Source organism: Nicotiana tomentosiformis, chromosome 1 (genome assembly GCF_000390325.3).
Source record: "Nicotiana tomentosiformis chromosome 1, ASM39032v3, whole genome shotgun sequence".
Lineage (NCBI taxonomy): Eukaryota > Viridiplantae > Streptophyta > Magnoliopsida > Solanales > Solanaceae > Nicotiana > Nicotiana tomentosiformis.
Genome location: NC_090812.1, coordinates 3,547,334 through 3,617,923, shown reverse-complemented (window position 1 = coordinate 3,617,923; position 70,590 = coordinate 3,547,334). Strand labels below are relative to the sequence as shown.

Sequence of the window (70,590 nt, the reverse complement as noted above, 5' to 3'; positions counted from 1 at the left end):
TGGGTTTTGGTCTAATTTGATAGTTTTTCTTGTGGAATTCATTACATTAGCGTATATTGATGGTATTTTACTGATTGTGAATAGATTCGGAGTATTTGGAGACCGAGGTCAGAGACGAGAGCATCCCGGAGTAGGATTTTTTACGCTGTTAAGGTAAGTAACAGTTTTAACTCTGGCTTTGATGGTATAAACCCAGAGATTTGACATCACGTGATTGTTTGGAAGTTATACCCATGCTAGGTGACGAGCGTGTGGGTGTGTACCACTAGGGATTGTGACTTGGTCTGTCCCGTGAGACTGTAAGGCCTAATAGCTATTATCTGTGGTTATGTGTTTATTTGTTGTTGAACTTGTTTGCCTTCATGATAGAGATCATGCTTAGGCTTTATTCATGCTCACATTATTTTTACTCAGTCATAAAAATTATTGTACATGTTTACCTCAGTCTCTATTATTTGCTAATATGCGGTGATACTTGATGTGGGATGTGTTCCCTTATTTGTTGATGATGGTAAGGCTAGTGAGGTACATGATTGAGTGAGGCCGAGGGCCTGGTTGTGAGGATATTAATACCATAGCGCATGAGTTGTCCGCATAGCACGTGAGTTGACCGTGCGGGTCCAGGTATTGATACCATAGCGCGTGAGTTGTCCGTGTAGCACGTGAGTTGACCGCGCGGATTCAGGTATTGATATGATGTCACGTGAGTTGTCCGTGCTTAGTTCTTGGGCTTTGGGATCCCCTCCGGAGTCTGTACACACCCCCAGTGAGCGCAGAGTGTTGAGTGTTTTGAGTATTGAGTGTTGAGTGTGAGTGATGAGTGATGTAGTGGCACTGCTGTGAGGTTGTATTTATTTGTGTTGTTGCTGCATTTATTTGTTAAACTTCTTTGTGGCATTTACTAAGTTATGGAATTTACTTGTTTATTTCTGTTTATTTTTAAATTGTGAAAATAAATAATTGGACTGATTTACTTAGCTCGTCACTATTGCTCAGTTCCTTAGTTATTTCTGTTACTTGCTGAGGTGGTTGTACTCATACTACACCCTGCACTTTATGTGCAGATCCAGGTGAGTTAGAGCGCGGCGATCGTTGAGTTCAGGCCGGCTATCTGGGGAGATTGCAAGGTAGTTGCTAGCGTCCGCAGGACCTTGTTACCCATTTTATCATTTCTTCTTTTGGACTGTATTGACAGTTAGAAAGTTTTCATTTCTTAGATCATAGATTTAGACGTTCATGACTTAGTGACACCCCGATGTTTGGGGCTTGTTTCCGTATTTTTCTATATTATAATTAGAGTTGATTTAGTTTATTAAAAATTAAAATGTTGGAAATGTTTTATTAAATTCTTATAATCGGTTTAGTAGTAATATTTTTGGAAGTAGACTTGCCTTGTGACACGATAGGCGCCATCACAACCATGGTTAGATTTTGGGTCGTGACAGTATATGTGCTGCATGGATAATATTCCGAAATCGTAAGTGCATTCATGACGTAACTAACTCTGGATCACTGACCGAATAATTCCTTTCGTTCCTTCTCAGCTTTCTTTAAACATAGGCAATTACTTTTCCTGGTCTTTCTGCCCCCTTGTTGCGTGCTTACTTAACTTATCTTAGTGCCCATACATATTGGAATTCCATACCACTCATATGATCTTGAATATCACTTATGATGTTTACTTCATGTCCGTTAGCCACGGTAGGTGCCACTTTCTTATGGAGTGCACAGAAAGTTGTTGTGAGACTGTTGTTATAAGATCACTTCCTCTTTAGGTCACTGAGCTTAGGTCGAAGCCTTCTTTGAGATGATTCGGTGCCACTTTTGGGTTACTCTAACCCCAGTCGTATCACGACCCAGCCGGTTGTTTTGAGAATTTAAGTCCCGTACGGCGGCATAAAGACCTGAGCAGCTTCGTATTATGTGTATTGACTGCATGCGTGGTTGAATTCAGTTACCGAATGAGTCGGAGTGATTTGGGACACTTAGTCCCTAAAACGGAAGCTTAAGTCTTAGGATTTTGACCGTAGTCGAAACTATGTAAAGACGACTCCGGAATGGAGTTCTGTCGGTCCCATTAACTCCGTTGGGTGATTTTGGACTTAGGAGCATATCCGGACTGTGAATCTGAGGTCTGTAGCTGATTTAGGCTTGAAATGGCGAAAGTCAAATTTTAAAAGATTTGGAACGGAAGTGGACTTTTTGATATCAGTGTCGGAATGCTATTCCGACAGTTGGAACAGCTCTGTTATGTTATTTGGGACTTGCCTGCAAAATTTGACGTCATTTCGGGTTGATTTGATAGGTTTCGGCATCGGTTGTAGGAATTTGGAGTTTCAAGTTCTTTAAGTATGAATTTGAGTGTTTTTTCATGATTTTAGCATTAGTTGATGTGATTTGTGGGCTCGACTAAGTTCGTATGGTGTTTTAGGATTGGTTGGTAAGTTTGGTTGAGGTCCCCGGGGCCTCGGGTGAGTTTCGAGTGCTTAACAGATCAAAAGTTGGATTTGAGTTGCTGCTGAAGTCTTCAGGCATCTGTCATTTTTGCACCTGCGGTGGAGAGACCGCAGGTGCGTGATCGCACGTGCTGAGAGGCAAGCACAGAATCGGAAAAATGGAGGAGTGCCAGGGGTCGTAGGTGCGAGGTGAATTCCGCATTTGCGATGCCCGCAGATGCGTTAGGGTCATCGCAGGTGCGCAAGGTCCACAGAAGTGGAAGGGATTTCCGCAGGCACGCACGCGCAGGTGCGGCCCTTTCATCGCATGTGCGAAGGCAGAGGGGGTAAGTGATTTGTGCAGATGCACACATTTTACAGCACAAGCACACCCACAGGTGCGAGCCCAGACTCCGAATGTGCGAAAATACCTGGGCAGTGGTTAAAACCGAAGGGCTTCGCAAGTTTTGTCATTTTTGGACTTTGTAACTCGGTTTAGGGCGAATTTTGAGAGCATTTTCAAGAGATTTCTTGAGGTAAGTCCCTCGTTCTTATTGTTGATCAATAATCATGCTTCCCCATGTATTTTCCCACCTAGTTAGTGAGTATTTAAGGTGAAAATTGGAAGTTGGAGGCTAAGGATTTGGGAGTTTGAATTGTGGATTTGGAGGACCATTTGGTATCGGATTTTAGTAAATTTGATATGGTTAGACTCGTGAGTGAATAAGCTTTCGGATTTTGTAACTTTTACCCGATTCCGAGACGTGGGCTTATGTCGACTTTTTAGGGCAAATTTCAAAATTTTTGTTAATTTGATTTAATTAATTAGATGAGTCTATTATGATTGTAATTATGATATGTAATTACTTTTGGCTAGATTTGGGCCATTCAGAGCCGGATATTCGTGGAAAGGGCATTCTTACTAATTGATTGAGTATCTTGCCTAACCTTGTGTGGGGGATTTTCCCCTTAGGATTTGAGTCTTCTATGTTGATTGTAGTTCATGTACGCGAGGTGACGAGTGCGTGCTCGGACTTATTTGTGAAAAGTTGGCCTTTTAGGATTCTTAGGTTCTTATATTTACCAAGTATGAAGTTGTTCTTGATATGATTTAAGTTCCTATTTACTAGTCTCACCTCTACATGCTTTAATTGGAATTAATTGTTTTCAAGATTTACTCTTATTGCCTATCTGACTCTTATTTGACTTAACTGAAGATTTTACCTCCTCTATTGTCATGCTATCTTTTCATAACTGCTTATCTTTAATTGAAATCATTATTTTCTCATCCTATAATTGTTTAGTCTTAATTGGAGTTATGATTATCTTCCGCTGCTTATCCTTACTTGAATTGTTGAATATTCCTCGTAATTGCTCAACCTCAAAAGGAGTTTAGATAACCTATATCTTAGTTGACTTGCCATTATTTGGAACTATTTGACTCATGTTGGCTTCTTATTGTTGACTTGAATATTGTGGAATTGTTGCTACATTTTTTTGTTTTGTTTTCCCTTGTTAAGATGTTCTCCTTGTGCCTAACATTCTTTACTGTGGTTATTCCTTGTGAATGAGTTCTGCCGTTCTTGTGATTTAAATTATTGATTTGATTTGATCGTCGTACTTTGCATTTCTGTCATTGTTGCTTTAGTACTCGCTGTAGTGATGTACGGGGTTTCTGTCGTGTTATAGTTGTTATCTCTGTTGTTGCACTGCATATTAATATTGGGACTACCGACGTATTCCGGGAGATCCCCCAGCACTGCATATTTCTTTTGGGACTACGGACGTATTCCGGGAGACCCCCCCTCCCCCCGTACTACATAATTAATTCGGGACTACGGGACGGTATCCCGGTAGATTTCCCCTGTAGTTATATCTGTGTTCGGAGCTGCTAATCTTCCATGCTTAAGTGTCACAGGGTGACTTATACTCGAAGGATATTACTTGAAAAGTTTATATTTGAAAAGTATTTATCTTGAAGGAACTATGTTTGAAGGATATTTATTTGAAAGTGTTATACTTGAAAAGTATTTATCTTGAAAGAACTATGTTTGAAGGATAATTATTTGAAAAGTTTATATTTGAAAGGTTTTTATCTTGAAAGAACTATGTTTGAAAGATATTTATTTGAAGAAAGTATATTTCAAAAATAATTCCTTATTGGAAAGGATTATATTCTAAAGACCTCAATTTAAACACTTACGGGTGAAAGTTTACACTTGAAGGATTTGACTAAATTATTGGGGTTTGTAGGCTGAGACCTAATGTGAAAACTATTGCAGCTGCTGAGTTACTACTTGCCTTTACTGTATCGTGATTTTCGGATTTGGGTTGTGTTTCCGTTCATTCTTCAGTGTCTTATTATGGTGTTCGGCTGTTACTTGCTGTTTTTCCTTCCTTATTGCAGTTACTATGTCGTTAGCCATATTGCGGGGTCCTTAGATAGATGTCATGTCCTGTCATCCCTATACTTATGCTTGTTCAGTTTATTAGACCAGTGGGTGTCTTGACTAGTCCTCGTCACTACTTCACAGAGGTTAGTCTTGATACTTACTGGGCACCGTTGTGGTGTGCTCATGCTACTTTTCTGCACATTGTTTTTTGCAGATCCAGGTATTTGTTCGTTAGCTAGCTGTGTGGACTGTTGCTGCGGAGACTCAAGGTAAACCTGCCGCTGCGTTCGCAGGCTTCGGAGTCACCTTCAAGTTTTCATTTTGCACTGTTTATTATTATTTTTGGACAGTTGTATTTAGAAGTTTTCTAGCAAACACTCTGTAGAGCATATGACTTGTACTACCGATTTTGGAAATTGTAAGAGATTTCTATTTAACTTGTTAGATGTTATTTAAATAACGTTGTTTCAATTAATGTTAGGTTTACCTAGTCCCTAAGACTAGGTGCCATCACGATACCAAACGAAGGAGACAAGCCGGATCCTAATATCTCGTCCTTTTCTTAAACTACACCTGTTAGCCCCCAATAGGGTATAACTGAGATGGGTGTGACCAATTCTACATACTTTTGTTACTGTTGAAGGTAACTCACAATGCTTATATTTTTCTACCGGAGTTGAAAATACCGATAATCTTCATTAACTGGGTACCTCGTACCCTTCTCATCTTGCTCTTTTTACTTGTTGAAGATTGTATCTATCTTCTGAATATCTCATTGCCTTTCACCATAGGGGTGGATAGATATTCTTTCCCTTAAGGCTCCTTATCAAGAGACTTACACGTCTTAGTACACACATGATCTACTGAAGACCTTACATTTACTTATTATAAGAATCATGCAAATTCGAGTTCCTCTGACTCAACTCTTTCACATCCACTTGCAATCTCTTACCAACCGTCTTTCTAGATGCAGGCATCGTCGTATTATGAATAAGATAGAGTTTAGGAAATTGAATTCTTACAACTGATCTCTACCACACGATCTAGAGCAATAAGAAAGAGTGACAGTCCTAAATGCCATGTAGCCTCCTGCTTATAAGTGTGGTGCACAACAGACCAATAAACAAGACTCTACTAGACACGGCTTGTAGACTCGCTAGGACAGAACTGCTTTGATACCACTTCTGTCACACCTCGAACCTAGGGGGCGAGACCGGCACCCGATGCCTCACCTATCCTTGCGTACCAACTTGCGACTAAGGGAGTCTGAACATATATTGTCATACTTTGGCCATGGGCCACATTGCAAGACAATTTGCGAACGCTGACTAAACATCAATATAAAGCTGGGCCAACAAGGCCGTCATAACTACTACAGCTGGCAAACCAACAAAATATACATACAAGGCTTATAAGCCCAACATACTGAACTAACTGGCAGGATATGTCTACAAGCCTCTACTGATGGATGTACTGTGATCGGAACAGGGCCCCGACCTATCCATAACATATATATACATATATACACAAGATGTGCGTAAAACTCTAGACTCGGCAACTCCGAAGGACGTGGAGCTTACCGATCAAGCTGAACTCGGGCAATACCTACTGAGGAGGTCTACCCGTCTGTCTATCTGTCTGAACCTGCATGCATGAAATGCAGCGTCCCCGGCAAAAGGGACGTCAGTACGAAATAATGTACCGAGTATGTAAGGTAACAGAATAACTGAAAGTTGAGACTGAACTGATAATATAATAACTGAAAGGAACTGGGAATCAAAGATAATCTGAAGATATACTTACCTGTTGATACCGACTCAACTCTCTCAATATAGTAAGTAAAATAGCGGTTTGGCCTTATAGGGCTCGGTATATATAACTGCTCTGCCCTGGTAGGATCACTCATAGGCGCTCGGCCACAGTAGGCTCGCTATATAACTTACCATCTTATCAGAGGTTGCCCAATAGGGCCCACCGATTATAGCTCGATAGTGGTGAAAATACTGTAATACTCTGTATATATATATATATATATATATATATATATATATATATATATATATATATATATATATATATAAACCTCTTCTCTCTTGACTGGAAGATCCATAAGACAATACTCAATTGAATATAAAGTCCCGATAAGGGAGAATACTATAATTTATAAGACTAGGATAATGTACATAAGTTCAGGAATACGAACTTCTCTTTATGCCTCGTTATCAAACTCGTGTAATTATGAGATCATCCCAAAATGAAGGAAGGGCTTAGCCTTAACATACTTGGAGTAGGGAAAACTCCGTATGATATTCTTGAGAAATATTGCATCGTACTCCCTTAGAATCGCAAAATCTCACGTTGCTTAAGATGTTATGAAATCAAGTGCTCCATCGTGTGTTATTTTGGTGTTGTAGTAGGAAAATGTTATGTATTCTCTTAATATATTCTAACATGTCTTTGTAATAGAAAGAACATTATAATTGAATCACTTGAACATCTAAAGACCAAATGAAGCATAATGGTTACAAATCTTCTAAGTATATGTTTTACACATAATGAAGAATGTAGTGGCTTGTGTTTATAACTTTAGTTTGTCACCTTTAAATTTGATTTATGAGTCACTTAGTTTGAAGGGTGGGCTGCAACGTTGAGAAATTTAATCTTTATCCAATAATTTTCTAATTAATTAGGTAATATCCCATTACCCAATAATTAACCAATTATCCACATAATTAAGAATTATCTCAAACTATTTAAAATACTACTCATTTTTAATACACCCTCTACATCATACTATCATGGTCATGTAGTACCTTGTATGGCACTAATCCATAAATACGGGATATTGTAGCTTGGACCATATTTTATCTCAAAATGTCCAATTTCGACGAAATTTATTTTCTTCAATTTGCTTACCCTCTCACCTTTATGAATTTACTCGTCACTTGTTTGAAATAGCATAATACTCATAATCTCTAAATAATCTTCTCCTTGAACTGATGTCAATTATCTTACGACAAATTCAACGTACAATACTACAGGGTATAACATCGTCGTAATATAATACTGCGGAGCGTAAAAATAGTGCAAATATATCATAAGTTATGCCTCTTTCGATTATATGAACTAGTGAATATAGATGCAATAATTAAGTCTTCAAAAACGATTCAAATACATAAAAATAGAGTTATAATCTACAAACAACCATCAATACACCAAATCCATCAAAACCCAAAAGGAACTACTCCATAGACATAGAGAAGTTCTTCACAAATGAAATAAAAGTAGAGGAATACATAAATACAATCCAAACCCGGATCTTGAGTGAGGAAGAAAGGATTAAATCTTTGTGCTCTTGCTTCTCCTTTTCTCCTTAGCTTCCCTAGGTCTAAGGTATGTCAGATTGAAAAACTCATTTCTGGCCACAATTTGCACAACTGCCCCGCGGGGCGCGGGGCGCTAGTGCAAAGAGTGGCCAGAAATCATATTTTGAATCGTTCTGGAATTTGATATAGCTTAGACCTAAGGAAGCTAAGGAGAAGAAGGAGAAGCAAGAGCACAAGGATTTCATCCTTCCTTCCTCACTCAAGATCCGGGTTTGGATTGTATTTATGTTTTCCTATACTTTTATTTCATTTGTGAAGAACTTCTCCATGTCTATGGAGTAGAACCTTATGGGTTTTGATGGATTTGGTATATTGATGGTTGTTTGTGGATTATAACTCTATATTTATGTATTTGAATCATTTTGGAAAGATAAAATTGTTGCATTTATGTTCACTTGTTCTTGTAATCGAGAGAGGCATAACTTGTGATATATTTGCACTATATTGTTGGTTGAGTTCATAGATTCTTTGAAGTAATCGAAAGAGGCTAGTTGAATCCTTGATTAAACCTAGTTAGGAGGATAATCGAAAGAGGTTCTCCTAAAGACGAATCCGTTACAAATTATTGCATATCTTCACCGAGCTTAAATTGGTTCATATTGTGAGGTTGAAACGTAATCGAGAGAGGAGTTTCTACTAAATAATTATACTGATAATTAAGTGAATTCGAGAGACTCACTTAAACATTAGAAGTGAATTATCTAGAGTTAGATCTCGAATAATTATATTGCGCCTATCCTATCAACCCATATTTTCTCCCATTCATAACACCCTTGCTTACCTTTTTTGCGATTGTCATTAGTCAATAGCTGTATATTTTAGATTATTAATTATATAAATTCCTATTGTAGATCCTCCTGGATAGCAATCTAGCTACGAAATATGAGAATACTGTTTAAATCCAATCCTTGTGGAGACGATATCATACTATACTATCTTTGACTAGCGAGCACAATTTAAGTATGTGTTTTGCGCTCGTCAAATGGCGTTGTTGCCGGGGATCGAACCCGGGTCACCCGCGGGGCGGTAGTGAAAATTATGGCCAGAAATGAGGTTTTCAAATTTTTGACATCCAGACTTGGTTTTCGACCCCCGAACGTGATCCCGATTTAATTGCTTGGGCTTCTACTCATAATTCAAAGCTCCAAATAGATCAAATTAGCTCCACAACATTTACATAACTCGAAATCAGTCCTACAAGGCATAAAACACATAATAAGTGCAAAAACACTACCAATTAAAGCTCAACACAAATAAAGTGCAGTGAATTAGAGTGTAATAAGCGACTAAAATACGTGATTATAGTCTACCATCAGTGCAACTGTTTTGGGGTCAATTTTGAGGCTATTTTGATGGAGATTCAAGGATTATTTTTGGGTGGTTTTCATGGGTTTTGTGGCTGTTTCGAGGTTGTTTTGGCTGATTTAAGAGCTTGATTATTTGGCCTTTTTTGGAGTGATTTTGGGGTTGTTTAATGGATGAAGTTTGGGGCATTTTGTCTGGTGTTTTAGGCTGTGTTTTGGTTGTTGTTTAGAGCTGGATTTGCGATTGTTTTATGGTGTTTATACAGCTGGTTTTGAAATTGATTTCAAGTGTTAAAGGGTGTGTTATACCGAGCTGGAGTTTGGGGTATTTTCAGTGTGTTCATGGCCAACTTGAGATCTGATATTAATGGATGAAACCCAAGTATTATAATGGAAGTTTCATGGTGGAGATAAGGAAAAAGAAGAAGGTGAAAAGCTACTGATTTTTTTGCTGGAGTATGGTGGTCGGCGGTGAGGTTAAAATTGTAACCCAAGAAGAAAGGCTCCTCTGTCTCTTTTGCGTTTTTAGCTCTCGGTCACCTCTAACTGTTTCTATTTGCTCTGTTGTGTGTGCATATATGTTTATAAGTAAGGGAGAATGAGGGAGGAAAAAATGAATTGGAAGGAGCAGGGGTATGGAAATTTCTTGAGAGGAATTTTTCTCTCTTTCCAATGCACTCAAAAGAAAAAAAAACTGTTAATGAAGTGTCTGAGAGATGTGAGGCACAAAAATGGAATTGGCAATGCCATTGTGAGGGAATCTTTTCCAACTTGGCCATTTCGGATTGGTTCTTTTTATTTTTATTTTTTTGTATTATTTTCTTTTCTTGATAATAGATAAGCAAAATAAAGTTTACTCCTACTAAATTTAAAATAGCAAAATAAAATTACTACCTACTCAACATTCATTTGTTGAAAACATCTAACTTAAAAATTGCACTAAACTAAATAAAATTATATTTTTTGAAACTTTTCTACCCTTTGCAAGAACAAAAACTACAACTCTAAGCATGCGACTCTTTTTGTATGATTTTTAATTTTATCAAATAAACCTACTAAAAAGCGAAATACATGCTAAAATATCAAGATTAAACTTAAAAGATATTTAAATACTAAAAAGTAGTAAAAACTTAAATATGATAAAAAAAAATTAGGTGCTCACTGTACAAGATCTCTCACTTTGAATTATTCTTTTATCTTACATCATGTGCTTTACATTCCTACTTTCAAGTACAATCTCATTTCTGTACATAGACAGATTCAACAATTTCATAGTATAGTTATCTTTACTTCTTGTTCTTGTTTGGTACAGGACCTTTCCAGGAAGAAGCTTCTGGTTCTTGGTAGACTGCACCAGGGTCTATACAAGCTTCATCACCTTCCCACCTCATCTCCTCCATCTTCTTCTGTTTTAGTTTTGAACACTATTATGCACAATGTGCCTGATGTACCTAGTTCTACTTTGAATAATGTTCTGCAGTCTATGCATGATAATCATGTTTCCTATTTGAATAAGCCTATATGCAACTTGAATGAGAGTGTATCTTCTTCTTCTATCTTTTCTATTTCTTCTGAGTAACACATAAATGACCTTGATGTGCTTTGGCATCATAGAATGGGTTGTGAAAATGAAATGTATATCTTTTGTTGCTTGTGAGTTGTCTGCTAAGCAGTCTTTAACTTGTCTCACTTGTCCTCTAGCTAGACAAACTAAATTGTCTTTTTCTGATAGCACATCTACTTCTACTTCTTTGTTTTAGCTTGTTCACATTGATACATGGGGGTCTTATCATACCCAAATGTATTTTGGTGCTAGATATGTTTTAAAAATTATGGATGATTTTAGTAGAACTAGTTGGACATACTTAATGAGTTCCAAAAGCAATGCATTTACTTTGCTTAAAGCATTCATTGCCATGGTTAAAACACAATTTAACCTTTCTGTACAGAAAATTAGAAGTGATAATTCCTTGGAGCTTGGTTCGTCAACCTTAGCTTCCCAATTTGTTTCTTTCTGACAATGGAATTCTACACCAAACTAGTCCACGCACACCTCAGCAAAATGGTATTGTTAAAAGAAAACACAGACACCTACTCGAAATATCTAGATCTTTATTATTCCAATCCAAACTTCCAACAAAGTTTTGGGGGGAATGTGTCCTAACCGCTACTTATCTGATAAATAGATTTCCCTCACATGTTATCTCTAACAGGACCCCATTTGAAATTTTATATGGCAAAGCTCCTTCTTATAGTCATCTGAAGTCTTTTGGTTGCTTGTGTTATGCAACAGTACCCAAATGCCACAGAGATAAGTTTCAACCTATGGCTGTCCCGTGTGTTTTTATTGGTTATCTTTTTGTTAGAAAAGGATACAAGCTCTATAATCTGCAAACCAAGTCTGTTTTTTTGTCTCCAGTGATGTCATCTTCCATGAGTCTGTCTTTCCCTTTCAACTCAATTCTTTTATATCTTCTCCTTCCTCTCTTCCTTCCTTTACACCTACTTATTTTGATGAACCTACAGTCAATCTTTCTTCTTCCTTGTCTCATACTTCCCTTTCCTTCTCTCCTTCTTCTCCTCCTCTTCTTGCTTCTGATTCTTCCCCTCCTATTTCTGGTCTATCTTGTCTTGTCCCATCTAATGTTTCTACTCTACCTGCAGTCATAAATTCTACCAGATCTCATTATCTTCCTTCTCATCTTCAAGACTATGTGGTTAACCTTCTTCGTTTTGTTTCTTGCTCCTCTGCTATCTTTACTTCTATTGCCTCTCCTGCAGCAGTTGAGCCTCACTCTTATGCTCGGGATGCTACCAGTCCAGCTTGGCAGAATGCTATAAGGATGGAGTTTGAGGCATTGGAAGCTAATAAGACTTAGGACATTATTGAACTTCCTAAAGGGAAGAAACCAATTGGTTGTAAATTGGTATATAAAATTAAATATAGAGTTGATGGGAGTGTGGAGAGATATAAAGCAAGGTTAGTTATAAGGGGTGATACTCAGTCAGAGGGTATTGACTTTCATGAGACGTATTCTCATGTAGTTAAAATGTGTACTATACGATGCATTATAGCTTATGTAGTCAAACAAAAGTGGTCCCTATTTCAATTACATGTTAATAATGCATTTTTACATGGTAACTTGGATGGAGAAATGTATATGAAGCATGAAGAAGTGTATATGAAGCTTCCTCAAGAGTCGTCTGTTAACTCTTCTTCTTCTGCTTCTGTCCCTCATTTGGTGTGTAAACTGAATAAATCTTTGTATGGTTACAGGCTTCTAGACAATGGTATGCGAAATTGTCCCAAGCCCTTTGTTCTAGAGACTATAGCCATTCTTGGAATGACTATTCCTTGTTTGTCAAGAAATCAGCCCAATCCATTGTGTTTTTTGCTGTGTATATCAATGAAATCATCCTAACTGGGGATGATTTGGTCAAGATTGCTGCATTGAAAAGTTTTATGGATGATCAGTTTAAAACTAAGGATTTGGGCATTCTTCATTATTTCTTGGGTATTGAGCTTCATTATCATTCTTCAGGGGTTTTATTACATCAAAAAAAGGTTTATCTATGATTTACTGGTTGTTTTCAATTGTACTGAAATGTCTTCTGTTGTTTGTCCATTGGATTTAACTGTAAAGCTGCACTCCGATATTGGTGATCCTTTACCTAGACCTGATGCATATAGAAGCCTCATTGGCAAGCTAAATTTTCTTACCCACACTCGTCCTGATCTTTGCTTTGTTGTTCAACACCTTAGCCAATTTTTTCAGTCCCCTAGGGTCCCTCACATGACTGCATCCTTGCATGTTCTAAGGTACTTAAAGGGCACTTCTGAAGTTGGGAATTTTCTAAATAATTCTGTTGATTTCTCTTTGGTTGGCTATTGTGAAAGTGATTGGGCTGCCTGCCCTGATTCACGTCGATCGATTAGTAGTTTTGTGTGGTTTTGGATGGCAGTCTTATTAGTTAGAAATTCCAAAAAAACAGCACGTGATTTCCTTATCTTCTGCTGAAGCAGAATATCGGGCTTTGAGCAAGGTGGTTGCTGAGTTATCCTGGTTGGTTCGTTTATTGTCTGATTTGGGTTTACATGTGTCTACTCCTCTTCCAGTTTTCTGCGATAATCAGACTGTTATTCATGTAGTAAAAAATCCTATTTTTCACGAGAGGACAGAGCATATAGAAGTTGATTGTCATTTTATACGAACCAAATTGGTTGATAGTTTAATTTCTTTAAGTCATGTTCCTACTGATTCCCAGTTAGCTGACATTTTCACTAAGCGCTTAACAGGTGAAACTCATCATTCTTTGGTTGGCAAGTTGGATATGTGCCCACCCTCCAGTTTGAGGGGGGTATAGGAGTTAGGCAGTGTAGCAGATTAGTTTTATTTTGGATTATTTATGTGTATTGGACCTAGCCCACAGTGACTTTGAGATTAGGACCGGGTTTAGCCCATAGTTTTGTGTAGCTTTATTTTTCCAATTTTGCCCATTGTATAAAGGTGATATCTAGAACCTTCCTTGTGGCTTTTGATAGTTGAATAAGAAAATATCTGATTCTCTCAATGCTCTCTTTTCTCTCAAGCCCTAGCATAATCTTCTTCAAATTCCGCTACAAATCAAAGCTTTTCACTAACCTCATTTCCTCCCCTATGGTAATTTGACTATGGCAATAAGAACTCAACAGAGTACTTTTGCCATTGGTGTTCTTTCGTTCTCTATTTTACTCCTCCGCTCAGTCGGAATAATCTCTACCTAGTCCAAGATTAGTGTTTTTTTGTTTAAAAGAATTATTGTTGATGAAATTAAAGATTGGACATGAGAAAACCAAGGCCTCTATTATTAAAATTGTATTTGGTATAGGGAAACCACTCCAGAAAAATAAAAACGCATATCGGTTGTAAGTCATTTTTAATGACAACTTTGAAGTTATATACGCATTACGATAAATTTTTATTCGAATTTATTTAAGTTACACGAGACCTACATTCTGTTTCGTCGAGGGTGGGAGTGTCATTATTGAAATACAAAGTTAAACAGATACCTGTTCACTATCAATGACGACTCTCATATCTTATTCCCCTGTTATGAATTATGATATAATTCTAAAATAAACCGGCATTAGGCTATTACTTTTTGGTCCATTTTACGTTTAATTGAGTTGAAATAGCTCTTTTTTTTGGTTATACTACATTATCAAAAAATTAACTCGACATTGATTATCCTTCACTTTTTTGGCCATCCACTTCCTTTTCGTGCACAATTGCGCTTTTAAGTCCTAGCTCATAAACCCTTCATCTCCCGAAGAGAAAATAAGTAGAAAGAAAGGGGGAACAAAAAAGGAGGTCATCATTCAATATATAATTTTTTTTACTAATAAAGTATGTTTACAGAAGTTTGAGTTGTGGAATCAGTCACTAATGTTTACATCAGGGCAAAATGTATACATCACACCCTTTGGGTGCGCGCCTTTTTCGGACCTTGTGTGAATGTAGAATGTTACGTGTACCGGACTGCCATTTAAGTTTTTTCGAAAATACGAGCTCCAACCATCAAGAAAAAAGCATGTAAAAATTGAGACTGGAATTTATCATAGAACCCAACCCTACCAAAAGCATAAAATACCCATTTTCAAAACAAAACTATATCTCATAAAAATGAAAAAAAAAATAATGGCAATAAGTAACAGTATATGAAATGCTTACCTTCCCTCCATAGAGACCCTTGCTAGCCTAATCCCATCAATTTGTTAATAAGTTGTTATCATAGGAGTAATTATTAATGTGAATCTTAACTACCAAACCAAACCTTAACATAAAAATCCAATTAAAAAAGATATGATGAAGGTAGATGACGTGGCTTGATCACTGTCATCATCATCCCTATATTCTAAACCTAGATAATCTCTATATACGACGTCGTTTTACTAGCGACAGTAGAAGGTCCAATGAACAACCCCTATTTCTCAGCTGTAACGGCACGCAGACTTCTAGTTTTCGTTATAATTAATGTATTTTCTTTTGCTAATTAAGCTTTAAATTAAGTTTCAACATCAAGTGAGTCCCCATGATTACCGAAAACAATGACACTTTAATTATAATTTAGTTTTTATTTTATATAAGGTATGATAATTTACATCCCAACAGCTACTAATTGGTGCGTATAAAAAATGAACATATATCATCAAGTTCAATTCATGCTCAGAAGCTCTTGATTTCTGGAACCACGTACAATGAAAAGAGAAATGTAAGAAGCTGTTATACTCATGGCTTTTATTTTTCCAGATTTTAAGTTATTAATTATTTTCATTATGCGTTGTATCAACCTTTCTTCTTCAGGTTAACCTTTTTCTTTCTCCTTTCTCTTTTGAATTTCCGAGGGTTTAGGGGTGGGGGAGAGGGGCGAAACTAGAATATAAAGTACGAGTTCAGACTAACCTAGTGGCTTTTGTGTAAAATTTATTAAATATATATACATATTTAATTGCGAACCAGTATGACGAGACGTGAGTTTGATAGAAAATCAAAACCCATAAACTTCCCCTCGGGGCTTCGGAAGTTTATGGTTTGCCATTTTGCTTTTGACCGATTTTTTGGAAGGGAATGAAGTATATCCTTGTTTTTGGCTTGTAGTATATGAAATGCCGTTTGTAATTTTAAGACCATTGCCACAGATACAAAAACTAATTTTGGGATATGAGTTCTCCGGCTTTATAAGGAAATTTACGTATTATGAATTTCCAATATGCCATATTAAAGATTAGCTCTTTACTCTTTATTTTTGGTTTGTTGTCAAACCTTGAAAGCGCAAAATAAGTACTATATAACGATTTCCCTATTTACTCGGGGGATTTTGGGGGGGGGGGGGGGGGGGGGGGGTTTGGGGGGGGGGATACGTACACGAAAAAGAAGTCGCAATAAAGCCTTCTTTCTAATGTTAGTTCTTGCAAAAAATGAAAAACTCTATCTTTAAATAGAAATAAAATTAGATGGTTTGCATTTAGGAAGTTAATGGAAGAAGACTTGGCTTTTGTGGATAACCACATTATGAAAAGGTCAACACTCAATTTTCTTATTAGAGATAATTTCTGATTTGATTGATTGCTTACTGAGCTTCTCTCTCATTAATTATTTCTTCTTGATTTAAGATTATAACAAATTTAACAAACCATTAGCAACCTATAGAAAAACAATGGCCACGAATAATTCATTCTATTATTTGATGAGTTAGAAGATAATGTAAAAAAGAAATATGTAGCTAGAAATATAAGGAAATGTTGTTACACATCATTAAGAAAAAAGTCAATTAGGTTACCCAACTCTTGCTATTTTACGTAACAAGCGAGAGTGTTTTTAGTCTAAATCGTTTAGCTTATTTAGATTTCTTTCTTTTTTTTCTCTATTTTAAAAGGAAACCGTTTTTTAACTTTTCTCATACTTGTGTAGAAACCTTACAAATGGCTGGTAATGGCTTTATGATTCATTAATTATGATTTCTAGTTTCTCTATGTACGTTCTTTTTCTATTATTTCTTTTCTTGGTTTCTACTAAAAAAGATAGGTGTAGTTGAAGAGAATTAGTTGGTCATTTTAATTAAATAGCCAGAATCTTCATTTTAATTTTCAAACCACACAAAAGCAAAAAGAAAATATTAAATCCCCATAGTCCTAAAATACGAGGCTGAAAATAAAACCATAGGAAACCCCAAATTCCTTAGGATTTTCCATTGATAACACGAAGCTAGTACATATCTTTTTCTGCCATTATTATTAATTACAAAATCCCGAAACGATAGAAAGTTATACAAGGAATTTCTTACAGAAAGGCTATATAAGGAAAGGTCTTAGCTAAAATGAAATAGTGTCATATAATAGAAAATAAATAAATATTATTTTGACCATGTTCTTACTTCTGTTTTAACTCTTCTCATTTAGATATTGTCCTATATAAGATTTCCACAAAAAGTTTTAAATAGTAAAGAAAATAATTTATACACATATCCTATCTTAGGCATAGGAAATCTTAAAAAAGAAAGTTCTTTTTGGCGTGGATAATATGGAATTATTAAATATTAAACCAAAAAAAGTTTGTTAACCAAAAATACACTAGTAGTCATGATATATATCATTGCAAAATTATGGATAAAAGAAAGTTTCTCTAGGTAGAACAAAAAGATGGTCAAAAGCTGCAACACCCCCACCCCTCAACACACCCTCAAGTACGTGTATGTATGTGTTTATATATGTATTTCCTTCGTATAAGTTGAGCATATCGCGGGAAATCAGATAAAAACTTTCTTGGAATACCTAATTTCTCTACTTGTATATGGTTTAGAAGCTCTAGATCTACTTCTTTATTTTTCTTGATCATAGCATCAAAAACACACCACTCTTTCTCTTTCTTTCTTCGAATCAAAAGAAACAAAACATTAAGGTAATCTCCAAATCCAATGATCATTTTGATTAGTGTGTAAGAATTTTCATCATTTCAATGACTTTCCATGTTATAATACTTTAAATAAATTGAACTACGACGCCTGCACTGCAACATGTTTAATTTATTATTAGTTAAAGTTCTTGGTTAAGCACGATAAAATTAGTTATTCGCTTTTTTGTTATTCTTTCTTTTGTTAGAGCAGGCCGGCATAGAGACAGCGATTTGTCTCATATTCTTGATACTTTAATTATTTATTACTTTCTTGAATTTCTTAATATTATAATAGCATGCCTAGAAAGAAGAACTTTTGTTTTGTTTAACTTTGGTTGTACGTAAAATTAACAGAAGATTAATGGAAGCACAAACTCAAGGAGGTGCAGAAGTTAGAAGACTTCACATCATATATTTTCTCAGTAGAAAAGGTCGTATTGAACATCCTCATCTTATCAGAGTTCATCATTTTTCTAGAAATGGCATTCGTCTCCGAGGTTTGTTCTATAATTAATTATATATAAATTATTTTTCCCTTTTTGTTTTTCACTCGAGATGAAAATTTTACTCCTCGAATACTAATTAAAATGATTTGACATATATAAGCTTTGATTAATGGGGTTTAATTTCTTCAATGATTGGATAATTATAGATGTTAAGAGATGGTTGGGAGAATTGCGAGGAAAAGACATGCCTGAATCTTTTGCTTGGTCATACAAGAGGTTAGTGCAAGTTTTATAATATAATCTCATGAAATTGATTGCTCGTTGAGCTGTTAGCTTAAAATTAAACTTAGTGTTCTTCTGTCAAAATGAAAATTGGTTTTTCTTTTTCATTTTGTTTCATACTTAAAAGTCATTAATTTTAAGGTGTTTTACTCGGAATTCATTCTTAGAAAATTACAACCATTAATTATTTCTTTTTCAAGTTCATTCTTACTGCGCCACTTAGTAGTGTGTTAATTGAGTGAGCCATTTAAGAGTAAGATAAATGATACTAGTAGTTTAGATAAATACTTTTATAAATAGGTGTTCAAAAATCTTAAATGACCATAATAGAACCGAAGGTACATGGGTGCTTAATTGTAGGGGTCGAAAGATTACATTGTACGTAAAATTCATTTTGTGCTTTTACCTATTATATTTTGAACCCTCTTGCCACAACGTAAAATTATAGCTCATCGCTCAAGGGGTTTCAAAATCTTTGAGAGATTGTTAGTTCAATTCCCATTTGGCAACATTTCTTTTTAATTTTTTTAGTACCTTGTTAAAAAACTCAGCTAGTCTTGAGTGTATTATTGTGTGGTATAGTTGTATATTTGTATCTTGTCTAGAAAAATCAAAATTGAAGCACAAATCTCATTTACCAGTAATTAAAATTTAATGTTATGATTCTTATGCGATTGAGAATCAAAATCAGCATCTCTAGATCAATCTCGCAAAATATTGTGCGTTTGTGCTGGAGAGATATATATGATTGGGAAGTTATGATATTTCCTAAAAATAGAAAAAATGAGGAAGTCAAAAATGTGATGCAGGAAATACAAGACAGGATATGTATGGCAAGACTTGTTGGATGAAGATCTCATTACTCCTATCTCCGATAATGAATATGTCCTTAAAGGGTCCGAAGTTTCTAAAGGCAAGTAACCCCCCCCCCCCCCTCTTTGTACATAATGCATATATATATACAAAAAATACATATTTTGTCGGCTATTATTTTCGGGAGCAGATAAAAGTATACATTTCTCATTCTTCTTCCCCCTCTTTTACTCCCAAATTTCCCATTCTTTATTGCTAAATAACCAACCATTTTTCTTTTTCCCACTTTTAATTATATTGAATAATTAGTCATTTTCTAATGTTTTCAAAGGGTACAAATATGCAGAATGTATAAGTCCTAAGCGAATTAAAATTTGTAATGGGAGCATGATACATGTAATTAAGCACATAGTACAGTAACTCCTGTACTATCTCTTCTCATTAAATGAATTGCTTAGCATAAATTTAGTTCATTTTAGTGTTGGGAAGGACATTCAAAATCAGTAGTTTACGTGTTTTACTTATTACAATCACTTCCAAAAAATGCAAATCCATTGATTTAGTGAATAGTTGTCAATTAAGTGAACTTCTCTGTATAAATGTTTTAAAATTGTGCAGATGTTAAATGTGGTGAAAAAGGAGTACTAGCAACCATGCAAAAGGAACAAACCAAACAAGAAGATCATATTCAAGATCCATTCATGGATTCATCAAAGAAAACCCCTTCAGAAATTGAAGAAGAATCTCAAAATATTGCTTCTGAACCTTCCACACTCACCACAGATTCACCAGAACTCCAAGAAGAAGAAGAAAAAGATTCAGAAAACAAAAATATACAAGAAAAAGTTAACAATTTTGAGAACAATTCTTTTTCCTCTTCTTCTTCTTTTGGCTCAAAGAAAACCAAGATGAAAACTGAGGATCACGTTAAAGAAAATGGAGAAAAGATTAGTACTCAGAGTTCAGAAAAACCAACGAAAAATCCAAGTTTTAACAAGAGTAGAAGCTATTCAAATGGAGCTTCAAGTATTTTCAGGAATTTGATCACTTGTGGAGCTGTGGATACTAATGATTCTGGAATTGTTCCAATTAGAAAAAATAGGTCTTCTTTTAGTAGTTCTGGTGAAAAAGCAGTGAGTTTTTCGTCAGAGATTTGTAGAGCTGAGAAAGTTGGAGGATCTCAAAGGATTTTTGGCACTGCTTGGAATCAACAGCATCAACATACTAATGGAAGGTAACTTTTCGCATTTACATTCACTTATTTATCAAATTCCTTTTTAATTTCTTATGGTAAATTAATGATTGGTTTAATTAAGTGCAATTAAGAATGTTTTCTCGTCACTTAATAATCAGAATATCGAAATGTATAATACACTGTTGAAATCGCGAGAAGAGAAATATTATCGATATATTCACTCTCTTTAAAAGGGGATAGTACGTGAACAATAATGATATTATCCTTGACATTGATGTCATATTTCTTGACATACATTATATTTTTCTTTCCGAACATTGATGTAGTTGGTTGGCAGTTTCTGTATTTAAATGAATAGATTTTATTTTTCGGTTGAGAGCATAATAATTACTCGTACTAGTATTACATATGGGTGTACTTTTTATTAAAATCAATGTTTCGTAAAAATGATGTAGTACTTTAACATTAATTAATTGTGGGTTAAAATTTGATTGCAGGAAAAGTTGTGATGGGGCATACAGTTCGTCAAAGAACAAAAATGAATTTGGTAGTCGTAGATCAGTTTCTGCTAATTACAAGCCAGTCAATGGACCCAACTGCGCGTAAGTTCCTTGGCAACAACTACATATCAAAATATTCCTTATAACATTTATCGAAAATCATAGTCAAAATTTTGAAGTTTGAGTGCCTTTGAAATTAGACGTACATAGGGAATTGAAGAGTACGACATTTTTTGTGTAGTTTTTCTTTTACCTCTTGTCTTTTCTGTTCCTTATCGTGAATCTACAAAGGCAAAGTTCTTGCACAAATACATAAAGTTCCATAACACATTCTACTTTGAGTTTAAGTGTTTACGTAGGGTTTTTTTGTGTATGCGATAGCTTAGCACACTTACTATTCCTCGTAATATTTGTTATGTCCCACTTATACAAATATAGAGTAACTTTGCCGACCAAATCTTAAATAGTAGAGAAAATCCCTTAGCTTTTTCTGAGTTGCGTGTTTAGTTCGTGCAAAGAAAAATCGTAAACTTGTAAGTGGTAACTTTGTGATTAAGACCCTAAAATGTTTTACTAGATCTTTCTTCTGTGCCAAATCAACCAAAATGGGAATCTGTAGGTCAAAGATTCATCTTTTTTTAGTTTTACTTTTAACCTTTTCAGTCCACTTGGCCAAAAAATAATCCTTTGAATGTGATTTTATCTTTTTCTGCTTTGTGTGGGAAAAAAAAAAGACAAAAAAGGAGAATATGTCAACAGTATTAATTTTATTACATTGGTTGCAGGCAATGTGGGAAGCCATTCAAGCCAGAGAAACTTCATACCCACATGAAATCCTGCAAAGGGATGAAAGCTCTGGCAAAGGGTGCTAATTCTGTTACTTCTGCTACTGAGAAGACTTCAAAAGTGGATTCTGTTTCTGGAACCTTTTTGACTCATTAAATGCCAGCTTTCTTTTTTTTCTTAATTATTTTTTTCCAACTTCTTTTGGAATTAGAGTATGTTTTTTTGTTAAAACTTTGACAAGCCTTCCATGTAAATTTGAGTAAGAAGGTCCATGCAAAAAGCCTATGCAATTCAAGAATATAGAAGTATATTCTCCTTTACTTGCATTCAGTTAGTTTTAAGACTGGTTTTCCACCTTAATCTCAACTATAGACACAGCAGAAGCTCAAACTACCATATGCAAACCAATTTAGTCGGGCCAATGAATACGGGATACCAGATGGTTAAACAAAAACTATAAAGAGGCTCAAACTTCCCAAATGAAAATTCATGGCAAATATGGTGTGTGTGTGTGTGTGTGGTGGTTTGGGGGGGGGGGGGGGAGAGAGAATTTGGATAGCCAACTATGTGGAAAATCTCTGATTTACGTTAAGTTCCCCAGTTCAAAGAAGCAATGAAGCTAACTTCTTCTATACATTTGGATACTGAATCACTAGCTATATCTACTCTAAATTTCTTAGAGCCTCTGCTAAGTTAATGCTGCAGCAGTCAGAAAGATAAGACAATCAACTAGGAATGGTGTTAATGACCATATTCATGTTACCAGAAAATATCTAAATCTAATGGCATCAGTAAAGAACAACCAGATTTCCAGGCTGTTAGTAGTCAAGAGTAAAGACCAATGCCGATTACTTACCTCCAAGAATGGAGGAGTCAACATGATCAAGCAAAAATCTATATAACTTCTTTCTTAATCCTTCCACCCTCTCATCTACTTGGCTTCCTAACTGAACCATGTCATCCAACCACTGATTGACCCTTTTCAGCTGACCAAGAAGACCTGCAATTTCAGAATTCCCTTCCACGGTATTCAGCCCAAATCCCTTGTTCAAAGAATCTTCTAAAAAGTTCAAGAACCAAGCACGAGACGAAGCAAGCAACTTTTCTGCTAAAATTGCAGCCTCCTTCAGCCCACTCCCTTTGAACCATTGTTCTCTTTCAATGTTCGTTCTTCTTGTAGCTGGTAAATGCTGCTTCAATTGAGATACCGATCTTCTTCCACTAGAATCAGGACCAGATGGCCCATTGGTTTTAGGGCTTTGCTTGTTTTTAGGTGACTGGTTCTCTGCTTCACTATTCTTACGATTGTTCTCTAATATAACATAATGAGACTTTTCATTATCTAAATTCCCCTTCTTGCCTTCCTTTATGAACAAACAGAAATTGGAAAGCTCGGAATCAATTGCAGCTTGAATCCAAGAGGCAGCATTCTTATTTGTAAAATTATGGCAAATTTCTGGAAAGGGATTCTGCAGAAAGAACTTGTCACTGCCTTTTGCTTCAAGAGTTCTTCTCATCACCAATGATTTAACAACAGCCGCCGCTTTCTGCATGTTTTCATGAAGGTTCAAATATTGCTCCACCAGCTGTCCAGCAGGTACTTTCTTCGATGATTCACATAGTTCTGCAAACATACTGTAAAGAGGTAGCTGGTAAGGAAAGTGTCTTACCTTTTATGTCTTAAGGACTGAACATAATTCAGACAAAAAAGAAGTTATCACCACAGTGGAGATTTTATATCACAATATCAGTTCAAGGCAGTATTTATATAATAACCAATCCTTGGCAACAACGCCTGAAGAATGTTGCCCTTAAAAATTCAATCTGATGATTACTTTTGGGTAATTATTCATGTGCATAACACGAGCCAATGGGCAACTATTAAAGAAAGGTATACATTGATCCTAACACATAGTCTAGCATGGATCCCATATATAAACTATGTACCTGTTGCAAGATAGCATTGTAGTATGAACACTCGGTGGAGCGAAATGTAGTGAATGAAAATGGAAATATCTAATCAAGATTGGGCTATATAGCCGTATAGTAGAGCTAAGCAAACAAGACATTACTTGGAATTTATGTATGAATACACATCAATAAATGATGTATTTCATATATGCTCAAAAGTAGAGCTTACGTTCCAGTAGTCTCTAGTCAAGTATCCATATAAAATACGTGAAGTAAGTAGAGATATCAAAAAGAAAAGATGAACCATTTACCTCATGCACTGGATTACACCTTCAGCAGCAGCAGCTTCTTCCAGTGCATGCATAGCAGACAGACACGCGACATTCCTATAACTTGTAACTTCCTGAAGAGATTATAATTCGCAATTTGATAAACAAGCATAGTACTAACATAGACTAAAAACTATAACTTCATATTCCTTATGTACCTTGCCAAGATCACGAACCGTTGATGGAAGTGAACTCCATGAAATCCTTGAGTCAGACCAATTCTTAAAACTGAGTGCCACCTTAGTCAGATTGTATGGAAGAGTCTCATCTTGTAAAAGCTCTAGATCTTTTCTTGTGGGCTTGGTAATTGATCTTGGTGAGACAATAATATTCTTGTTTGTAAGTGGTGAAATGCTTGCAGTTGAATGCCTTGGTGTTGAAACTTTGTCAAATGAAGGCTTCTTCACATAAGGAAGCTGCAAAATATCGACTCATCCAATTCAAACACAATCAACACGACATAGGCATGATATTTTTCTTAAAAGGACTTGGTCAATATAAAATGGCTAACTAAAATTTCAGATTCTTCAGATAAAAACAGCACCAGTAACATGATTCCTGATGATTCACTATCCGTGCTCTATAAGATACTATGAGAAGCCATACAGGAGCAAGCCATGTAACTACAGGATACAGTTCTTAGCATTTCCAAGGTGACGAAACAGCCAAGGTAACATGAGCTACAACATTGTGTTACAATATCAGGATTTAGCATGAACAGATTGATCCAGTAACCAATTCATCCGTTCATCCATTATCGAACCGAAAGAACCTCTATATGGTTTGGAACCCTTCTTACTTTTTTTATTATATCGGGGAATTTTTTCTCTTGAAGGAAAGGGGAATTTTAGGAAAAAGATCTTTTTTTTTAATCTTTTTCCCCTTACTCTTTAATATCATCGTAATTTTTTTGCTAACCAAGAAACAGACAAGGACAGTGAAAATAACCTAGTGCATTATTGTCTGACCATTTCTTCCCTAGGTTTAATAGATTAATAAGTGTATTGACCTAAAAAGAGGAAGAAAAAAAAAGGACCCTCCTACCAAACATAGCAGTAATGGTATAGATAAACAGTAATAATAATACAGTTGATAACAACATTAAAGCGCAAAACTAACACCTAAAAAGTAAAACTTTACTACTTTCTCAAGCCTAAAATAAATGAAGTCACATTCTGCCAAAAGTCCATCAAAAACCTACAAGTGGGGTAACTTACAGAATCCGAACCCGAGAACCCGCTTTTGGATTTGGACCTAGGTGTAGCTCCACCACCATTTTTCTCACCAGGGCTCCTGTCCCATCCTTTTCTCACTGAATCCAAACTCAATCTCCTCATCTCTAACCCCTCCACCTTCCCATTTCCAATGGATTGCCTTCTTGCTTTTATATCCCTATCTTCACTCACAACCACTCTGTTCACCTTGGTTTTAGCCTCGACCCTTTTCACTTCAGCATTCTTCTTCCCCCTTTTCGGGTCGGGTCGGCTCCTGGCAGTCAAAAAATCACTGGAGATCAAATCTTTAGGATCTCCAACACATGGACGCCTCTTGGGAACCGGCTTCACGCCACGGAGAACCGGAACAGGGGAACCGGAGTCAAGCCGGTTCACGTGAATGAACTGACCGAGTTGGATCTTGTCACTCAGTATCAACTCAACATCTTCTTCTGATACAGAAACGTAAGCTGAATGCTGAGAATCTGATACCCTTAGATAAAATCCCCTGCTTTTCCATGGATCATCATCTAGTGATGGAACTATACTAATTACCTGAAAACCCCATTAAATAAAAAATAAAAAAATGTCCTTAACAACGTGTTAGATATGTATAAATGCACTAATGGCAGGCCTAGCGGTGGATTAAACATGAATGAAAAAAAATTTATTTTTTGGAAGGAGCTTAAAATAAGGGGGCATGTGACTTGCCTGAAGAAGAGCAGCGCGGTGTTCACCAGCAACTTTGGTTTGTTTATCATCGAGGTGTTGCAAGAGTTTAAGCAAAATACCAGGCGTTAGAGACGCCATTAGTATTACAATGAGGAAGAAGAGGAACAGAGTTCAGAAACTGAAGCACAAGGAACAAAGAAAGAGTAACAAACATGGCAGTGTAAAGAAGAAGAAAGTAAAGGGGGGGGGGGGAACAAATGGAATAGCAGCTGCAAGATTTGAGAGAAGTATGGGGAAGAGTGAGTTTTGAGGGGGAATCTCAAAACGGTGACATTGGAGGTAGAGCTGAAGGACACGTGTCAAATGGGGATGTGGTCTTTAGCTGACAGAGAGTTGCAGAAATAAGAAGAGAGACGGGAATCAGGAATGGGCGCAGATATCAGAGAGTACAACCAGAAGCCCAGAAGTAAAAGACAAGATTCAACTAAAAAGGTAGTAATGCCCCTATACGTGACATTGCCAACTATTGTTTGTTTCAACTGCACGGTTTTGGATTCCCTAAATTATTAAATGTGATTATTCTGGTCCTAAGTTTTTGAAAAAAATGTTTGGGAATAATTTTAGAAAAACTTTATAAACTGAGGAATTTCTTCAGTTCAATTCACCACCTGGCATACTACGCCGAAATTAGCAAAGCAAAACCTATATTAACTTGGCCTTAATGCGCATGGCTGTTCATTTTTTGACGACAACTCGTATTTGTAAGTAGTCACCGCTGCTTATTAGCTAGGCCAAAATTTTCCACAATATTTTTTGTGAAAATTATTTTTCATTACAAGGAAAAAACACTTTTCCCACTTACGTTTTTCTCTGATTATTCATTTGAAATTGTTTCTAATTTTTAGTCGAGTTAGATAGTGAGACAAATTGGCCAGAAAATATCATAAGAAATGAAACCAAACTAAAGGACAAAGAGGTACTTCAATAAATGATACTCATGATACGATTTATCCCAAAAATAAATTACCATAGACCCTAGTCAAGATAGTGACTCTTCAATTGTGGTAACCTGACATCTTTTTATATTGATACCAGGAAGTTTTTGAAAGCAAAAGATTTTTGTACTATATTGAAATCCTTTTTTTCCTTCTTGATGGTCAGTTCGTAAGTTGTAATTTAAAGAAACTGGCCCTTGTAGTTACTAAAAGTTGCATACACCTCCCATTTCTTTTTTCTTTTACCATTCTTGTGTTCTCTATTTTTTTGGGTAACTAAATCTTTCATTAATCACCAGTAGGAAAGTTACAAACCCATAGCTTAGCTTAAACACAGCTAGCTATCTAAACAAAGACAAAACACCACCGATCAATAACATAGTTTACTACATTCTAAAATATTCTTAGAAAACATAGTGTTGTAGCATAGCTCTAGTTCCTGGAGTAGCTCGGACATTGCAGACATAAGCAATCTGCTTCGCAATGTTGTCCCAATTGGTACTCTACTTCTCAAATATTCGTTGGTTTCTCTCCATCCAAATGGCATGGATACACTCGGCTTACACCATCTTATATGCTTGAGCTACTTGAGTTCTTTCCTTGAAATTCTTTATTGCCCATTCCACAAATTGTTCCCAGTGCATAGGTAGTACTGGACCTCTCTGTAACCATTGCATTAGCTTGTTCCATAGATTCCTGGTAAACACACATTGAACAAATAGATGCTCACATGTTTCATCAGCGCTTTGACAGAAAACACAACTCAATGTCATAGCTAATCCTCATTTAACAAGCCTATCACAGGTTAGCAGTCTTCTATGCAGCTGGAGCCACATAGTGAATCTTGCCTTTGGTCTAGCAGCATTCTGGAAGACTAGACTTTTCCATGGAACTCTTGGATATTGGTGCAGCGGTTGAAGATATATGCTCCTTATTAAGCTTCTTTTAGGAGTAGGATTACACTGAACTTGCTCTAGTATTCTCCTAGCATCAATGATTTGTCTGACTATCCAACATGCTTGATTTGGCACTAACATCTCAGTCAGTTGTTGCTCTTTGACGTAATAGGAATGAATCCATCAGACCCGTAATTTATCTTGCTTATGAGCAAGATCCCAATAGGTCATTGCTACAGCAAACTTTTTCCAAATGTGCAAGTTGATCAAATTTAGTCCTCCCATTGACTTTGGAGTACACATTCTTTCCCAGGCAACTAGAGCTTTTTAGGTGATAACACTTGTTCCCGACCAGATATAGCTTCGACAGTATGAATCAATCAGCTTTATAGCATGTTTGGCCAAGTTTAATTTTGAGAAGTGCTTTTTTTAAAAGTTCTTTTGAAAAAAGTACTTTCGGAGAGAAGCAGTTTGTGTCTGGCTAATCACTCTGAAAAGCACTTTTGAGCAATAATTTGTGTTTGGTCAAGATTTTCAAAAAATACTTTTAAATATCAAATTACGAATAAGGACATCAATAGATTTACTTAATAGTTAATATTATAAGTAAATAAATAATCTTAAAAATTTGTTATTACAGGCAATAAAATAAAATTTAAAAGTATTTTTCTTTTAATATAAGTTAAATATATTAAAAATCATTCAACAAATATAAAAGCATTCACCCCTAATATAATGTTATCTGCAATTTTTCTTTCCGGGATAAATCCTGCCTGAGCATCACAGATGATAGTGGCTATAACTTTTTGCATTCTTGAGGCTAGGATCTTAGATATCAACTTGTATAGCACTGTACAACAAGCAATTGGCCTATACTCTTTGATTGTAGTAGGATTTGCATTTTTGGGAACTAATGTGATTGAGGTACAATTACAAGCTCTGAACATCTTCCCAATGCTAAAGAACTCTTTATCAGCTGCTATCACTTCCTCTTTAATGATATACCATGTTTTCTTAAAGAAATGTATGCATTAAAACAATCAATACCCGGGGCTTTATCATCTCCAATAGAGGTCAGTCCCTCATATATTTCTAGCTCAAAGACTGGTGCACATAGTTCAACTTTTTGTGCTTGTGTTAGCATTGGTCCTCTCGGCATTGTAACTTTATTAACTGCCGGTAAGCTTGGGGCAGACGACCCCATCAGACCTTTATAAAATTGTATAATCTTCTCCTTGATGTCATCTGGATCAGTTAACTTGATACATGTCAAGGAGGTAAGTTCCACTATATGCTTTCTATGATTCCTTTCCTTCACTACTGCTGCAAAGTACTTTGTATTTGAGTCGCCTAACTTGATCCACATAGTCCTGAATTTTTTGCTTGAGGACACTTTCTTCAATCATAGACCATCTTTCTAGAAATCAGATTTACAACTGGTAATTTAAAAATAGTCACGGTTTTAAAAGTAATTGAAATTCATCCACTTTTTTAAGTAAAGATAAAATCTGAACAAAAATACCCTTAAAAATCCGGAAAAATTCCAGCATAATATGCTGGAGTTCGAAATTTTTATATATGAGATTCCAGCATAATGTGTTGGAGTTCCAACATAATATGCTGGAAGTTTATACGCAGCAGCTCCATAATCCAGCATATTGTGTTGGAGCTTTTCGTGTACTGGAGTTCCAACATAATATGCTGGAAGTTTATACGCATGAGCTCCATAATCCAGCATATTATGCTGTAAATTTTCGTGTTTCGGCAAAATAGTAGCTATTTTTCAATGACTTTGCAAACGATGATTATTTTTTACCAGTCCGAAAACTAGCTAGCCCGTGCTATTTTCACCAAATTTGAAGGAAAATAAACCAAAAATATTTAGCTAGCATTTGGACATAGATTTGGTTGAAACTCAAAAAAAGAATTTTTGAAGTTGTGTTTAAAAATAATTTTTGGAAGTTGAAGTTGTGTTTGAACATGCATTTTACTTGAAAAATTGTGAAGTTTTATGAGTGGAAGGGCCAGTTTTTGGAACTAGAAAAGAAAAATTCAATTGTTTTTCAAAAATCTGGTTAATTTCCATGAACAAATAATGTTTTTTATTTTTTTTATTTAAAAGGTTGCCAAAATTTATATCCAGACAGCTTAATTATCTGAAAAAGGCTAGCAATAGTTAAATATATTGATGATTCCCATGTGCTCAAAAAAGTCCGTCCATATCTCTTAACCCTATACGATTCTATGATCTATAGCTATATAATTTTCTTTTTAGTTTCTAAACTACAATTTTACCATTTTCTCGAAAAGTTTAATATTTTCTTCGATGCCATTATAAAACAAATTGAATAGAAACAACGAAGGTTCATATCAATTAGTTATTCATCATAGTTTATAAATTGATTTCATGGTAGTAATACATGTATTTTCCTTTTGGTTCAAAGTAATACATGTATTGTAAGAACATTTCATTCTAAATGGGCACTGCTCTCTCGTTGAGCCTTTAGTAATTGCTTTTCCTTCTCATGCTCCTTAATTTTCTTGAAAGAACGGCTTACATAAGTTCCATAAATTTAAACAAGATTTATATAATCATGTCACTTATAAAATAATTATAGGTAATTTTAACCATGAGCATTAATTAATAATTTAATAAATTGATAACTAACTTATTATTAAAGGTTAAACCACATTAATAGGGTAAAAATTTCTTGACACCATTAGCGAAATTTAGACTGCCAAGTAAAAGTAGATGTGAGTTGGATCACCTATGATCGGGTCAATTTTTTTCTCTCTGTCCAGTTATTCCATTCTTTATTTTTGATACTACTACGACGACAACAACAAAAAATTCAGTGTAATCCAGAAGTGGAGTCTGGGGAGGAAGTGTATACGCAGCCTTATTCCTACGCTAGAGAGACTATTTTCGATAGACTTTTGGGACAGAAAAAGCATAGTAACATCACCATTCTTTATTGTTTATACATTATGTCGAAAATTAGTACTAACTAGTTTTGTTCAAACTAAGGGATTTTTGCATGAATAGCCTGTTAGATTCACTATCTATTTTTTCTAGCCAGTATACATAAATTATATATTGATTATATATAACTATACACATATTACATATAGATTATACTTATATTATACATCAGCCGACTATTTTTAGATTAAGCAGTTGGGTGAGAAGCTATTTAGGTTAATTCTTCTCAAAAGAAAATATTGATTGGGTTTCACTCTTTTAGCCCAATCTTTGGCAATCCATCTTGAGTTTAGCCCATTTTGAACCGTCCATAATTACCCGTATCCCATTCAAATAATAACCTATCTAACTTTAGACGAGTTGAGCATAGGCTAACATTGACACCTCTTGCATCAAGAGAAATAAAACAGGATTTTTAAAGTAACAATAAGTATTTAGAAATATTTTACCAGATTGATTATGTGCATAGGCGAAAGAGATCGAGTATAACATAAATTATAAGCAAATTTGCTGCATATATAGCAAAACATTAATCTTTACTAACATCTACGCATTGCTAGGAATAACAAACACCTGGAATAGTAATGCTGAGAACCTATGTATTACTCCTACACATCTACGTATGTCTTTATTTAGTTTTTCCATGTTACGAAATACATTAGGTTTAATGTGTTTTCCTCTTTTTATTGTTCATAGTCTATTCCCAGTTATATTATACAGTTGCTTAAAAGCTTCTCGATAATTTGTATTCTATAGCTTCGCCGAAATGCACGTCTCGACTCAAGAAAGATGAAAAGAAATAATAGAAACAAGCAATATCAACAACAAAAGCCAGAAAGATAACAATAGCAATTAATCTAAAAGCCAGGAAAATAGATGGAAGGAAGTAATAACAACGAGCAGTAACAACAACAAGATACTAGTAACTGAAGCAGATCGTAGGAAAACAACATGTAACACTAGCAATCTTAGAACAAGACACTACCAGACTAATCATGATAACCCCGTACGGAATAGAAATACGTTGGACTAAGCTTCTATCCTAATTCTCGACCTTCACACCCTCCTATCAAGGGTCATGTCCTTGGTAAGTTGAAGTCGCATCATGTTCTACCTGATCACCTCTTCCCAACACTTCTTTGGTCTCCCTCTACCTCTTCTCATACCCACCAAAATTTATCGCTCACACCTTCTTACTGTGGCATTTAAGTTTTTTCTCTTCACATGCCCGAAACTGCGATGAATATAAATGTGGTGACAGAAATATTTGAATGGCAGTGTCCAAAATATTGATTAACGAGAGACAGTAAAGAAAGTTCATGAATTCAAAAATAAAATACATTTAATGAATAAATTGTTACGTTTTGCTGTTCCCCCACCTTTGTTGAGTCTAGGATGCTGGCGGACAAAGAAGGGGTCCATGTATTAAGACCTATGTTGTTTAGTGTTTGTAAAAATCTAGCCGAACTAGTCAATATCGATGCCATAAACGGCATCTGTTGCCTCAGTATTTAATACTCCATTTGTTCCAATTTGTTTGAATACTAGAGTTAAATTAACTAATTTTTGGTGTGAATTCACATAGATTCTTTTAATTTTTTAAAATAAAATTGACATCTTTTGAGAAGCACTATAGGTTACCATAGCTTAAAAACTATTTGCAAAAATCATAATCAAAGAAAACCTTATTTGAATTCGTAAAAAATGAAAGGTTTTTTTTTTTTTTTTTTGAAACGGAGGGAGTATATAGTATTATTGAATGTAAGAGTGTTTCTGCATTGTGGTTGAAGAGAACAATTATATTGCATGCCTACCAAGTGTTTTTTGCATTCTGGTTTATATTGCATGTCTACCAAGTGTTAATCATATATATATATATATATATATATATATATATATATATATATCTGCATACTTAATTTCATGAATGCCCATTACCCGCCCTGTGTTAGTTTTGAGGAAGCAACAAAATTAAATGGAGAACTTCCCCCAAAAAAAGAAAAGAAAAAAGCACTGAATACAACAGTTCAATTCGGCAACCGGATTAATATATATTTGTGGATGCAGAGGAGACGTTATTGTCCTGTAGCTGGAGGGGAATCTCAGCCAGCAGACGCCTCTATAAAAACCAAGTAATTTAACCAGTTGTTGCAACAAGGAAGTTCATCTTGTACTCGCAATGGCAAATAAGCTCAGGTAATTATATACATAGTGCCAATTGTCCTTTTAATTTCTTTTTGTCTTTGGTCTCTTGCTCATTTGAATTAGCTAGCTGTCTCAAATCTGTGTCGTTTAATCAGTTAATAACATCCTATCACCATCAGCAGGACGTCTCTAGCGTACATGTCTACTCCATTTTACTTTATACATGCATTTGGAAAAGATGCAAATTATTTAGCTTGGTACAAATTTGAAGTGTAAAATGTGCATGCATCACAAAATTAAAACTTAGTAATATTTGGTTTATTCATTTTATTGCACTAGATTGGAGGGCAAAGTGGCTGTAATTACGGGTGCAGCAAGTGGTATAGGTGAAGCAACTGCAAGATTGTTTGTGGAACATGGGGCTCGCGTGGTAATTGCCGATATTCAAGACGAACTTGGTCTCCAAGTAGTGGCGTCCATTGGAACAGACAAGGCCAGCTACCGCCACTGCGACGTCACTGACGAGAAACAAGTCGAGGAAACTGTCGCCTACGCTGTTGAAAAATACGGCACTCTCGACATCATGTTTAGCAATGTCGGAACGCTGAACTTCTGCAGCGTTCTCGACATGGATATGACGGCCTTTGACAAAACAATGGCCCTCAACGTGCGAGGTACGGCATTAGCCGTCAAGCATGCAGCTCGAGTCATGGTTGCTAAACAAGTTAGAGGCTCCATCATATGCAACGCGAGCATTGAGTCTATTCTTGCTGGGGCAGCCTCGTTGGCCTACGTAGCGTCGAAGCACGCAGTCGTAGGCATTGTGAAAGCAGCGGCGCGCGAGCTAGGACTGCACGGTGTCAGGGTGAACGGCGTGTCGCCTTATGGCATTGCGACGCCACTCGTATGCAAAGCCTACGGCTGCAATGATGCCGCTTCGTTGGAAGCTGGAATATCTGGAAATGGTCACTTGAAAGGTGTTACGTTGAGCACGGAACATATAGCACAAGCAGCACTTTTCTTGGCGTCAGATGAATCCGCTTACATTAGCGGTCATAATTTGGCTGTAGATGGCGGCCTCAGTTCTATGTTGAAGCTGAATTACTAAATCCTCTCATTAGTGTGCAATGTCATCTTCTTAATAAAATAACTGCTAGTAACTTGCAGCATAGCAAGTTTGGTTTGTCTATCCCGTCAAATAGGCGTGTTCTTCATGTTCTGATTTGGTTCAGTTTTTATTAGAAAGAAATCAAAACTCTTTCATTAATGTAATAATGTTCGCACATTCACCTCCAACCAATTTTTAACAATTCAAAAGAATGAACAAATAACTCAGTAATTTTTTTATAATAGGATGCAAAACTAGTAATGACTATCGGGCAATTGCACAAAAAGGATTGTTTGGTGCCACCGTTTAAATTTTGCCCCCGTAAAGAAAAGTGGGGAAAATAACCCCACGCCAGACTTTTGAAGCACGTTGCCAGAATTCCTATTGATTCAAAAGTCTGGCGCGGGGCTATTTTAACAAAACAGTGGCACTTCTTTTTTGATGACTATTCCAATAGTACCTGCTAGGACCTACTGCATATAGAGGGTCGCACCATTAAATTTTTGAATATTCTCAATCAACAACTAGACTTCCGTTCAGTGTCTGAAATTTATATCACTAAATAGCTTCTAAAGTAACAAAGCATGATCCATACTGTACTGAACTTATTGATCAATATCAATGATTTCAGAATTGCATACTCAATGATTAGGGCAAACTATAGCAACAACCCCCCAGCTATTATGGAAGACCATGTCTTCATCAAATCAACTGAATTTGCATCCTCCGGATGAAGTCTACAACTATAATCATCTAGATGGTCTAACTACATCAAGTGCTGATCATCACAAAGAAAAGAAACCAATTTCACAAGAAAGGATCAGCTGCATTAACAAGGTAAAAGTTACACTGTAAAGTGGATTTTTGACTTTACACAACGTACTTCCTTGCAACAACATATGACAACTTTGAGAGAAATATCACACTAAGACTGAAGATCAAAACATGAATGGAACAACCGAAAAGAAGTCTCCATGAAATGATACAATACAGCTTTGCTGGCTGCATTTCCCCACTCTAATATTCCTAACATAGGTTAGAATATGACTTAAACCAAGGGGACCTGGCCTAGCATATTACAAGCTTCTTAGTCCATGGATTACCTCCCAAGAGTAGATAGCTTTGCCATAATTATGCTCATATCTCGACAGCAGATGGAAAATATAGCAAAACCAGCTATTGGTAGACAACGGAAATGGTTCTCCATTTTATAAGAAGTAATCAGGGGTTCGTCGTGTTACATCCGGTTCTCCCCTTCTTGGAGCTGGATCAAACTGCAATGACATGGTTTGTAATTAATTGACCACATTAGACCTTACATTTCACAGTTACATTCAAAAATTGCAGCGAGATGTCAGTAGATTTAAGGCTTAATTCTGGGAATATAAGACTCAAAGTTAGATTATAACAAAAGGCATTTCTCAAAGGAGAAAGACGGATAAGCACCTGGATAAACGTGTGCCCTCTGCAGTCGTCAACCTCCAAAATAGAGGCCATGTTTCCACATCGATAACAATAATTTGGTGCACTAAAAATAGTGACAACCTTTTGTTCCTGTGGCAGATGTTACAATCTCAAGGGACTTTCAAAGGAATGGTATCGTAAGATGTATAAAAAGGAGGAAGTAATTTAAGTTACATGGCTCCAGTTATATCCCTCCATGACCAGCTGATGAGCTCGAGCTATCAGCTTTAGATTGTTGGTATGGTGAAATTGCTCAGAGATGTCCTGTATTACAGGCAGGTGCGGCATTTATTTGTTTGCGAGATGAAAATCTGAAAAAAAATCCTCAGGAATAGAGGATGGAAATAAGAACCCTCAAGTATACAGTAAAAATACCTGCCCAAAAGTGTATCCAGCACCGCGGGGTGACATCCCCCAACCACAACGATCATCTGGGTCTGACCACAAAAGATCGCACATGGCCCCTTCATGGGGGACTTCTTGGACACGGTCAAAACTTCTTACATTATCAAGGGTTTCAATAGATGGAGATAATCCTCCATGCAAACAAAAAATTTCGGATTCAACCTAGAATTTGACATTGGCAACACGAGTAAACGAAAGCGAATTCTTCCACTTACAAGAGAGATTTATCATGGTAAATGTCCAAGTGCAGTCATAAATATATCAAATGGGTCATCAACAGGCAGTTGTATCTTCCAAAACCACAGAAGCCAATCTGAAGCAACTGCACTTGCCGGATAGAATGTAGGAAAACTTGGTACAGACGATTAATCTACAGCGAAGTATTCAACCTAGCCATGGCTTCTGATATTGGAATGCAGATGTTGAGCTAACAAGAAGAAGGCATTTTTCCAAAATTAATTCTAAGAATGCATGCCCTTAATAAATCCTCTGCTATTCTTTCCTAAAGAAATGAGGAAATTCTAACTTGCATTAAATTCCTATGAAATTAATGTGAACCACAAAGCAGTAGCACCCTGTTGAAGGTTTATTTCCGTCCTGCAAATAGTGGAACCTCTTAAATGCAGACATTCCCCCTCGTAATAGAGATTTGGATAAACAGTGTCGTAAGAAGAGAAAGAAGGAATGCTAAGAGGAATAAGCTCTTAGTCCATCTTCCAAACAACCCACCTCCAGCTCCTCCCCCCTCCCCCCCCCCCCCAAATCCCAATTTTCTAGATTGTCTGGCTTGAAAAGTCTAGGTTTGGGGCTGCAACTGCCTAGCATTATCTGATCTAAGTTGGTACAATAATTTTCTATTGCTTTCCATGAAGCTCTCTGTTTTATTTGTTTGGCATTTACAAGTTACTGAAGAATGTATGAGTAAGAAAAGTGAAGCAGCTCATTAAGCAGGAGAACATGAAGCAGTGCCTGATAGCTTCCATCAACAAACAAGAAACTAACACTTTAGACAACAGGAATTAAGGGACATCTTTAAGCAGCTACTGTGTAGATTTAATAGTTTTAGGAAAAGTTTATAAGACAATGTAAAAAGCTTAAACTATGAGCTCGGATACAAGGTAATGTTATAGCAGGCTACACATTGCTGTTAAGATAAGATGGTGTAAAAGAATGTAAAGATTAATCAAGAGTGATGATTGTCTTTCTTTATTTTTGGATAAAGTTTCAAGAGTGATGATTAACTAACCAATGCTGTCAAAGGTAAATAATCAAATAGATCAGTAAATGTTTTCCAGACATTAGCATTGCCGTACCTGTCAAGAAAACAAAATGCTTTACATATCAGCATCAGATGTATACAAGAGGAAGAGAATACACAAATGACCACACCATCAACCAGAGCCACAGAAATCAGCTCTATATCTAAGTATAAGCTCTCATATCTGTGTGCAGGCAAAATATATGCAGCTAGCTAAAATTAAATCAGAATAAATCCTAACAGATAAAGAAGTATTAAACAGGTATAAAAGAGCAAGGACAAAAAAGTCAAACAACACAATATTTCTCGCCCCCCGAAAGCAATTTTTATAGATCTGCCTCCTTATGGGCATTAATTCCATTCCCCACTCCACACCCCCAAATATCATGAAAGGGTAACAATTATAAAAACCTTCCACATATAACTTTAGCACACAAGAATGAATTTTTTTTTTTTAAAATTCCAAGTTCTCATTACCACTTGTAGATGTAAAAGTTACAGTTTGAAAGGAGGGTATAGCCTGGCCTTCTTATAAAAGCTAAGAATTTGACACAGCAAATTCATAAAAAAAGAATGAACAATTAAATGAACTAGTGAGGATAAACTGGAAGCCACTCCTAACTTTAGGAGCAGTATTTAGCTTGCAGCTTTATCAAATAGGCTTATGAGTACTCAACCAGCATTTGACAAATATATATAATATTTCTTAATGCATAAAAACTGTTATAAGAGAAAAATCAATGTATGAGACATAATGCAACAGCAAACACTAAACTTGGTATATGGTAAAGAAGCCTTGTTACGAGTCATGAACTCTTTTTTTACTTATTATTACTATTTCAGATTTTGTCTTCCCCTTTTTCCCAGTAGGTGCTTTTAGTTTCCAGATTTTTCTCTCGGCGATAAATTCTATATATAGATGTCCTGTGCTCAACAAATAAGAGAAGTGTAGAACACCTGACCTTTACATGGTCTGGTGTTCACATGCTTATCTTCGGAATGAAGTCAGCTAAGTTTTACCAAACATTAAGCAACATTAACAGCAAGATAGAATTTACTTGGGACTGGATATAGCACCATAGTCTAAAGAACTCACTTCCGCAAGCATTCATCATAGAACCCATAGACTTGTGTGATCTGCATTAAGGATGTAACATTCAGAAAATGGCATTCAGCAAAAGATTAGCTTACTTTAAAAGAGCCAGAGAGAAAAAAGTTCCTCGTTAAATTTTCACTATATCCTCAGTCAACAGAAAGCTATGACATCTTCCTCCCATCAGTTTGCCAGTGACCAAGTACTCCTTGAAAATGGAGGAAATTGACACCAAAATGTAATCCAAAAACAGGTAAACTGGGCCAGAGTTAGCAAATAACACTTTGAAAATCAAGGTAAATGAAAGCTCAGAAATGCTGGGCCAGGGTTGGAACTCAAGCAATCAATCTAGTATGCCTCAATCCCAAATCAAGGTTGGAAGTCAAAGCACCTAGCAGAAATTCTACCAGAAAATTATGCTAGAAGATATTCATTGGATAGAGATATATGGAGTGTAACAAAGATCTTGTGAGAATAGCTTTAACCAGGTGCTACTAAAAAAAAAATCAATTGTCAAAGTCAATGTCCTGTACATGGCCATTCCTGTCCACAGCCATCAACCCCCAATCCCAAGGAGGGGAGAACTTATATAAAAAGATTGGAGCAAAGAGGGGAAAAAGAAAATCACAACGAAAAATGGAATGAATGAGAAGATCTATTATAAAAGATCATGAGGAAACCATCAATGCACCAGTATTAGCTAGAATGGAGATGAACCTATATGTAAGGCTGTAAGATAAACTATTTAAACTAATTCTAACCAGAAATCTGTTTCAACTCCAGTGAAAAGGATGATTAAACCAGAAAGCAAAATGAAACAATTGGCCCAACAATATTAAACTAAGCAAGAGATCTCAAAAAATAATCTCATTGATACCTGTCGGCTTTCATGATTTCCTCTGAGAATTGTTAATCGCTGAGGATAACGTACTTTCAGAGCTACCAATAGCTGTAAAATCAAGTTTACATGAACTCTTCAGCTACTCAGATTTTAAGCCAAAAGTTATTCAGATAAATGCAGGTCTTGACCTAATAAATCAGACGCTATTATAGATAATGAAAAGGTGGAAAGCCCTCGTATGTTTTAAGAGATAAAATCAAGAAGACCTATAGGTCACGTGTTCGAGCCAATGAAGCAGCCATTAATGCTTGCATTATGGTAGGTTGTCTACATCACACCCCTTGGAAGCAGCCCTTCCTCGGACCCTGCATGAACGCGGGATGCCTTGTGCACCGGGCTGCCCTTTTAAAATCGAGAAGACATAGAACAATCATATGACATATTCCACATCCAATTTTATTCAGCATCCCTCGACCAGCATTGAGATAATGGAAGTTCGGATAGATGATCACATTGAAGGGAGCTAGGGATTATTTAGTATAGTAGTAATTGAAATGAGTGAAGACAAGATAGTTTGTTTTGAACTTAACTAAAAGAAGGAAAAAAAGCATGTGAAGGTATTATTCTGTTTTTGTTTTTTAATTTTTACCTGCTTACTATACCCTACATGAGTACTCAACAACTGGTCAAAAACTTATGTAAAGGAAAATCTCAACATTACATGATTCCAGCAGAATCCTTTACCATCACCAATTCAAATGAATAAATACAGCAATCTCCCCATATATATTTATATGGAGAAACTATTACTACATTTGGAATCTCACGTGAAATTATATGCAACAAATGCAACAGATTAAGACATTCTTTATTTACTTACGGTAACAGTTTCAACTGAATAGTATCCACGGTCGACGTAATCGCCCATAAACAGATAATTTGTATCTGGACACTGCCAATAAGAAAATTAAACTGAAATAAGAACATGATCAGATACGTAATAAATGCATTAGACATAATAAAGGTATCATGAAAATTACATGGATATAATCCCTCTATGAGAATGATGACTATGTTCAGAAACTAGTCAATGGAAAGTCACAAGTTTTTATTTTACCTAGTTAGCTTTATATATCCTCGGAGAGAGAGAAAAAGATAAAACCTTTCTTTTCCTCTTGGGCTCACATTAATTATTTCAACAAAGGTGAAGCTTATCATATATTTGTGTCTACTTATTTCCACTCAACCAAACAAATGAAAGAAAAAAACTTTCCTTCACATTCCCCTCCCCCCCTTACCTTTTCTTTTAATAGCAGTGGTGTTCAGACTAGCTTGTGCCCACCTGTTACCTCGCACCAATAAACCCACCAAGGTTTAGGCAGATGGGAACTCAATTGGGAATCCCCCTCCACTTTGCTTTGCTTTTTCTAACTTCCCTTAGTTTTCAAAGAAAACAAGCCCAATTATGCAACTAAGTGCCTAAAGTTTGACACCGTTCAGATGGGTGATTTTTACATGCACTTACCTTCCTATTTTCCAATTATTTCTTCAATTAAGAAAAGGAGAGAGAATAAGATTCTCTAAACTCATCCAGAAGGATCTTATAATCTAGTTATCCACGACTATTTCGGTCTCCATAATAAAAGAAAACAAACGACGGTACGTCTCTGTAATTTCCCATGCATAAATGCAGTGGCCAGCAAAGTCAAGCCACTAATAAGTACAAATGGGCTTGAAATGAAATTGATACAGTAATCAAACAGCACGTGTTGCTATTGCAAGCTAGATTCGTACTAGAAAGGTAAACCTATAAATGTCTAATATCCATCACGTTTTATTATCATATCATAGAAGAAAATCTCATGGTACAAACATAAGAAGACAGCCATTTAACAACGCAAACATATATGCTGTAATGCTGTAAATTAACCACCTGCCACCTCCAATTTAACAGTGTTTGGTAAGAGAGATTTCTATTCTTAAGATGAACTAATTGCATCTTGACACTCAAATTAGTTTTTCCCTTTCTGTGTGCAAGCTGGCCCGGACACCACGGTTATATAAAAAAATTAGACATAATCTTTTCCTTTTTATTCCAACATTTTTTTCTTATACCTACATAAACAAATGCCTTTATCCATCATCCAAAGAAAATTAGTAATAAAAGTGTCTACACCAAGAAGAAATTAGCAATTACCTGTCCGCCAATCCTAAAAAGCTCGGCGAGATCATGGAATTGTCCATGGATATCACCACATATAGTCACAGGGCTTTTTACTGGCTGCAAAACAAAAAATAAGAACAAATCAAAATCAGGCCAAAGAGGGCAGCAGCCCGGTGCACTAAGCCCCCGCTATGCGCGGGGTCCGGGGAAGGGCCGGACCACAAGGGTCTATCGTAAATAAGAACAAATCAAATTCAGGCCAAAGAGTAAATACATAATCTCATGAAATCGGAAGACATAAATTTATAGCTAATATAAGCAGATCAGTGCATCATACAGATATGCGGTAAGAATACTCTTGTCACAAGGGGAAAAATAACTAGTCATCACTTAGATCTTGAAATAAAAGAAGGCAAAAAGGAGAAAAGCGAGCACAAACCGTGGGACTTTTTATAACTGGTAAAAGACAAAAAAGTGCATCTATTTGTACTGAACTGTAACTGCCATATAACCAAAATAGATATAACTTTTCAAAAAGACGGGGATAAGAGCAGTGAGAAGAGCCTACATCTTGGTAGTAATTTTCGAACACTCAGTACAAAGCAACAGAAAATTTTTGAGCATGTAAAAGTTTATACCTGAACATTACTTTCTTCCATTAGTATCTCTTTGGCCTTCTCGCATAATGCTCTAACCTAAATCAGAGCACACGAGAGATTAGCTGTGAATACCTTTTTCATTCTGCTGACATACACTAACACCGAATAGAAAATAAAGAAACAATGCATGAAACATCATATCCAAAGAGATAATTTGCAATCAATTGAGCTTCATGGTCAGTCTAATATCACGAGCTTATTACAGAAATTCCACACTGGAATAACTGCAAGCTCCCCGAAAGAGAATATTAGAATATAGCAAGCAGAACTCTGGCAACTTGAGAAACCAAACAACACTCACGAGTGGACTAAATCAACAAAAATGATTTGAAACTTCTACCCTTTGTGAAACTTCGGACAGTGCTTTGCCAAACATCAAAGGAATAGACAACTATTACTCAAATGTAATAAAAATTATTACATTGCCAAAAAACAGAACATATATATCATTTTTACAGAAAAGAATTTGCTTCCTTTACAAACTCAACTCAGAATTTGCCAAAAAGGATGATTTTTAAAAAAAATATTTAACATTAAATGACTCACAACAAGTTCAGAGTTCAATGAGTATATAAAGAAATCTCAAGAATCCAATCTATATTCTGAAGTATCAGCAAATACGTTATATTAATCCTTTATAAATAATATTGATCCTAGAAAAGATTTCTTTTTTTTAAAACAAACAGCAAGAGGATATAAAGAAAATAAATATCATCTCAGATCCAGAAATGAAAAAATGTGTAAATAAAGAAAAGATAGAAGTAAATACATCAGGCTCAGAGAGAGGCTTGCACTGCATTAGCTGAGAAATCTGCTCATCCAGATTACCCTGTGCGCTCGCTGCTACCAGATCCGAAGAACTCATTTTCTACAACTCAAAATTTCAACTTCAAGAAATAAGAACCTTTTTTCCAATATATTTCTTGAATAGATTTTGTGAATATTTTTTCCGCAACCCACAAAAGCCCTTTGCTTTTCTTTTCTTTTTTTTCCTTGCGGGAAAGAAGAAGAAGAAGAAGAAGAAGAAGAGGAAGAAAAGAAGAGAAATGAAAGAGAAAGCCCTCGAAATTTGTCGATCTACTCTTTATCGACTTTACGAAAATTTGATTTATTTATTTGAAACTTTCGATCTGCTACGTACCGAGTCCTAGAGATTATAAAAAAGAAAGAGGAAACAAACAAAATGAGAATAGCAATCTTGAAAAGAAATGAATAATGGAGCTAGGAAAGGAAAAAGAACAGACTATTTGAGGTGGAAAGGTTTGAAGAAAAGAGGTTTTATGATTATTCAATTATTTAGTATTTATTTCGCTTAATTGTTATTATGTTAGAAAATTAATGAAGTAAATTTCTTTTAGAGTGCATGTGCGGCCTAGTTTTCAAATTTATTTATTTTGAAAACGATTATTGTCAAATGAAACTTCAAAACAAAATATTTTTAGATAGTAGCATATTGTGTTTGATCAAAACATTCGAGAAATACTTTTGTTAATATTATAGAAATAATTTTGTTTGGCCAATCTTTTTAAAATAAGTGATTTTGAGCGTCAAATAAAAAAAAAAATTTAAGCAAAGATCCACTCTTAAATCATTATTACTTAAATAGATTTGAAATATTTATTACGAGAAACTTTAACTACTTTAAATTTCATTTAATTCAAATATTAATATAAAATTATAAAATAGAGAGATGGAGTATGTTTACCGGACCTTGGTCATAAATTTAGAGTTATTGATATTGCATGATATTAGTATTTGTTCATACTTGGAAATATCTTTGACAATATGAATAAAGATTTAGAACAACTTTTGTTTTTATTTTAAAAAAGTTAGTTTTTTCGGCTTCTTCGCAAATAAAATAACTTTCTTTAACAAAGATCCACTCTTAAATCATTATTACTTAAATAGATTTGAAATATTTATTACGAGAAACTTTAACTACTTTAAATTTCGTTTAATTTAAATATAAATATAAAATTATAAAATAGAGAGATGGAGTATGTTTAGCGGACCTTGGTCATAAATTTAGAGTTATTGATATTGCATGATATTAGTGTTTGTTCATACTTGGAAATATCTTTGACAATATGAATAAAGATTTAGAACAACTTTTGTTTTTATTTTAAAAAAGTTAGTTTTTTCGGCTTCTTCGCAAATAAAATAACTTTCTTTAACCACGCTCTAATCCCCCCCCCCCCCAAATAAATTGGCCAAGCAAGGAAAAATCCGAGATTTGAATATTATAGGTTTGAGTACTCTACTCGGCTTATTTGATTTACTAGGTTTAATTTATTATTTAATCTATTAATTTAGTAACACATATATTGTTAGAATGAAAGCTACATTATAGAGTAAATTCGCCCTACAGGCTATAGCCAAGCACTTTAAGTCTCCAAAATAAGCACTTCTTTTTAAATTAAAAAAAAGGCACTTTTAGTTTAGTAGAAGCTTGTAACAAATTATTACTCAACGAGGGAAAAAAAGTAATGTTCTGGACTGTTCTGATTTTCAAGAATTTGCAATGTTGCTATAGATCTCATAAGTTTCTTGAAAGCTACAGATATGATCAAAAGTTCAGTGACATTTGTTGGCAAACAAATGGGTTCAGTCACTTTCTTTCCATGCAAAGCCAATCTACTAGGTATTATTACTGATAGTTTCTGGTTACATGTCACTTTAATAGTTTATCACAGGACTGCATTTTCTTTCTTTTGCATAAATTAGTACTTTCTCCACTTTTTTGCAAAATTTATTAGTTTTATATTATTCACGAAAGAGTTGTACCTAAATCAAAGATCATAGTTCTTCTTCTCCACTCCTCCCTTTCTTTTCCTTGTGGTGTATAATTTGTAGTATCATAGTATTGATGTGGTGGACCAAATAGGAAAAGGACTCTATGCACTTTGGAAGATTATATAGGAGTTATTTATGTGATAGGAAAATGACTCTATGCACTAATTGCAAATTTATTAGTTTGCCTAGCTTTGATGGGTTGATGATGATAGATGGGGATTTTTCCTTAGCAATGGGGCAAATAAATCATATGGTGGAGCTGAAGCTGGCTGCTTCACGAAATTTAATAAAAGAAAAAAGAAAGAAAAAAAAAGAAAATAGCATATAGTAAGATTTTAGAAATTTTCTACAACTAGTTATAATAGGTCAAGTTACACATGTTTAGTTCATAGGCTTGATGCATAATTTCGTCTCTCCTCCTCCGGACATCACATAGGGGGAAAGAACTCATACCTCCCACGTTGGTGTAGTATATTTTCATCCTCAAACTTTCCACACGCTAGCAACTTTATCCAATGTATTATTTTTCACCATCTTCCTTCCCGTGCAACGCCATACAAGGGAGAAAAATCCACACCACCTCCGTTATATTGAGTTTTTTTTTTTTTTTTTTTTTTTGGCTATCTAAACGAACTTTATTCACCAAGTAATAGTTATGTACAAGACTCAAACAAAAAAAAAAAAGTTCCTTGGACATATGTCCCAAGTATCAGTCATAACAAGTAGGGACTACACAATCACCTTTGCTATCACCTATAGAATTAGCCTTCTAAACAGACGTAGATTTAGTTCAGGGATAATACTTCATCTCTCTCAACTTGCAAACAATGCTTGGTTTCTATAAATAACTTCTGAAGTTCTCTGCTTCCTCTGAAATCCCTCTCCTGCCAGATGTAATAGATACAAGCAGTAACAATAGTTCTGTATAAGTTCAGCTGGACCAGTCTTTCCCTTCATGTGATTCACTGCCCAGTTCATCTCCTCCATTATATTGATGTTCATCATTTACTCTTTCAATTCTTACTTCATTGTGACCACTTCACTTGGTGTATGTATGCTCTTTTGCCGTAGTAGATTGTAGGGATTATACAACTTACTATGATCGCCTGAGGTCAAAACTCGAAAGCATTTTTGGCTTGTGAATTGGGAGTACTAAAGCTTAACATGCTGATTGCATCCTTCTGTAGGAGCTGGAAAGAATTTTCACTCTTGAAAGGTAACATTGTTACTTTAATTATTTTCTCTGTTGCTTCGTTTAAATGGAGAATTTGGTAAGATTGACTTCATTACTTCATATGTATTGCGATCTTTCAAATTACCTCCTCAATATTCAGATATTCTAATCATTGTACTACTGAATAATGAATAAACAAAAGAGCAGATATAACATAAGCCAGAACAGGAAAGCTCTCATAATTCAATCATGTTACTGATCTTCAAGAGTTTTTACAGCATTTAAACCTTTCAAACTCTGTACATTTTTGACAGCTTAGGTTCAAGCCTACATTTCTGCAAATCATTGAACTGATAATGGATCCGAATCTATACAAATGATTTGTTGTTAAGGGATCCTAATTTGGTTGAAAAAAGATACTAAGGAGAGTACAAATGGAGTTAATGTTCTGTATAATCTTGAGCTAACTGGTATCTGCATAAATATTCATCTGTATAAAACAATACCTAACAGCAGCAAGGCTTGAATCCCTTTCTTTAACATATGACTGATTATTAGATCAACAGCTCTTTAGGTGTTAACCCAGTAGAGGTTCCTCCAGAGGTTTCAATGTGGGTGTCTGGAGGTCCATACTGCAGGTGACTATCACCCCAAGTAGTGCACAAACCGCTGGAACGAGACCTAGTGCATACCGATTGAGGGAGAAGTATGGGCATCTCGTACTGCAGTTGTGCAATTCCGGAGAGGATCCTGCATAAAAAGGTGACAGTTGCCAAAGTAAATAAAGAGTTATCTGATGAAAAGAAACTACAAAAAATCTAAGTAATTAAGAAAAGTGAAATGAATTCCGTACCCTATTTTACAGATTTCTTAACAGAAACTTTATTGTAACAAGTCTATAGTAAAGTAAAAGGATCTCTGCTAGAGGTTATTACAAAGGAATAACGAAAATAAGAGTTCTTGGCTGATAAAAAGGCGAAACTGTTAACTACTTAACTCTGTTAATGAACTTAAGGTGGAGCGAATTCATTGGTTTTCCACAGACACGCTCAGTAATGGATGTTGAAGAATTAGAACGACTACACATAGAAGCTGGCCATTGAACAAGATAACAGAGAAATACAGGAGCAAATGCTTACTCTGATATGACTCGAGAATGAACAAAGCCAACCCACATATCATTTTATCCAGAAAACTCAATGATCCGTACACAAAAGCACAGCCATTTAGATCTCGGCCAACCAAGACACTTTGCATGCCCACTCCAGTCACCTGTTAAGCATATAGGAAAGAGGTGCACATGAAGATTGTAATTGTAGGCTTTCTGATCACATTGCATGTTTTACAATTAATCAAGCATTTTAAATCATTATTTCTTCCAATCCATGTCACAGCAAAGAGCCTGGCTTCCTCATGGAATAACAGAAACTACATACATGTATGCACTTGGCTTTTTTGAGAATGGTGAGGAATATATACATGTATGCAAGGCTTAATGTAACTGAACATAATTCCACAACTCAGAATATTATTGCCCACTCTTCAGTTAAACAAGTCCATGGTTAGTTAAGAACTTAATAGATACTCAATGAGTGTCAAATGTTAAGCAAAAACCACAAGAAATGGCTAGACCTCCTTTGTGAAAAGAGAGTCATTAAGAAATAAATGGAAAATTGTCCTATCTAAGGAGATAAGTATTTCCACATATATAAGGTCACAATTTAATTAACCCACAGTAAGTCCATCAATGCTTAAAGGAGTATTTGGTCCATATAAATTTATCATAAAGGAATTTTGCGCTTAAAGATAGCCCGAGCTGTTCCAAAATGGTTTTGTATCATGCTTTGATTAGAAATTGATGACCATCTAGAAATTGATATGCTACAACAGGATAAAGTGCTAAAATAAAGTTTCAAGACTCAAGATTCAACGTAAGCTCACAGAATATTAACCGTACCATTATCAAGGCATTTGCTATGCCAATCAATACCGACAAGATATACATAAGGGCATTCATGTTTCTTGGAAGCAAGAGTATTCCTGTGCCACAAAGTACCCAAAGGAGACCTCCTACAGTATAAAAGCCCTTCAATCGCTGGCTTGTCCATGTAATCTCCTGCATATAACACAACTATAAGGGAAACAAAAGAGGCAAAAAAAAAGGCTTTGGAAAATTCAGAGATAGAACTGACAAAAAAGTTCTGTTTTGTATGGCACCTGTAGCAGGACAGATACAACGAAACTGCAGATATAAATGATTGCAGGGACCTATCCACACCAAATAAGAACAGGAACAAGAGTTAGTACTATATTTCTTCCCTTGCCAGTTCCTAAATATCAAGAGTTAGTGATAACTTGGTTGGGATACCAAAGCTTTTGAAGACTGACTCATCTGCAGGTCATTGATCACATAGAAAGCAAGAAAGGCCTGCAACCCAAACAATTATAAGAACTGAATCGGTTAAATCCATTTCAGTTTTCTGATATCTATCCAAAAGGGCCAAATCCAAAACAAATAATATTTACCTGGGAGACATTAGTCACAAGTCTGGTAAGCAAGTAAACAAGAGCAACTTGGTGATATAAGATCTTCTTAAACCAATACATCCAAGAAATTCTAACATAACCTTTGACACGAGCTTCTAAATTCAACCTGGCCAAGAAAGGCATATATTAGTGATTAACATCTAAGCAGAGAATTATCAAGAACCTGCCCTTATATTCAACCTAACTTGTTCTCCCATTCCAAAATTAGCATAATTGTCATTTTCTTTTCTGAAAGTACATAACCTAACTTGTTCTTCTGGGATGGAATATTATTTTTCAGCTGGGTTTTTCACAAATGAAGCTATATTTTATGGAGGAGGAAGAAAAGCTGAGCTATATGCATAATCTGGTTAGTGGTTAGCTCCATCAAAATTCTCAAATAAAGTGATTTTATCTCCAGTTCATCCAACCAATGAAATAATAGCTGTGAGAAGGCACGGGAGAAAATATGTTATTGATATTAGATGATAAATACAATACAAGAGGTCCCTATTTATAGCTATACACTACAAGGAGATATTACTCCTCTTCCAATGAGGGACAAGACTGCACTATACATATCTATAAACTAACACTCCCCCTCAAGCCGGTGCATACACATCATATGTACCGAGCTTGTTACACATGTAACTAATACGAGAACCAGTAAGAGACTTAGTGAAAATATCTGCTAGTTGATCATTCGACTTTACAAACTTTGTAACAATATCTCCTGAAAGTATTTTTTTCTCTGACAAAGTGACAGTCGATCTCAATGTGTTTAGTCCTCTCATGGAACACCGGATTTGACGCAATATGAAGAGCAGCTTGGTTATCACACACTAGTTCCATCTTGCTGATTTCTCCGAACTTTAACTCCTTGAGCAACTGCTTGACCCAAACTAACTCACACGTCGCCATAGCCATGGCCCGATATTCGGCTTCGGCGCTAGATCGAGCAACTACATTCTGTTTCTTGCTCTTCCACGAGACCAAATTACCTCCTACTAGAACACAATATCCAGACGTAGAACGTCTATCAAAAGGTGATCCTGCCCAATCAGCATCTGTGTACCCAACAATCTGCTCGTGGCCTCGATCCTCGAATAGTAATTCTTTGCCTGGAGCTGACTTTATATACCGAAGAATGCGAACAACTGCATCCCAGTGACTATCACATGGAGAATCCATAAACTGACTTACAACACTCACCGGAAAAGAAATGTCAGGTCTAGTCACTGTGAGGCAATTCAATTTGCCAACCAACCTCCTATATCTCGTAGGGTCTCTAAGAGGCTCCCTATGTCCAGGCAGAAGCTTAGCATTCGGATCCATAGGAGAGTCAATAGGTCTGCAACCCATCATTCCAGTCTCCTCAAGAATGTCTAAGGCATACTTCCGTTGTGAAATAACAATACCTGAGCTAGACTGAGCGACCTCAATACCTAGAAAATACTTCAATCTGCCCAGATCGTTAGTCTGGAAGTGCTGAAAGAGATGTTCCTTCAGATTAGTAATAACATCCTGATCATTACCAGTAATAACAATATCATCAACATAAACCACTAGATAAATACACAGATTAGGAGCAGAATGCCGATAAAACACAGAGTGATCAGCCTCACTACGAGTCATGCCGAACTCCTGAATAATTGTGCTGAACTTACCAAACCAAGCTCGAGGGGACTGTTTCAAACCATATAGTGACTTGCGCAATCTGCACACACAACCATTAAACTCCCCCTGAGCAACAAAACCAGGTGGTTGCTCCATATAAACTTCTTCCTCAAGATCACCGTGGAGAAAAGCATTCTTAATGTCTAACTGATAAATAGGCCAATGACGTACAACAGCCATGGACAAAAAGAGACGAACAGATGCTACTTTAGCCACGAAAGAGAAAGTATCACTATAATCAAGCCCAAAAATCTGAATATATCCTTTTGCAACAAGACGAGCCTTAAGCCGATCAATCTGGCCATCCGGGCCAACATTGACTGCATAAACCCAACGACAACCAATAGTAGACTTACCTGCAGGAAGAGGAACAAGCTCCCAAGTGTCACTCGCATGTAAAGCAGACATCTCGTCAATCATAGCATGTCGCCATCCTGGATGAGATAGTGTCCCACCTGTAGACTTAGGGATAGAAACAGTGGACAAAGAAGATATAAAAGCATAATGTAGTGATGACAGACGATGATAACTTAAACCGACATAGTGGGGATTAGGATTAAGTGTGGATCGTACACCTTTGCGGAGTGCAATTGGTTGACTAAGAGGATACAAGTCCGCAGTAGTGGGGCGTGAATCACCTGGGCCTGATGCTGGATGTGGACGACGATGATAAGTCAAGAATGGTGGAGCTGCAGAAGGTTGAACTGGATTATGTGGAGGAACTGGAGCTATAGGTGGTGGAGCTACAACCGGAGCTGTAGGTGGTGGAACTGGAGCTATAGGTGGTAGAGCTACAACTGGAGCTATAGGTGGTGTAGCTACAACTGGAGCTGTAGGTGGTGGAGCTGGAGTGACTGAATCTCCAAAAGATGAAACTGGTAGTACCTCAGAAATATCTAAGTGATGACCTGAATCTGTGAAGTATGATTGGGTTTCAAAGAAGGTAACATCGGCGGACATAAGGTACCGCTGGAGGTTAGGAGAGTAGCATCGATACCCCTTTTGTGTTCTCGAGAAACCCAGAAATACGCACTTAAGAGCACGAGGAGCTAACTTATCTGTTCCTGGAGTAAAGTTATGGACAAAACAAGTGCTTCCAAAGATACGGGGCGGAAGAGAGAACAAAGGTAAGTGGGGAAACATGACAGAGAATGGAACTTGGTTCTGGATAGCTGAAGATGGCATACGATTAATAAGATAGCAAGATGTAAGAACGGCATCCCCCAAAAACGCAACGGAGCATGAGATTGTATGAGTAGGGTACGAGCAGTTTCAATAAGATGTCTATTCTTTCTTTCAGCTACCCCATTTTGTTGAGATGTGTACGGACAAAATGTTTGATGAATAATCCCATGAGATTTCATAAACTCCTGAAATGGGGAAGACAAATACTCTCGGGCATTATCACTACGAAAAGTGCGAATAGAAACCCCAAATTGATTTTGAATTTCAGCGTGGAAGGTCTGGAAAATAGAAAACAGCTCAGATCGATTTTTTATCAAAAATATCCAAGTGCACCTGAAGAATCATCAATGAAACTGACAAAGTAGCGGAATCCTAAGGTGGAACTAACCCGACTAGGACCCCAAACATCTGAATGGACTAAAGTAAAAGGTGACTCTGCTCGATTATCAAGACGCCGAGGGAAATGGGAGCGAGTATGCTTACCGAGCTGACATGACTCACACTCTAGAGCTGAAAAGTGAGATAAACCAGATACCATTTTCTGGAGCTATAGGTGGTAGAGCTACAACTGGAGCTATAGGTGGTGGAGCTACAACTGGAGCTGTAGGTGGTGGAGCTGGAGTGACTGAATCTCCAAAAGATGAAACTGGTAGTACCTCAGAAATATCTAAGTGATGACCTGAATCTGTGAAGTATGATTGGGTTTCAAAGAAGGTAACATCAGCGGACATCGATACCCCTTTTGTGTTCTCGAGAAACCCAGAAATACGCACTTAAGAGAACGAGGAGCTAACTTATCTGTTCCTGGAGTAAAGTTATGGACAAAACAAGTGCTTCCAAAGATACGGGGCGGAAGAGAGAACAAAGGTAAGTGGGGAAATATGACAGAGAATGGAACTTGGTTCTGGATAGCTGAAGATGGCATACGATTAATAAGATAGCAAGATGTAAGAACGGCATCCCCAAAAACGCAACGGAGCATGAGATTGTATGAGTAGGGTACGAGCAGTTTCAATAAGATATCTATTCTTTCTTTCAGCTACCCCATTTTGTTGAGATGTGTACGGACAAAATGTTTGATGAATAATCCCATGAGATTTCATAAACTGCTGAAATGGGGAAGACAAATACTCTCGGGCATTATCACTACGAAAAGTGCGAATAGAAACCCCAAATTGATTTTGAATTTCAGCGTGGAAGGTCTGGAAAATAGAAAACAGCTCAGATCGATTTTTTATCAAAAATATCCAAGTGCACCTGAAGAATCATCAATGAAACTGACAAAGTAGCGGAATTCTAAGGTGGAACTAACCCGACTAGGACCCCAAACATCTGAATGGACTAAAGTAAAAGGTGACTCTGCTCGATTATCAAGACGCCGAGGGAAATGGGAGCGAGTATGCTTACCGAGCTGACATGACTCACACTCTAGAGCTGACAAGTGAGATAAACCAGATACCATTTTCTGGAGCTATAGGTGGTAGAGCTACAACTGGAGCTATAGGTGGTGGAGCTACAACTGGAGCTGTAGGTGGTGGAGCTGGAGTGACTGAATCTCCAAAAGATGAAACTGGTAGTACCTCAGAAATATCTAAGTGATGACCTGAACCTGTGAAGTATGATTGGGTTTCAAAGAAGGTAACATCAGCGGACATAAGGTACCGCTGGAGGTCAGGAGAGTAGCATCGATACCCCTTTTGTGTTCTCGAGAAACCCAGAAATACGCACTTAAGAGCACGAGGAGCTAACTTATCTGTTCCTGGAGTAAAGTTATGGACAAAACAAGTGCTTCCAAAGATACGGGGCGGAAGAGAGAACAAAGGTAAGTGGGGAAACATGACAGAGAATGGAACTTGGTTCTGGATAGCTGAAGATGACATACGACTAATAAGATAGCAAGATGTAAGAACGGCATCCCCAAAAACGCAACGGAGCATGAGATTGTATGAGTAGGGTACGAGCGGTTTCAATAAGATGTCTATTCTTTCTTTCAGCTACCCCATTTTGTTGAGATGTGTATGGACAAGATGTTTGATGAATAATCCCATGAGATTTCATAAACTGCTGAAATGGGGAAGACAAATACTCTCGGGCATTATCACTACGAAAATGTGCGAATAGAAACCCCAAATTGATTTTGAATTTCAGCGTGAAAGGTCTGGAAAATAGAAAACAGCTCAGATCGATTTTTTATCAAAAATATCCAAGTGCACCTGGAATAATCATCAATGAAACTGACAAAGTAGCGGAATCCTAAGGTGGAACTAACCAGACTAGGACCCCAAACATCTGAATGGACTAAAGTAAAAGGTGACTCTGCTCGATTATCAAGACGCTGAGGAAAATGGGAGCGAGTATGCTTACCGAGCTGACATGACTCACACTCTAGAGCTGACAAGTGAGATAAACCAGATACCATTTTCTGGAGCTATAGGTGGTAGAGCTACAACTGGAGCTATAGGTGGTGGAGCTACAACTGGAGCTGTAGGTGGTGGAGCTGGAGTGACTGAATCTCCAAAAGATGAAACTGGTAGTACCTCAGAAATATCTAAGTGATGACCTGAATCTGTGAAGTATGATTGGGTTTCAAAGAAGGTAACATCAGCGGACATAAGGTACCGCTGGAGGTCAAGGAGAGTAGCATCGATACCCCTTTTGTGTTCTCGAGAAACCCAGAAATACGCACTTAAGAGAACGAGGAGCTAACTTATCTGTTCCTGGAGTAAAGTTATGGACAAAACAAGTGCTTCCAAAGATACGGGGCGGAAGAGAGAACAAAGGTAAGTGGGGAAACATGACAGAGAATGGAACTTGGTTCTGGATAGCTGAAGATGGCATACGATTAATAAGATAGCAAGATGTAAGAACGGCATCCCCCAAAAACGCAACGGAGCATGAGATTGTATGAGTAGGGTACGAGCAGTTTCAATAAGATGTCTATTCTTTCTTTCAGCTACCCCATTTTGTTGAGATGTGTACGGACAAGATGTTTGATGAATAATCCCATGAGATTTCATAAACTGCTGAAATGGGGAAGACAAATACTCTAGGGCATTATCACTACGAAAAGTGCGAATAGAAACCCCAAATTGATTTTGAATTTCAGCGTGGAAGGTCTGGAAAATAGAAAACAGCTCAGATCGATTTTTTATCAAAAATATCCAAGTGCACCTGGAATAATCATCAATGAAACTGACAAAGTAGCGGAATCCTAAGGTGGAACTAACCCGACTAGGACCCCAAACATCTGAATGGACTAAAGTAAAAGGTGACTCTGCTCGATTATCAAGACACCGAGGGAAATGGGAGTGGGTATGCTTACCGAGCTGACATGACACACACTCTAGAGCTGACAAGTGAGATAAACCAGATACTATTTTCTGAAGTTTTGACAAACTGGGATATCCCAACCGTTTATGTAATAAATCTGGTGAATCAGTAACAGGACAAGTTGTAGAAGGAAGACAAGATGTGAGTCCATGTGATTTAGCAAGGATAAGGTAATAAAGTTCGTTTGATTCACGTCCGGTACCAATGATCCGCCCCGTACTGCGTTCCTGTATAAAAACATGGTCATCAAGAAATAAAACAGCGCATTTAAGTGATTTGGCTAAGCGACTAACATCTATGAGATTAAAAGGACTATTGGGAACATAAAGGACTAAATCTAAAGGTAAGGAAGGAAGTGGGCTTGCTTGACCTATTGCAGTTGCCATAGTTTGAGACTCATTGGCCATTGTGACTTTTGGAACAGATTAAGAATACGAAATAGTAGTGAAAAGAGATTTGTTACCAGAAATATGATCTGATGCACCTGAATCAATGACCCAAGACTCAGAGGATGAAGATTGGGAGAAACAAGTCACGCTATTACCTGTTTGAACAACAGAAGCTATCTAAGAAGATGTCTGCTTACATGCTTTATACTGAAGGAACTCAATATACTCTGCTAAAGAAACCATCCGACTATTCAAAGCATCGGTTCCCATGTCACTACAATTTGTAGTAGTAGGGTTAACTTGAAATAGTGGAAATAAGTAACTCCTGTGAGAAAACTGAAGAAATAGCTTGAAAAACACTGTTTACAGTAGGAAAACAGAACACTGTTCAGTGCCGGAACACTGTTCACGCCGGAAACACTGTAGCTCGCCGGAAAATTCCAAAGTTGTCGGAATTTGTTGTAACCAGGATGGATAGACTCATAATTCCTTTGCGAGCAAGCTGTCTTGAAGAAATATTTTCAAAAAATGGCCAGAAAGGTCACTGTTCACGCCGGAAAAATATAAAAGTGGCCGGAATTTGATTTGAATTATATGGGTACGCTCGGACTTTTGAGGAGAGCACACTGTCCTGAAGAATCTTCGCGAAAAAATGGCCGGAAAGTGGCCGGAACCCTCGCCGGAAAAGTTGTTGCCGGCGCGTGGAGGAGCGTGGCGGCTTTTCTGCCGGATAAAATTTCAGGGGTTGGTAGCCGGAGGGTGATCTACCTCGTGGTGGTGTTGGTTTTAGGTCACCGGAAAAATTACACGATGACTAAGTTCTTTCTTCCCGGTTAACGCTGGAATGACGCACAGCGATCTTTTCTCACTAATGCACAGATACCATGTGAGAAGGCACGGGAGAAAATATGTTATTGATATTAGATGATAAATACAATACAAGAGGTCCCTATTTATAGCTATACACTACAAGGAGATATTACTCCTCTTCCAATGTGGGACAAGACTACACTATATATATCTATAAACTAACAATAGCAAACAACTACATTTCCTTGAAAATCAGTCCCAGAAAATAATGCAGCCAATAAATTCAGTCAAAAGAGAGAAAATAAGACATGTGCAGACCTTGGCTCTCTGGTTCCAAGATGAAACACGCCCACAAAGCAGCTTCCAATGAAAATTGATATATATGCAATCCAACGATACTGCATATTCAAAAAGTAATGAGAACAAGCCAAAAGAAAATTTAGAGTAAGCAGAACAGCCACTGAAAGGTAACATACCTGATTTTCTATAGCAGCAGGTGTCCCTGCTCCGACGACATTGAACACGGCAAAAGCAACTGCGTATAAGCTAAGGTTTGCAATCTTCAAATTCACCAGAACAAACCAAAAGTTAATGATTTCTCACATGCGCAAGGAAATATAGCATGAAGTCATGGAGGAGATTACCAACCATCGTAAAAGCATTGCGACAACTAGCTAAAACTACTCTGCTCGTCGAGTTCAGTGTAATGCAGTTCACCATCGACCTACAGCAAGCATCAAATATTCTGTTACCAACTTCCAAAGAACTATCAGCTAATGTTTGAGTTATACTTGGTGAAATTTCATAAGGTGTTCATGTGCTTAGAAATTTAAAGTGGTTCTTCAAGTTATTTACAGTTTAGTTATTTTACCTACATCGAGAAATTCAAGAAAAGTTTAGCATGTTGGCAGAGCAATTACTTGTCAAAAGATGGTAATCTCATGATTATTATCAGGATTCTATGTAGCTGCAGTGGGCAAAAGTGATGACCATTCCAGCTGGAGGGTAGAAGAGTGATAACTTCCACAATCAAAGATGATCTCCTTGGGTTTAGGGGCATAAGGGTCCTCGATATAGCTTCATTAAAAAAATATGTGTGGTTTTGAGGACATTTGAGTGAAAGAAGGGAGTTCTGGAGGAGGATCAAAGGAGATAAATATGGAATGGAACTTTAGTATTGAAGAATGAATGCATGGTTGTCCTTATAACACTGTTCTTTGAGAGGAAAGAATAAAGGGACAGGCAGACATGTACGAAAAATATTGAGTTAAAAATAGGGAGGGGGGAAAGTTTTTCATTAGGGAATACAAATGGTATTGTTAGAGGAGTCCAGAGCAAGTAATATTTACCAAGATCTATACAGTTTACTATCTAAACCAATCAGGAAGCTGTTGTAGGGGAAATAGGGAAGAGCATATCACAGACCAAGCCCATGGTACATCTTGTCCGCTTTGTCTTAACAAGCTCACAGCTTTGTCCCTTGGACAACCCATATAGAGCCCGAAAGTGCGTGTACCATGTGAACATGTTCTCTGTACTATATAACCCTTCATTTTTCTCTCCCGTTCTGATGTGGGATTTTCCTAAGATGTCATACTACACCCCCTCTTCGGACGTTTGCTAAAGTAGAAGCCTATCAGTCCTTTTCCTTGACCCATCTTCTGTCATGGCCATCACATACACCCCTTTTAGTGACTCAACGCCCTCGCTGAGGTTTGCCCCACCATCGTATTGCTGGAATCCGACTCTGATACTGTATTTGTTAGCACAGTCCACTAGTTATATTGTCCATTTCGGGCCCAGACCAACACGGCTTTAAACACGTCATTGTGGTCTAAGGCTTGCTTCCTTATATATCTAGCATCTCTAATGAATTTTGCCAATGATGAATTTTGCCTAGGGTGTTACCGAGCAGTACGAGGAATTTTGGAAGCGTACAATTTAGAGGTGCTGCCAGGGATTGGCCGATGGAGAAGCTGGAGGAATTTCTAACTTGTTATATTCATCAAGGTTCAAGCCCATGGCAGAACCCTGTCATTCTCATGGAAATATTACTATCCAGTCCTCTCATTTACTGCAGCAAGGGGAGAGGAGAGTTTTCTTCTTCAGCAGCATGGAGAAAGATAACTTTTTGGGGTGGAAAGCTGCATGGATTACCATTCTTTTTGCTCATAACTTGAGGAGGAGGAGGAGGAGGAGGAGGAGCACAGCCGTTAGCTGGTGTTTTTTACATAAAGGGTTGGGTGACGATGCAGATCATTCACTTAGTCACAGAAAATGTTCCTCAAAATTGCGGATTAACATGTTAAACCCTGAGCCTTGGAAGGTAAGTGGAAAAAAAACTTTCAAACATATTAATAAATTCAACAAACCACTAACCAGAAATAGAATGACAAGTCTTTATAATGCCCGGCACAGTAGTATTGTAACATTTAGCAGAAGAAGATAGGTAAGAGCAGACAATTACATATGTGATACTTGAGTAGCAGCCCATCCCACATTGAAGATTGCAGCAAACACACTGTAACCGATTGTTTGCAGCATAACCGAATCGGAACCAATTAGTTTGCAAGGCAAGCAACCGCCAAAAACTGAAGAAAATGAGACACCAACCAAGACAGATCCTGCAAGATGCCATACTTTGAAATGCCCAAACCTGTCTATCTATCATGTAAAATGACAGATGTTAGTTAGAAGGATAAATTTAATGTCGAAAAAAAACTATGTGCTACTAGCATGGGATTGAGGCATAGTTGTTATTATTTTTGTAAAAAATTATGTGCTGCTATTATATCAACAGTTACTTATTGCATTTAACCAATCACTGTGTTACAAGAAAATGACTGCATAAACCATAAATTTAAATACTCATAAAAGAAAAACTATACATTTTATAATGGATAAGTGTAAGCTTAGATGAGAAAACGGTGAAAATGGCAGAGCATGTTCTCATTCAGCAATGACTTCATGATCTCTCTTAGGAAGTGAAATTGGAAATATCAGAACATGTTTTTCTTATGTCCTCTCCCCCGTTATCTGGAAAAATACAAGTTGATGCTTTGAACCGGCTAGGTAGTCAAAGTTAGCAAAATTTGCATATATTTGAATTTAAGTTTGTATTTTGAGCTAAGTGTGTATCAAAGATGTTCTGCATATAGATTTGTAAAATACATGTGTTATAGCAAGTGACGGAGTTTGGTTAATACAGCAAAGTTTTTAAAAAGTGTGAAAAAGGAAGTGAATATAATAAATTATTAAGTTGATGCTCTAAGATAAGGTAGTAGTTATGTTATGGAGAGATACCAGTTCACCAGCAAATACAGTGGTCAATCCATCTGCAACTTGACCTGAGAGCATTACAACTGCAGCATCACTGAGAAACAAACAAGGTACACATGAGCACACAACCAACAACTTCACAACCTAAGGTCTGCTGGAGTTTTACCCTTTTTCTTCAAGTTTATTGAGGAGAGGGGTGAAGGGTACTGAAATGTGAGGGATGCAGGAGTGCAGAAGTCACATGCTTGACAAATTGTGGAGGGTGCAATAATGGCCAACATGAATGGGGTGAATCGGGAATGAAATTCCACTATTGGACTTGAGAGTCCAGTGGCGCCCTTTAAGTCTGGATTGCATTACCAACCGGTATCTCTTACCAGTTTAGGCTACAGATATACCTTATGATATTTGTGTCCATAAAATGAAACCGGTGTTTCTAATTTGACTAACTAGAAGCTAAGCTCCTATCAGGTAGGGCCATCCACTGAACTCATGATATTCATGCAACACACTCTAAAAGAAGTACATAAAGTTGTGGGAAGCATTAACTCAAAATTTGCAAAAAAGGTGCGCAGCAGACATTAGATAGCTATCAGCAGCCAAGCTAGATCACGCTAAAGTAAAAGTAGTACATGTTAGTTTAAAAACGCAAGAAGCGCAAGGGTACAATTCCTTTTTTCCTAATGCTAAATCGATCATTGGAAGACGCGTGCTTACTAGCATACCTAACAGCAAGAAAATGAGTAACGAACCTTGGGGATAATCCAATATCTGTCAGAAAAACTAAGAGATAAGTGAACCAACAGGCTGATGTTATGTCGTTGAGCATGTGCCCAACACCGTAATAAAACACTGAACACCTTCCAAGGGGTTTTGTACATGATTCATCATCCTGATTATGATTAACCATTATGTTATAGAAGTTTCGGCAGTGGTTTGGTGAATAGGAAACCTGCAATCCAACAAATGAGACTTCAAATGCAAAATTACAATGTATAAGAATGAACCCTGTAAAAATGACGTTAAATTCCCTCAGAGTAGACATGACTTAAACACACACAATATTCAGTGAGAAAATCGAACCATACAGCAAAAACCAACAAAAAAAGTAATGAATGGGGATGCAGTATACACAACATTATCACTAGTGTGCTAACAGGAAATTTACATCTTACTTGCAATCTTACGCAAGTATAATGCTAAACACATCTTGTCCGAGGTAGACTGTTACATATTTCACAGTATAAACACCAAATACAGCATAACCTAGAAACTAACAAAGTACAATAAGTGAAGACTTAAAATAACTGAACCACCTCAGATGCATGATGGAGACACAAGTATGTTGCATAAAACCCACATCAAAGAAGGGTATCAGATTGTGAATTCATAGCCAATGTCAGACACTTCCTTATTCTTACTAATAGTGGATATTTAGGTGAAATACCTTACTCTAATAGACTTCTATTAGCTCTTGAATTAGACCAGATATCCCTGAATGTTTTTAAGTGATGTAACGTTGACATTTTGAAAACTGCATTTATACATCTATCATAGCTTTTCTCCTTTCCTTCCATCAGGACAAGAGCAATTATGACTAAATTTAATGCTAATAATCAACTATCTACTCTCAGAAGTCCTTGCTTATAAGGATCAATTACTACTTGTACTCCCTTAAAGACCACTCATGAAGTCATGAAAATTCACTTAACTAGTAGTACATGCTTATACATTGCTTGAAATTCGAACCAACTGCTTATAAATATCCTCCTATACTAGTCATGACTTGATGCAGAGAAAACAACTAGATTAGCCCAAATCCTTATTCTATTGAAAACACTTGGGATCAAGAAATCAGTCCTTCTAGTAAACCCATCTCTGCCAAAACCCAGAAAGGTCAACCTCTCTAGATGCTCATCTAATCACTCCCAAGAACAAAATGAAACAAGAAAATATAATCAAAGGTCCACCTAAGAATAAGATGGTCTAAAACCACAAAAGGTTCCAACCCATGAAAGCTTAAGCAAAATTAACTCCTCATAATTCATTTAAAATACAATAAAAACAGCTCTGGAAACAAACAGGGGAACAGATTTTGACGAAATTGAAAGAAAAGGGTAAAATTTAAACCTGGGTGTGAACTGAAAGCTATGTAGAAGAACCCATGATTTATACAAAGAGAAAAAGAAACTAATCTTGGATCAACAAGAATGGAGCAAAACAGAATTATACTTTCTTGTAATACAAACCAATCAAAAAAGTAAAGAACAGTTACTGGGTATGTAACGTGAATTAGACGCACCCCTTTTGTTGTTTTCTGTTAGTAGTAGTATTTTGCTTCTTCCTTCACTGCCACCGTTTTCCCACCACTGAATTGAAAGCAGCCTCCTTTCACATATGGGAAGTTCAAAAAAGCAATAAAAAAAAGAGATCTTTTTAGTCTTCTTCTAAATCTTCTTTCCACCACTGACTGACATTCTGAGAATTTTGTTTGTCCTTTTCCATTCTTTCTTTCTTTATTTAGGATTTTAGGAAGATATTAAGCTCTGAAATGTATTGGGATTGTGCATTTTCTTGCGCCATGACATTGTTTTTGTCAATTTCATGTGGGGCCTCTTCCTTTAACCGCCGAATCTTGGCATTCGCAAAAATATAAAGAAATAAATTAGAATCTTAAACAAAAATTAAAAAAGATTCTTGCCTTAAGTCAATGACAAATCTTTTCCGAAAGTTTACAAAATTACAAAATTACAGAAATTTAAAAAGATTCAAAGTTGGAATGCTTGCAAAATTAAACTAAAATCATGTCTACGTAAGTAATTGAATAGGATTGTTCTTCAGTTAAACAACTTTAAGGCTTAAGCTTGTAAATTATACTTATTATTAATTTCTTTCACCTATAATACTTATTGATTGCAATAATGAGTATTTTTCAATAGATTATCTCGTTCATTTTGATCAATACACTCTCTTTTTGTTTCCATTTAATTGTCATGTTCAACTTAGGAATTTGAACGAGTATTACAATAAGATTTATAAACTCAATTCTCAAGTGAAAAATAAGGAAGCGAGTTATGTTGACAGTTCAAAGGTTTTCGAGTCGTCAATTGGAGATATCTATACCTACTATTCAAATACTCCGGCTAAATAAGATAGTCAATGGACTTTAGCTAGTAATCAACAAAAAAGTCCTATGTTTAACCAAAAATAGATTTCTTGATAAAAATCAATATCTAGAAGAAATCGAGTTACTGATAGTCAAGATTTACTTTATTTTCCCAACAATTTTGGAATAATAGATCAAAGAATAAGAATAATTGACAAAAAAATAAGAAATGAACTGATAATTACTCCTAAAATTAAGGCTTAAAGCTTGGAGAATAAAGCAAAGAATAACAGTATGAATTTCAATAATTATCGTTACTTGCCCTTACAAATGAGACTTCAGTCATTATATAGGAACATATAATTATAACGGTTCCCTTACATAATTTGGGCTCACTAATGGTATTAATTGTATTGATTGCATGTTACCATGTTTAACCATAACAGAAACATTTATGACTAGAGATTCCTTGTAACTGCACCGATTTCCCTTCCTTATTTATGTCAGGTTCGTGTATCTTCCCTTCTTTGCAGTCTTTATTCATTTCGCTCTTGTTTCTCCTTTTACAACTGTCATGTCCGATTCTTTCTTCAATGTAACCCCGTGGGTGTTTTTCCCGTGCATTTTCTGCATTTTTTAATTCGTCTAATTAAGAGTGTCACTTGTCCTTACATCGATCCACGTATCATGCCCCGTCAGCTTGTTGATAGTCCACGTGTCATGTTTTTTTTCTACCAATATATATAGTCCCCCCACTTTCTGAATATTCTCAACTGAATATTCGAGAAGTGGTAAGTTTTTATGGCGGGAATTCTTTGCCGCCGTTTATCGAGTATCATTATGCCTCCTTCAGAATCGATGCGACGTATGTCACATTCATTTAATGCACATGCCACATGGCTTCTTATGACTGGTTCTGTAGTTTCTCAGCGCTTTTTTAGGATTTTTTCTGCGGCTGCGTCAGTTACGAAGTGATGGTTCCATTATGATGCTTCATAATGGCCAATTTTAATGACAGTTATATCTCCTTATAAATACTTCATACTTTTAGATTTCTTGAAACCTTCTTCCTTCTGTATCCATTATCTTAGCCCTTCTTCATATCTCTGTACCTTTCCTCTGTATTTTCTTTGTTAAACATGTCTTCGTCAACACCAGACTCTCGCAAAGTTATGATCATCAACGAGCTTGCTCCTTCTACTGCCCCTACTAGAAGTAGGAGGGGTGGTAGACTTCGTAGCCTTGGTTCGTTATCTACTCGTGGTTCCTTTTCTCAAAGTAGTTTTGCCAGGCCATCTTCTTCTGGACCTAGGGCTCCTTTGACCCCTAGATCCTCTTCTAGAAATAGAGAACTGAATAAACATATGCGTGAGCCTACAGTTGCTATGATTATTACTCAAGATTTTTTTTTTGTATCAGATCGTGAGACCATGAGGAATCAAGTCTCTTCTATAGTTTCCATTAACCATGCTGAACTTTACCGAAGTTTAATCACTCTTGGTCTTCTTTTTTTAGTTCGACGAGAATGTCATTGGAGACCAGATTTTCAGTTTTAATCTCTAGTGCATATCAAAGAATCACCTCTTACCATGCCAGTTTTTCTTTCATTTATACCTACCCTTTCACCTTAAGGTTTAAGCCTCACATTGATCCAGTGATCATCGAGTTTTGTCGTTATTTTAATATTTTCTTTGGCCAGATTGGTCCCATCATGTGGAGGGCTATAACATGCCTTTGTTATTTGTCAGATTTGGTCTCCGTTCATTTTACCTTTCATCGCTTACTTCATCTTTACTCCCTCAAGTTGTTTCGTGAATGGGTCTTTTCCCTCGTGGCTAGAAGTAAAAGGGTGTTAGTTAGCCCCGAGGATGACCGGGACCGTGGCTGATACGCCCGCTTTGTTGCTGCCCCCACTAGTGGGTTAGTGGGTGAAGAAAACATGCCTTTTCCAGAAAAATGAAAATTTGCATGTAAGTTTTCTTTCTTTTTATATATGTAGTGAATTCATTCATGTAATCACATATCCATTTTTTTAGCAACCATGGAAGTCTTTGAAGAAATTCCCGACTTCCATTCTTGGGTAGAAAAGATGTTGACTGTTGCTCCTATGGATAAAAGATCTTGGAAAGTTCTTTCACAAAAATTCTATTGGAAAGTGAAGACGCACGGTACTCTTCACCCTCATAGTTCTTCTCCTTATTTTACTTGTTCATATGTAAATTTGTCATCAACCCCCTCTTTTTATTAGGGTTTTCTATTCATGGCATTAGTCCCGCATCTGTTCCATCAACCAGACTTTCCGTAAGTCTTGCTCAGTAACGGATTTTGAGTGCTTCCTCCTCCAAGAGGAAAACTGATGAAGCTCGTGGGTTTGATGATGAAGAGGATGTAGAATCAGGTTCTTTGGTGTGAAAACCGCGTGTCAGGAGACGCGTGGTTTCTGATGATGAAACCCTTATTTCTCACGATCCTCCACCAAGTTCAATTCCTTTCAGGCTCATTGATGAGCCAGAGAATATTCCTTTAAAAATTTTTGGTGAAGACGCTGGTAACACAGCTAATTCCCCATCTAGTCCTTGCTCCTTTTCCAGCGATGCCTTGAACTCTATATTGGCCTTCCCAATTTGGGCTCAATTTTCCTGCACTGGTCGCTTTTGTTGTTCGGAATACCTTTTTGAGGACGAACTCCCCAATCTTGAAGTACCTCAAATTAGCTTTCCTATTGTAGTATCGTTCAATCATCTGTTTTTGAGCCGTCATTCGAATTAATTCTGCTTCTCTCCTTTCTTCTAACAGATCCAAATTTACCCGTAACTCTTCCTTATTTGCCTATTCAGTGGCATGCGTGTACCTTGTACTTGGTTCACCTATCTCCACCGGAATTAAAGCTTTTGCGCCATATACAAGTGAAAACAGAGTCTCACCTGTACTAGTTTTTGTTGTTGTTCGATAAGCCCATAGTACCCCTGGTAATACTTCTGGCCATTTGCCTTTTGATTCTTCTAATCTCTTCTTTAAGTTATTGATAATAACTTTATTTGTCGATCCAGCTTGTTCGTTGGCCGCAGGGTGGTAAGGTGCAGATGTAATTCGTTTGATATGCCAACTTTGAAAGAATTCTGTGATTTTCGTGCCTATGAACTGTGGGCCATTATCACACACAATTTTCTTTGGAACCCCAAATCGACATATAATGTTTCGCCAAATGAAATCCCTAACTTTTGTTTTCCCGCACCTGTTTGGAAGCACCTGTTTCTACCCATTTTGAGAAATAATATGTTAAAACTAACAGAAACCGTACCTTTCCTTTAGCTTGAGGCAGCATCCCCAAGATGTTCGTGCCCCATTTCATGAAGGGCCATGGGGAAATAACTGAATGCAACAACTTTGTCGGACGGTGCATGTTATTGGCATATCGTTGACATTTATCGCACCTAGCTACAAAGTTTTCTCTTCTTCTTCCATTTTTGTCCAATAATATCATGCTCTTATTAATGTTTTCACCAACGATCTTCCTTCGGTGTGATTACCGCAATGCCCCTCATGTACTTTTCTTATTACATACTCCATTTGTGATGGACCGAGGCACCGTTCTAAAGGTCCACCAAATATCTTACGATATGAATTTCCACAAATTAAACAATACCAAGCAGCTTTCTGCCGAAGCAATTGTGACTTCTTCTTATCTTCAGGCAAGATACCATACTGCAAAAAATTCACAAATTTGTTTCTTCAATCCCAAGTTAAATTATTAAAATTTACCTCACTCTTGGTTTGATTGAGTGTCGAATGAAACAAATGTACCACAATAGCATTTTCTACATTTGTTACATCCGCGACAGATGCGAGATTTGCTAACGCATCTGCTTCTGCATTTTCCTCCCTATGTATCTGCACGGCTTTTCATGTCTGAAATTTTCTAAGCAATTTTCGTACCTTTTCCAGGTATTATTGCATTCACGTCTCTCTTGCCACGTAAGTCCCCTACATTTGGTTAACCACTAACTGCGAGTCACTTTTGATCACAATTTATTCGATACCAAGTTCTCGTGCCAATTCCAAGCCTGCAATCACATCTTCGTACTCTGCCTCTTTGTTAATGATTGGATAACATTTTATTGCTTGTCTTATGACTTCACCTGAAGGTGGAATTAGAAAATTCCTAAACCTACTCCTTTAACATTTGAAGAACCATCGGTAAACAGTGTCCAAATCCCCAGATTAGCTCCAGTAAATACATGTAGTTCCTTCTTTGCTTCAGGAACTAAATTCGTGCTAAAATCCGCTACAAAATCTGCCAAAACCTGCGATTTTATTGCAGTTCTAGGCTGATATATGATATAATACTCACTAAATTCTATTTCCCATTTAGTTAATCTAACTGATAATTCATGTTTATGCAGTATATTCCTTGGGGGAAAGAAGTTATAACAGAAATAGGATGACATTGAAAATAGGGTCGTAACTTCCTAGATGCCATAATTAATGCTAAAGCAAGATTTTTCAAGTGTGGATACCATGTCTCAGCATCTAGAAAAGATTTATTAACATAATAAATTGGGATTGTTTACCTTTATCTTCTCGTACCAACACCGCACTTACCGTTACTTCTGACACAACGAGGTAAATGAACAATCTTTTACCGCCTTTTGGTTTGGCTAATAAAGGCGGATTTGATAGATACGACTTTAGGTCCTTAAGATCTTGTTGGCACTCGTCGGTCCATTCAAATTGATTCTTCTTTTTCAATACTGAAAAGAATTTAAAACTTTTTTCTGATGACTTTGATATAAACCTCCCCAAAGCTGCTATCCTGCCTGTTAATCTTTGCATTTCCTTCTTGCTTGTGAGTATATCTGGTATTTTCTCAATATCTTTGATTTGTGTAGGATTCACTTCAATACCCCTATTAGAAACAACAAAACCTCAAAACTTACCTGAAGCCACGCCAAAAGCACATTTTTCTGGATTTAGCTTCATATTATACTTGCGGAGAATCTCAAAGGTGTCTGACACGTGTTGAAAATGATCTCCCGCCTGTATTGAAAATGATATCCCGCCTGTGTTGACTTGACCAACATATCGTCTATGTAGACTTTCATAGTTTTTCCTAGATGTTCTTGAAATATTTTAATCACCAATTTTTGATATGTGGCTCCAGCATTTTTCAAGCCAAATGGCATGACTTTATAACAATAAGTCCCCCTGTCTGTGATAAACAAAGTTTTTTCTTCATCTAGAGGGTCCAACTTTATTTGGTTATATCCTTAATATGCATCTAAAAAATTTAAAAGTTCATGACCTGTAGTGGAGTCAGTTAGCTGATCTATATATGGTAAAGGAAATGAATCTTTAGGACAAACTTTATTTAAATCAGTATAATATACACAAACAAGCCATTTTCCATTCTTTTTGGGAACTACTACGGTATTAGCTAACCAATCAGGGTACTTTACCTCTAGTATTGACCTAATTTTTAAAAGCTTTTGTACCTCATCCTGGATCACTTGATTTTTGAAGAATCCCTGCTTCCTCTTCTTCTGCTTGACAAGTGGGTGTAATGGATCCTCATTTAGTTTGTGAGTCATCACCTCCGGTGGTATACCTGTCATATCTGAGTGCGACTAAGCAAAGCAATCTGTGTTAGTTCATAAAAATTCAACTAACTAACCTTTCATTTCTGGGCTTAAATTTGCTCTGATGTAAACTTTTCTATTTGGTCAATGGACAAATAATATAACAGCTTCGAGCTTCTCGGTAGTTGTCTTAATATTTTCATTTTCTTCTGGTTCTTGAATAACATCGGGTCTTGAATCAACATCAGTCTGTCCTTGCGTGTCTTCAGTTGAGGTTTTCGTAACAACGTCCTCAACCAAATTCTGTAATTGCTATTTTGCGTCTGCATCATTGGTTATCGTGCTTGCGATAAGCATTGAGTTGATACTTCTTGAAGCTTGCTGATCTCCACGAATTTGGTGGATTCCCCACTATAAAGGAAATTTGATAACATGATGCAATGTGGAAGGGACAACGTCCATATCGTGAATCCACGCTCTTCCCAGAATTATATTATAGGCCATGTCCGTATCTATCACCTGAAACTTTGTATCCTTGACAACCCCTTCTGCAAATGTGGTGAGTACAACTTCCCCTTTTATGATAACGCTTAAATTATCAAACCCGAATAAGGACCACACTTTTGGAATGACCTTATCATTAACTTGCATTTCATTTACCACCCTCAGTAAAATTATGTTTACTGAGCTACCTGGATCAATCAAAATTAAACTCATTTTACGTTAGTATCATGTCTAAGTAAAGTTATTACCAGTGCATCGTTGTGAGAAATTATCAAGTCGTCCGCATCCTCATCATCAAATGTTATACTTTCACCATCCAAGACTTGGCAAACTCGCTTCCCATGAGTGACCGTGACTTTTAACGTCTTTTTTGCGGTTGTGTATGTTACTCCATTGACCTCATCTCCCCAGTTATTACATTGACTGTTCTTTTTGGTGATGGAGGTTTTAGGGGCTCTTGTCTGTTCTTCATATGTAATTGTCTTCCTTTCTCACTGAATAAATCAGTAAGATAACCTTGCTTCAACAAATGTTCGGCTTCTCCTTGCAGTAGCCTACAATCTGTTGTTCTATGGAAACGATCGTTATGAAACTCGCACAAGAAATCTGGATTTCTTTTGCTTGGATCTGATCTGATTTCTTAGGCCACCGCACCTTATCCCCCATATCTCTTAAAACAGCTACTAACTCGGAGGTGCTGATGTTAAAGCTATAATATCCTATCCTTGCTTGCGTATTGGAATCATTGCTTCGGGCATCTCGTTCCTTTTTGAACCTGGATGAAGAACTTGTGTTCTTTTGCCTTGGCTTTGAATCGCATCGTGCGCTTTCCTGTTTAGATCGAGAGTCTCGCCCTGCAGGTCCCATGTACGGCTCGTACCTATTTTTACCTGACCTTTTTCTGATTCTGAACGTCTCAATCCTGTTTTTTATCAGCCCTTGGCTGTGCGACCGTATCTTCTTCTATCCAAGTTGTTGCTGGAAATTCTCGCAATCTTTCCTTCAGCCTCCTCGTGGATTCTAAACTTTTCTCATTCAAGTTTCTCACGAATGACATAGCCGCCCAGTTATTAGGTACTCGAGGTAGCATCATCTTCTCCCACTGGAATCTATCTACGAATTCTCTAAGCAATTATATACTCCCTTGTTTAATCTTAAAGATGTGTTCCATCCCCCTTTCAACTTTTTGAGCTCCCGAATGTGCTTTTATAAATGAATCTGCAAGCTCAGCTAAAGAATCAATAGAATTTTTAGGTAAAAGGGAATACTACGTTAACGCTCCCTTTGTGAGCGTTTCACCAAACGTTTTAACCAAAACCGTTTCGATTCCCTGTTTGGGTAAGGCGTTGCCTTTCACGCCAGTAGTGAACATAGTCACGTGATCTAGAGGGTCAGTTGTTCCATCATATTTGGGAATATCAGGCATTTTAAACTTTTTAGGAATTGGTAAAGGTGCCGCACTTGGCTTCCCGGGTTGTTGTGAATATTTGTCAATATCTACCCCTTAAATTACGGGTGGTATGCCTGGTATCTGCTCTATACAATCGTTTTGTTCCTTCAACTGTTTCTATAAAGTTAGCACTAAATTTTGTAAATTCAAATTATTTGGAGTACTTGACCCTCCATCACGAAATTCATTAGGATTTTCTCCACTTCCGTAATTATCAAGCCCTGAACGCGCATTCTCCAAAGCTGATGTATTAACTAGTGGAGGAGTTTGCACCTGATTGGGTAATCCTCTGATAAAAGCTTGTAGCGCACTATTCATGTGCTCCGCAATCAATTGCTTTAGAGCGCCTTGCTCCACAATTTGGTCGTTTCCCTACTGATCATCAGCGTGAGAAGTGGACCTTTCTGGCAAACTTCCGCATGACTGTTGAGGGATCCAGTAGGTGTGTGGTGTGATGGAGTTGCATCTTGTTGGTTCAGCTAGTTGTTGTCGTTTATGGTAGACATATTTGATTGTTAAAGATTGGAAAGTGAATAAATTATCATATTCCCGATAACAAAACTAATTTGTTTAACCAAAAATAGATTTCTTATTCAAAGTCAATATCTAGAAGAAATCGAGTTACTGATAACCAAGATTTACTTCACTTTGCCAATAATTTTGAAAGTATAAATCAAAGAAT

The 70,590-nt window shown here is 36.7% G+C and overlaps 6 protein-coding genes and 1 long non-coding RNA gene across 11 annotated transcripts; 3 read left to right on the top strand and 4 right to left on the bottom strand.

Moving 5' to 3' along the window:
- The first annotated feature begins 15,704 nt into the window (after positions 1-15,704).
- LOC104112606 (protein SOSEKI 1) lies at positions 15,705-22,292 on the top strand. 3 transcript variants are annotated; one of them, XM_009622577.4, is made up of 7 exons: positions 15,705-15,770; positions 18,305-18,447; positions 18,603-18,672; positions 19,488-19,591; positions 20,110-20,725; positions 21,184-21,288; positions 21,972-22,292. In XM_009622577.4, exons 1-7 carry the CDS (start codon positions 15,757-15,759, stop codon positions 22,126-22,128), a joined length of 1,209 nt encoding a protein of 402 aa, XP_009620872.1. In that variant the 5' UTR covers positions 15,705-15,756; the 3' UTR covers positions 22,129-22,292. The 3 variants fall into 3 exon arrangements, with proteins under 3 accessions (XP_009620872.1, XP_009620871.1, XP_009620873.1); XM_009622576.4 differs by lacking the exon at positions 15,705-15,770 and adding an exon at positions 17,595-17,741; XM_009622578.4 differs by lacking the exon at positions 15,705-15,770 and adding an exon at positions 17,798-17,956.
- Positions 22,293-22,708: 416 nt separating this feature from the next.
- Positions 22,709-26,269, bottom strand: LOC104112605 (uncharacterized). Its single transcript, XM_009622574.4, has 5 exons — positions 26,138-26,269; positions 25,430-25,981; positions 24,371-24,628; positions 24,195-24,286; positions 22,709-23,607 (listed from the first exon to the last, which is right to left on the bottom strand). Exons 1-5 carry the CDS (start codon positions 26,234-26,236, stop codon positions 22,821-22,823), a joined length of 1,788 nt encoding a protein of 595 aa, XP_009620869.1. The 5' UTR covers positions 26,237-26,269; the 3' UTR covers positions 22,709-22,820.
- Positions 26,270-33,021: 6,752 nt separating this feature from the next.
- LOC104112603 (short-chain dehydrogenase reductase 3b-like) lies at positions 33,022-34,304 on the top strand. Its single transcript, XM_009622572.4, has 2 exons — positions 33,022-33,168; positions 33,457-34,304. The coding sequence occupies exons 1-2, from the start codon at positions 33,152-33,154 to the stop codon at positions 34,223-34,225; spliced, it is 786 nt and encodes a 261-aa protein (XP_009620867.1). The 5' UTR covers positions 33,022-33,151; the 3' UTR covers positions 34,226-34,304.
- Positions 34,305-35,030: 726 nt separating this feature from the next.
- Positions 35,031-43,331, bottom strand: LOC104112604 (serine/threonine-protein phosphatase PP2A-5 catalytic subunit). The gene is made up of 11 exons (XM_009622573.3): positions 42,879-43,331; positions 42,089-42,145; positions 41,484-41,567; positions 40,167-40,238; positions 39,323-39,394; positions 38,449-38,489; positions 37,341-37,407; positions 36,065-36,256; positions 35,864-35,953; positions 35,672-35,779; positions 35,031-35,499 (listed from the first exon to the last, which is right to left on the bottom strand). The coding sequence occupies exons 1-11, from the start codon at positions 42,972-42,974 to the stop codon at positions 35,434-35,436; spliced, it is 945 nt and encodes a 314-aa protein (XP_009620868.1). The 5' UTR covers positions 42,975-43,331; the 3' UTR covers positions 35,031-35,433.
- A 1,975-nt stretch (positions 43,332-45,306) lies between these two features.
- On the top strand, positions 45,307-57,975 carry LOC108947948 (uncharacterized). Its single transcript, XR_001972560.3, has 3 exons — positions 45,307-46,118; positions 48,904-48,972; positions 57,894-57,975. It is a non-coding gene; the product is annotated as an uncharacterized lncRNA (long non-coding RNA).
- LOC104112601 (uncharacterized) lies at positions 46,311-61,837 on the bottom strand. Of its 3 annotated transcripts, none has more exons than XM_009622568.4 (13): positions 61,575-61,837; positions 60,025-60,224; positions 59,297-59,366; positions 58,461-58,657; positions 56,642-56,717; positions 56,470-56,553; positions 56,312-56,391; positions 48,603-48,729; positions 48,445-48,504; positions 48,294-48,344; positions 48,034-48,192; positions 47,216-47,348; positions 46,311-46,826 (listed from the first exon to the last, which is right to left on the bottom strand). In XM_009622568.4, exons 2-13 carry the CDS (start codon positions 60,180-60,182, stop codon positions 46,654-46,656), a joined length of 1,368 nt encoding a protein of 455 aa, XP_009620863.1. In that variant the 5' UTR covers positions 60,183-60,224; positions 61,575-61,837; the 3' UTR covers positions 46,311-46,653. The 3 variants fall into 3 exon arrangements, with proteins under 3 accessions (XP_009620863.1, XP_009620864.1, XP_070032419.1); XM_009622569.4 differs by lacking the exon at positions 61,575-61,837 and adding an exon at positions 61,403-61,541; XM_070176318.1 differs by lacking the exons at positions 60,025-60,224; positions 61,575-61,837 and having other exon boundaries at positions 58,461-58,653.
- Positions 61,838-65,207: 3,370 nt separating this feature from the next.
- LOC138896219 (uncharacterized) lies at positions 65,208-67,990 on the bottom strand. The gene is made up of 6 exons (XM_070181019.1): positions 67,818-67,990; positions 66,981-67,284; positions 66,551-66,682; positions 66,183-66,269; positions 65,940-66,083; positions 65,208-65,633 (listed from the first exon to the last, which is right to left on the bottom strand). The coding sequence occupies exons 1-6, from the start codon at positions 67,988-67,990 to the stop codon at positions 65,208-65,210; spliced, it is 1,266 nt and encodes a 421-aa protein (XP_070037120.1).
- Positions 67,991-70,590: the final 2,600 nt, after the last annotated feature.

What these genes read in the sequence shown, in the direction of transcription:
- LOC138896219 (XM_070181019.1), bottom strand. Translation starts at nt 67,990, where the DNA reads ATGACAGGTATACCACCGGAGGTGATGACTCACAAACTAAATGAGGAT. An exon ending in GTTCTTCAAATGTTAAAGGA is followed by an intron (nt 66,270 to 66,550) that starts GTAGGTTTAGGA and finishes AAAGCCGTGCAG; the next exon opens with ATACATAGGGAGGAAAATGC. An exon ending in ATGTAGAAAATGCTATTGTG is followed by an intron (nt 66,084 to 66,182) that starts GTACATTTGTTT and finishes AATTTTTTGCAG; the next exon opens with TATGGTATCTTGCCTGAAGA.
- LOC104112604 (XM_009622573.3), bottom strand. Translation starts at nt 42,974, where the DNA reads ATGAGTTCTTCGGATCTGGTAGCAGCGAGCGCACAGGGTAATCTGGAT. An exon ending in CTGGATACACTTTTGGGCAG is followed by an intron (nt 35,954 to 36,064) that starts GTATTTTTACTG and finishes CCTGTAATACAG; the next exon opens with GACATCTCTGAGCAATTTCA. An exon ending in AGGGATATAACTGGAGCCAT is followed by an intron (nt 35,780 to 35,863) that starts GTAACTTAAATT and finishes CATCTGCCACAG; the next exon opens with GAACAAAAGGTTGTCACTAT.
- LOC104112605 (XM_009622574.4), bottom strand. Translation starts at nt 26,236, where the DNA reads ATGGCGTCTCTAACGCCTGGTATTTTGCTTAAACTCTTGCAACACCTC. An exon ending in GGTTCTCGGGTTCGGATTCT is followed by an intron (nt 24,629 to 25,429) that starts GTAAGTTACCCC and finishes GATATTTTGCAG; the next exon opens with CTTCCTTATGTGAAGAAGCC. An exon ending in CGGTTCGTGATCTTGGCAAG is followed by an intron (nt 24,287 to 24,370) that starts GTACATAAGGAA and finishes TAATCTCTTCAG; the next exon opens with GAAGTTACAAGTTATAGGAA.
- LOC104112601 (XM_009622568.4), bottom strand. Translation starts at nt 60,182, where the DNA reads ATGGTTAATCATAATCAGGATGATGAATCATGTACAAAACCCCTTGGA. An exon ending in GTCGCAATGCTTTTACGATG is followed by an intron (nt 56,554 to 56,641) that starts GTTGGTAATCTC and finishes GTGAATTTGAAG; the next exon opens with ATTGCAAACCTTAGCTTATA. An exon ending in TTGTGACTAATGTCTCCCAG is followed by an intron (nt 48,505 to 48,602) that starts GTAAATATTATT and finishes TTTGGGTTGCAG; the next exon opens with GCCTTTCTTGCTTTCTATGT.
- LOC104112606 (XM_009622576.4), top strand. Translation starts at nt 17,698, where the DNA reads ATGGTCAAAAGCTGCAACACCCCCACCCCTCAACACACCCTCAA. An exon ending in TTTGCTTGGTCATACAAGAG is followed by an intron (nt 18,673 to 19,487) that starts GTTAGTGCAAGT and finishes AATGTGATGCAG; the next exon opens with GAAATACAAGACAGGATATG. An exon ending in GTCAATGGACCCAACTGCGC is followed by an intron (nt 21,289 to 21,971) that starts GTAAGTTCCTTG and finishes CATTGGTTGCAG; the next exon opens with GCAATGTGGGAAGCCATTCA.